The sequence below is a fragment of the Amblyomma mixtum genome, chromosome 9 (assembly GCF_055824585.1).
Source record: "Amblyomma mixtum isolate Tamu chromosome 9, ASM5582458v1, whole genome shotgun sequence".
Taxonomy (NCBI): Eukaryota; Metazoa; Arthropoda; class Arachnida; order Ixodida; family Ixodidae; genus Amblyomma; species Amblyomma mixtum.
Genome location: NC_143020.1, coordinates 56742228 through 56813820, shown reverse-complemented (window position 1 = coordinate 56813820; position 71593 = coordinate 56742228). Strand labels below are relative to the sequence as shown.

General features: G+C 47.4%; 3 protein-coding genes, 1 long non-coding RNA gene and 2 pseudogenes across 4 annotated transcripts; 3 read left to right on the top strand and 3 right to left on the bottom strand.

Moving 5' to 3' along the window:
* Positions 1-3412: 3412 nt before the first annotated feature.
* On the bottom strand, positions 3413-10255 carry LOC149329146 (TNF receptor-associated factor 5-like). The gene is made up of 2 exons (XM_089559186.1): positions 9971-10255; positions 3413-4522 (listed from the first exon to the last, which is right to left on the bottom strand). Exons 1-2 carry the CDS (start codon positions 10253-10255, stop codon positions 3413-3415), a joined length of 1395 nt encoding a protein of 464 aa, XP_089415312.1.
* A 14970-nt stretch (positions 10256-25225) lies between these two features.
* Positions 25226-27133, bottom strand: LOC149329145 (uncharacterized). The gene has a single exon (XM_089559185.1). The coding sequence runs from the start codon at positions 26906-26908 to the stop codon at positions 25226-25228; it is 1683 nt and encodes a 560-aa protein (XP_089415311.1). The 5' UTR covers positions 26909-27133.
* A 7844-nt stretch (positions 27134-34977) lies between these two features.
* On the top strand, positions 34978-36885 carry LOC149329144 (uncharacterized). Its single transcript, XM_089559184.1, has one exon. The coding sequence runs from the start codon at positions 35203-35205 to the stop codon at positions 36883-36885; it is 1683 nt and encodes a 560-aa protein (XP_089415310.1). The 5' UTR covers positions 34978-35202.
* Positions 36886-50491: 13606 nt separating this feature from the next.
* Positions 50492-51214, top strand: LOC149329143 (uncharacterized). Its single transcript, XR_016285547.1, has 2 exons — positions 50492-50917; positions 51000-51214. It is a non-coding gene; the product is annotated as an uncharacterized LOC149329143 (long non-coding RNA).
* A 10864-nt stretch (positions 51215-62078) lies between these two features.
* On the bottom strand, positions 62079-63152 carry LOC149329142 (uncharacterized; annotated as a pseudogene).
* Positions 63153-65545: 2393 nt separating this feature from the next.
* On the top strand, positions 65546-68898 carry LOC149329141 (uncharacterized; annotated as a pseudogene).
* The last annotated feature ends 2695 nt before the right edge of the window (positions 68899-71593 follow it).

Below are 71593 nucleotides of genomic sequence, written 5' to 3'. Positions count from 1 at the left end.
AACTCCTCAAGGCGCCTAATTTTCACAGGCACATAATATGTCTGTGTACACACTTTTTAATGAACCTACAGTTCTTAATAATGAGATCCTGAGTGCATGAGGTAAAGTTGGTTTGATCTCAGTCCCACGATATTGTTCTGCGACAGGACGATTGTAGGATATTCAAGGAATTTTCATCCTCCAGAAGCCCAGAAAAGTACAATCTGAGGACATCCTCATGAAGATAATCTAAACCGTGGAACCTTATGGAAAGCATGCAAGATTATTGCAGGATATCTCCTCAAGGCACATAATTTTGGGGTCGCAATGATCTACTTGATTATATGCATGTACAAGCGCGATGGAAAGAAACACGAGAAGAGCGGAGCCTAGGCTCTCTGCTGTTCGCGTTTCTTTTAAACACGCTTATACTTCAGTGGTAACAAAAAGATGCCAGATTTGTTTGTGATGCATTCTAGGACGACTCTAACGTCTTTTTCTTACCAGCGAAGTAAACACACCGTCAAAAGAAATTCGAACAGCGGTGCACATAGGCACCGTGCTGTTCGCGCTTATTTGCATCGTGATTGTACAGACGTTTTAATGAACCTACAGATTTTAATTAAAGAGATCCATAGAGCGAGAGATGAAGCTAGTTTGATCTCAGTTCAATCCCACAATATTCTCCTGCGATAGGACGATTGTAGGACATTCGAGGAATTTTCATCCTCCAGTTGTCCAGCAAAGTACAATCTGGGACACGCTCAAGACGATAAGGCATCGATGCCCTTCAAAGGTGCTCAGAATTGCCTCTTCAGAATAAGGACGTTCTGAGCATTTGAGGACATCCTCAGTACAATTAGTGCTGCCTGGGTTATATCTCTGGCTCTCGCTGAATAGATGTGGCGACGACGAAGTTATGTCGTGCACTCGATAGCGAGACCAAATCTTGTGCTCATCTGAGAATATCAAAGGGCTGCCACATGACCTGGAATTTTTTTCCCCAAGGGCCTTCAAGGTGCACTGAAGAGGAATCTGAACTCGTACTTTTTTACCGCTGGAACTCCATCTACACGTTCCGAGTGTTCTTGGAAACTTTGAATTATGGCCCTGTGCGGCCGATTTCCCTCATTTAAATCCGATTAAATGTCCCATCTCCCACCTTTTCTTTAAGGAGTTTACCAACGCATGGGGTGCCTTTCAGGCAGTCGCGTGGCAACTTTGCTTTCGCAATTATTTTGTTTCTTTTAGGTTTCCGTGAATAAATAGGTCTAGTCAGAGACTACCTAGTTGAATATTAGGCCCACCGAAGTGAAAATACGCGTGCACTCTTTGCTTTCGCCGATCACTACGTATCACTCCGCCGATGGCAGAGCAACAAGCCGCCACGGGACTGGATGAAAGGTTGGTCGACTCCTCCCACCATTTGCGGGGAATTAAAAATAAAAGAAGGGTTGAGCTCCATGTTAATCTGCTCTAAATTAGGGAACTTGGCCGCACAGGGCAATAATTCGAGGCTTCCAAGAACGCTTGGAACATGTAGACCGAGTTGCAGCGCTAAACATACGAGTTCAGATTCCTTTTCAGTGCACCTTTAAAGCTAGTTGCTTTAAACGGTTTATGATGATGCTAGCTTTTTATTGGCGCAAGGGCATCGAAGGCCAAAGAGCGCCAGACTCGAGGTTGTTGGCCAGCTCAGGCTAAAGTATGACACATTAAAATCAACTCCAGGTGTATAGGGCCTACGAGCAGTTAGCATGTCCATGAGGGTGTACAATTCAGGTGGAATTGCTTAAGGTGGTGTACAGAACCTAAAAGTTGTGGTACGAGGAGTTATACATAAAAGACGATAGCCTAAACCTCGGTCCTTGCTTGGACAAAAAGAGCGACGCATCTAGCAGCTCAGCCTTCTCAGCATTGAGGAGGGGCTGAGGTTACTTTAAATAAGAGATATCTTGCCAAAAGTCTATATGTGTAAAGTGTTTGAAAGCCCTATCCAATAAAGCATGCGGTCATCACCTGAAAATAAAGAAGGGTGCAATGGTTTTTTGAATGTGCACAGTTCTGGAACGTGTCGTCTTTCTGTCTCCAATCTCGGGCACGTGATTGATATGTGCACAACTGAGATGTGGGGTCCACATCTCGCCCACTGTGTGCCGGTGTAGCGTTTAAAAGATGTGAATGTGTGATGTATGTATATCTTATCCTCAGTCTGCAGATAGCAACTTCTTTGAATCAATTTTGTTCATCTCTGGCATATCTTCCAATCCTTGGTTTTGTCGTGTGTGGTTTGTTTTCTATTTGTCCCAATCCTGCAGGCATTCTTTGCGGAGTGCACTCCTAATATGAGGCCTGAGTATGGTGTGGAAGTTGGTTTACATGAATAAGACGCGGTTTGGCAGCTGACGCAGCAAGGCTATCTCCTTCCTCATTTCGTTCTATCCCACAGTGATCTAGTGCCCAGTATAATGAGCCGTAAAGCATTTCAAGAGGGAATTCATAACATGGTTTTTACAGGGTTTCCCGGAGGACAGGGCCATAACCACACTTAAAGGATCGGAATAAATGACAGAGGTTGGGATTTTCTTTTGTAGGATGGATCTGAAAGCCAACAGGATACCATGACATTCTGCATTAAATATTCTTGTGTGTCTATTCATTGTTCTCGTTTCGGAAGATTGACAGCTGTAAACTGCACTTGCAACTGAAGAAGTCTTGGAGGCATCAGTGTAAAACTCCCTGAACGAATACTTTGCTTGTAGGGGCATGAAGTGCTGTTTTATGCCTATTGGCAACCCATGCTTGCCAGCCTCACGAAAAAAAGTGTCGCAGTCAACTGGAACTGTCGACGGTTCAATTAAGAGCCACAGATTTTATGGAAAAGATCGGAAGAGGCCCGTCGAGTGCAAACTCTAGTTCGCTTGGAATGGAATGACCCCTTTGAAACCTGCCACGTTTAGGTTTGCAGGCGTAAAATTCAATTTACTTTGAAGGCGGTTGATGAGTTGAACTCAATTCCGTTATTTATGTTAAGATCAAAAATTCATGAAGCAATTAAGGCTTCATAGCTAATGAGTACATCCCATGGTAGAAGGCAGGGATATATGTGTGGCAAAACAAGGCTATAACAGCCTTTGCTGCAATATGTAATTGCATCAAAGTAATTGCGCCTTTTATAACGAAAGAAAATTCTGCCTTACAAAAATGCTACTTGATCACTCAGAGTCTGAGTTTTATTATTCACTGCAAAACATAAAAACAGTTTTATTTCACAATCAATCTGCTCACAACAAAAGTGATGCGCAGAGGTCAGTCGATATAAACAACAGTCAAGATCCACTTAAAATTTCTTGAGGTGAAATTTCTTCCACAACCACCACTGGCCTTCAGGCATTTGCAAGATGTCCTCCTCACTCCAACATGCAAGTACGGCTCACGAAATCAACTCCAGTGTCATCCGAAGATGGTCTAGACACACATAACCGTCACGTGCAAGGTCAAACAGATTAAACGACCCTTCGGTATGATAAAAAGGCTCGTTCGATAATCCTGTGGGCCTTCGTATATAAGTGCATAAAGGCCAGGGTTTAAATTCGAGCTGCCGTTTTGTCCATTCGTTCGGGTGCACGACACTAAGCCTAAATCTGTGTTGAAATGGCCATTGGACTACGTCATCCAAGTCGCCCTTGTGTAGCTGCAACCCCAAATAAAGCAACAGAGCCTGACCATTTGTCTTGAACACAACCGCAGGAGACACGCTGTAGCCACACAGGTACACTCGCTGGGTGTCATAGGCGGCGGATCCTAGCGCCACAGCTGTATCGTGGAGCAGTTGAATGTTTCTGATAAAGAAATTGCACTGTGATACTCCGTGTTCACTCTGACGAATGTGTCTGTTCAATTGGCCCAATACCTTTCTGTTTGCATTTTCTCTATCCTTAGCTTCATTGATGGCTGCAGCAAGCCGTGAATAGCAGTTGTGCCTTTGTGCCGACGCCTTTTGAAATTCACCTCTCATTTTTTCTTCTAATGAACTTATTCTGCTCGGGAGAGTGTCGGCTGCCTCACTTCTAGCGATCAAGGATCCTTCTATTTGTTCAGATGTGGTTATATGGAGAGCCCTTCCGTTTAAAGTGTCGTGGCCTTCTCGGGCTTCCTGAGAGGGTTCCTGCTTTACAGCTTTACTGTCAGCGTTTATATGTTGCGACGTCCTGTTCAAATGGTCGGCTCGTGTATTGCCATCGCTAAGCAACTGCTCCAGGATTGTCCTCATTTCGCCTGTGTGCTGATCTAGGGCTCTTCTCAGAGCTGTCAAAAGTGACTCGTCATGTTGCCCAGTCTGCCCTCCGTGTTCTGAAGGAGGACGAGTTGGGAGACCTGAACAGCCAGATCTGAGGTGCTCGCACACGTTGCGGCAAAGAACAGACGCCGAGCACTCTGGGCAGTGAACAGAGTGGTGTCCACAGTCGTGCTGGAAGTGTTGGGCGATGTCTGAAGCAGCCATTACAGCAGTGCAACCGTTCTCTTCGTTCCAGCAGTTGACCTGCATTGAAAGCGGTAAATGTTAGTTATTGAAATTACTAAAGGTGCAAGCGACAAGAATAATACAACATCAAGATGAGGTGCCCTTGTCATCCCCGGTATATGGCTTCGATTATTCAAATTAAAATATAAAAAAACATCTCCTCCACGCTTGTATAGGGTAGGAGGAAGCCGCTAAACTGAAAATGACTCAAGCTATATAAATATCACTGAAGGCAGGTGCAAAAAAATTGATAAAAGATGTGCTCACAATCAGAATCTTGACTGCAAGAAAGGGAATTATAAGTGCAATGTTACCGCATTACATCTACAATGCTCTAATTGATCGCCCCTAATTTTCATCCTAAAAAGTTACCTTAAGGGTGCGATGCGGTTGCGTTAATAGGTCTCTTCAGCAGCCTGAGGTCCTCGTTGCAGATCACTCCACAGATATGAAAACTGTTCTTTATTGCCTTATTTTGTTGTTTATGTCATTTTTTTTAACCACACAAGGCCTCCTTTCAGCCAAGTCGAACAAACCTTCCTCAACGGTCTCAGTGGTTGAGGAGTAGCAGTCCGAGTCACAGACTCGCATCTCGATAATTTTTCTTTTCAGCGCAATTGCTGTTCGTTCTTCCAAGGCACTACGTAATGGTGGTGGGATTGCGTCACCACACAGTAGACCCGTGAGGAAATGTTAGCAACGTCATCACTCTTTCATTCTGTCATCCTTGTCCGTGGATTGAATTACCCGCGTGTGGTTATGTGCTTTGTTTTGACGTCATCACCCTGTCGACCAATCCAGATTTTTTTCTCGACACGCTGTTGCCGATACCCGGTTCTCCGCTGAATAGGGCCCTTAATGCTTTCACGTTAAAATTTGCCCTAAAAAGGCAGTTCTCAAGTGCGTACGCTCCAGAGACTGCATTTTTCAGGCTTGCACTGAGGTTTTATACTTTGCATTGGCAGGGGGCCCGATCGACGAGCCTTTAAATTGGCGTATTGCGCAACCCTGCAGTTACTGCTCTACTGAAAGTCGGGTTCAGCTGCTATCAGCCGACTGAGTGCTAAATATTAGACACCTTTAGCATACCGTGTACCGGTAGTCTGCGCGCAGCCAATGCGCAAGTCAATTTGACGGCGCCAGGTACCAGGCAGCTGCGCGCATGCCTGCAGCATCCGGACCAATCAGCGCATGCTCACTGGCAGTAGGCGGGCTCCCGGTACTCCGGTAATGGCAACGGTTGCATGGTACGCGGTATGTAGATGTCTATTAATATAGACGCCTTTAGCATAATGTACTGTGTTAGCGTTGCCATTTTCCGGAGCACCGGGATCCCACCCACTGCCAGTGAGCATGCGCTGACTGGTCCTGATGCTGCAGGCATTTGCGCAGTATGGATGGATGGATGGATAGGAGCGCCCCCTTTGAAACGGGGTGGTGGCAATTGCCACCATGCTCTGCTTTTCTTTCTTTATTATTTTTTTGTTTACTGTGTTGGCAATTCTCATTAAGAATCGCCATCATCTTTACCTACGGTTGCCTACAGTTCTAACCTTATGCCACATCTCTGGTTTTCAGCCACCAATCCTCCAATAACTTTTAGAGCGCAGCTCTTTGGCGTCCGTTCCTTTGTTTCGCGTCGTCGTCGGCCTCGTAACCAGCTCCGCCCCCCTTTCATCCCCCCAGCGCTATCGGCGTCAGCGGCATCAGTAAGTCGCTGCTATCTCTTCCCTCCTCCCTTTATCATGTTGTCCGCTTGCTGCGCGCGCTTCTGCCCCCATCGTTTGCCGCTGGGTGTACACGCCGCCACCCTCCCCCCTCTTCCTGCGAGTCTCCGGTTGTCAAAGCGCCGGCTCGAACTTAATTCCTTTCTTCGCTCCTCCTCCAATGCAACCCCTGTGCGGTGGCAATCAGAGAGCCAGATCGGTGGCGGCGGATCTGTATATGTGCACCGCCCGAGCCGACATTGCGAATACGTGTGAAAAATAAAAAAAAAATTCTGTGATAGCGCATATATGTGTTGCTCGATTTCTTTGCCTCAATCTATCGAAAAGGTGAAACAGCTTATTTGCTGCGCGCAAATTTCGCATTAGGAAGTAACGTACTCGTCGGTAATTTTTTGCTAACTTCTACGGCATATTTATTTACATGACCATTGTTATCTTTAATCCCTTGGGCCTCCGGAAGAGTGACTGTGCCTGCATCGACATCCGGATGGATACCATCACATTTGAGTATGAGGTGTTCAATTGTTTCCACAGATCAACCACACACTGCACATGTGTCAGCTTCTTCGTCAAATTTCTTTTTGTAGCTGCGCGTTCTAAGGCACCCTGACCTAGCGTCAAAGGGTAGGGTTATCATAGAAAAATTCTTTCCTGATCTGCCTTTTCCAGTATCGATATAGTTCTACACTATGTTTCTTTTCCATTGAATTAATCCAATTTTTAAATTCGGCGTTTTTAACCTGTCGTTTAATGTTCTTTCTTTCTCCGTCCTCATGACCGGCATGCTTATTGGTTAGTTTTCTAGTTCTCTTCCGCCACTGCGAGTCAACGCTCTTCCTGTATAAATATTTAAATACCTTAGCTGTCCACCTGCTGTCGTCCAATTTCCTCAGGCTTTCTTCATATAGTATTTTACTCTTAGCTTCCCGTGCTTCGAAAGATGCCCAGCCGATATCTCCTTGCACTGCCTCGTTTGTGGTTTTGCCGTGGTCACCTAGTGCTAATCTTCCAACAGCTCTCTGATTTACGTCTAATCTCGACAGAACTTCTGCCCTTAAGCACAGAACCGCATTGCCGAAAGTAAGCCCCTCACCATTATTCCTTTCCAAACACCTCTTAACACTTCATATTTGTTGTAGGTTGAAGGTTTATTTCCGCAACTGGGTGTTGCGAGGACAGCCAGGGAAAAAGCTGTATAGACAGCTTGAGAGGTCCTGGCTTCCTCTTACAGTGCAGCATTGACGGTGGCGGAGTACGACATCAAACAAAATGTAAGTAAAGTATGTTCGGAACAGAGAATGAGACATGTACGTTCAATACGTAGTACATTGTGCTTATAAAAGAAAGAAGAACTACATTAGATCAAAGAGCCTATAAAGGCAAACACAGGGAGGAGAAAATAAATGACAGCAAAATTGACAGGTGCACTCAAAGTGGTAATAGTGGTACCCCCATAATGCCCTATGTTTCATTATCCCGGCATCTCTTCGTCATTTTGCCCTAAGAGACTGTTCATGCTTTTCCGTGTATATCTGCCCTTCGTTTAGCCATGTCCCGAGGTATTTTTATTCGGCCACTTTGGGTATTTCGTGGCATTGTATTACAAGCAACTGATCAGTTGTATGGTTGAAAATCATCACACCTGACTTAGTTGCGCTAAAACTGAATCCTAGAGCGTCTCCTTTGTCTCCACAACAATTAACCAAAGTTAGTAATTCTTCCTGGCTATCTGCTATCAGTACAATATCGTCCGCATACATTAAACCCGGCAGTCGCTGCTCAACTGCATTTCCGCCTAATCTGTACTACAGATTATAACCTAGATTACTTTCTTCTGGTCTTGTTTCCATATTTACCACTTAAAACGTGAACAGCAGCGGTGATAGAGGACAACCTTGCCTTAATCCTTTGTGCACCCCCACAGTTGTGGTACTTTTTTTTCTCTTCCCATGTAATTTCCACTTTATTATCTCGGTAGATTTCCTGTAGAAAATAAATTACCTCATGACCAATACCTAAATCTTGTAATATGCTCCACAGGAGTTCCCTGTTCACGTTATCGTATGCACCGCTTATGTCGAGAAATGCTAAATACAGAGGTCTGTTTCCCGCCTTAGCAATTTCTATGCATTGGGTAAGCACGAACAGGCTATCATCTAAGCGCCTACCCCTTCTGAACCCATTCTGAAGTTCCCCGAGTATGCGATTACCTTCTACCCATGACTGCATTTTTAATTTCACCGCCTGCATTGCCAGCCTGTACATACCAGATGTTATCGTAATCGGCCGGAAGGATTTCATGTTCATCTTATCTTTATGTTCATCTCGCAGCTGCTGGGTACCTGGCGCCACCTGGCGTCCTCGAGGCGATCTGCACATACGCACTGACATAGGGCCGGCTCCCGGCAGGTATTCTGGTAACAGTACACGGTATCCTAAAGGTGTCTTATTCGTACAGTGGTAGGAAGCGTGCCATGAGACCGCATCAGGCGTCTCACCGAGTGCTAGGCACTCTTTACTTGAACTAGGGGTTTTTAAAATTATCAGCCCAGACAATTCACTTAAGAAGTGCCAAAAATTTACACAATTTCCACTTGACTTTACACTCCTGTGCAGAAAAGCATACTTTATTAATTGTTTTTTTTTTCTTATTTTTTTTAAAACATGATTTCATTTCTGTAGAAACACGGTATGATGAGCGAAATCACGTACAGTGGTCAGAGCAATTCTCTAGAGCAAACGAAAGCCGCGATGTAGCAAAAACAATGTGAAATTTTTAGCAGGTACTCTGTTCCGGAGACGCATAGACCAAGTTGCCTTGACAGTCGCGTTGTGCCACGGATATCTCTGCCGCCTGATACAAGCCGGGCAAAAAAGCGTGACGAACGCGAGAGTGGCAATGAAATTATTAACGACTAAATTAGGTGACTTGTAATAGCAAAAACGATTGAAAACGAATGCTGAACGAGACGACTTGCCCTAATAAATTTTCGTGCCCAGCCGTTAGATCACTCGAAGTGTTTACATCCCAAAGCGTATATCGACGTTTGTGCGTGGACCACATGGTAATCTAAGTCACAGAGCAGACTCGATTATGTGCCGCACACGGATGTTTCCCGTGCGGATATTAAAGGGTCCGCTCCGGCGCTTGCGAGGGTATATGCCTATCGGAAGGAATAATTTAGCGAATAATGCTGCCGGACTCGAGGGATATGTCTTCCTCTACAGAGCGCACGAAATAAATCTCTGAGAGCAACACTAAACGAAAGCATGGCCTTCAGTTTGCCGCCCAATTACGTCTTCGCAGCTGTCGTGGCGCACCGTGGATTAAACTTCCTGTCATGCCTGCCAAGTTTTTATTTTCCAATTTTCCATGACTACCCGGCTGTAGTCGTATCAATCCGTAGGCTAAACTTTCGCAGATTCCGGTCAAGTCTCGCGGTTGGATTGAGGATAAGGAGCGCCGAACACCCCCCCATCAGTAGAAATACAGTTAAGTTCCTCACGTGAGCACTTCTGAGTGGCAGGAAGATTGCTTAAAGTCCGATAGTACAAGAAACGTACTCGAACGGTCACTGCGTCACCGCTAATCGCATCCCTGAATAGCGAGACATTCACCTTTCGTTATGAGAAGGCGTCGTCATGTCGTCCGCTTACGCGAAACGTCCAGCCTTTATTGCATTTAAAAACACCAAGCATCAGACGCGTAAAACCTGAACAGTTCGCCCTCTTCACTCACCTCTTTACTTAGCAGCTCTTGGACGGGAAAGTACGTCCAGTTCACGCCTTTTTCCGGGCACAGCAGGCCATCCAGGGGACAGACGGGCTCGACGCCCTCCGTGCAATGCTCGTAACAGGATATGCAGAGGACGTGCTGGCAGGCAAGGACTGCCGCCTTTGTGCGCACCAGTCCGCAAGCACTGCACGCTCTGATGCGTGGAGGCGGCTTCACGAAGTGCAGAGGCCTCCAGTCGAGCTCGGCTGTGAAGCCGACCAGCGTGTAGGGCACTTTTCCAGGAGGCATTCCGTCCTGCTGTCGTCCTAGTGCTAAAGACGATGGAAATGCTGTGCCCATCCGAGAATGCTTGTCCCGCTATCTCTGTCTCTCCCCCTCTATCCTTCGGTTTTGTTTTTTGCCCGTCGTCAAGGCTCTGATCGCTGTGAATAGCCACCTGTTCCGGTTCCTTGCCACGTGGTGAATCGTCAACACTTTCAAGTCACTCTTCGGAATGCTACCCCGCAGGCATGCGCATGTCTGCCGCTGAGCTGAAATGATAGCTCGTTGATCACCGAAATTTTGACCATAATGGGAAAGAGAGAGAGGATTCCCGGGGCTTTGTTAAAGTCTTCGTCCAGTGTTTCATTTTTGTTTTGCAGGTACGTGTTCCTTCGACAAAGATTACGTGGTGGCGGGAGCGAGAAATAAGACGTTACTGCAGTTCCGTGACACCGTCATGTTGTGGGATAACCGCGTACCCCATTTTCTTCGCTAGCCAACGGCAAGCGTGCGAACGCCACATGGCGAACCGCGCGAGCCGCTAGGCAACGCTGCTAAAGCTAGCGCGACTGTTCGCGCAGGCTAAGTGCGCGCGCGAAAAGTAGTTCGCCATAAAACCAAAGCGAACACAAGCATATTTCGTTACGACAAATCACGTACCGCGACCTCCTGGACTTCTCTTTACCTCGTGCCACATTTTCGTAATGCGACCTTTCGAGACATCGAAAAGAAAAAAGTACACGTGGCGGTATGATACGCGGTTGGTAGGGCGAATCACTCCTACTCAATCCGCGCCCAAAAAGTAGTTCCCACTGCGTGAAAATTATTGCAAGAGAGCCCGCTCACTGAGCGCCTGAGCGCTTCGACCATGATTTTCAATGCTACCATTCAAATTTCAAATTCTTTATTTCTGCCTTGTAAAGATACAGACAGCGGAGGCGCAGAAAAAGCTGTGAGAGACAGCTTGACTAAGCCGCAGCCCCCTTTCGCTTGGCAGCAGCTTGACAGCAAGGCTTTTAATACAAAGGCAGTTGCAAAGCGTGATAACATGTATACAATAATGAGCAGGTACAAGAGAAAACGAAAGAACATTATACAATACTAACACAATATTCACACTGGGTGGACACAGGTACTGACAGCAAAGAAAAAAAAAGAGAAAGAAAAAAAAACACACAAAACAAAAATTCTACATGCTGTCGATCAGAGTATCGATCACGATTATACTATCAGTGGCCGTTACTTGGTTCCATTAGTCTTCCCTTACAGCCGACTACACCGATGGCGACGCATTTCACCTAAAATAAGTGCAAACCGTCGTGAGAACTTTTGGAAGAAAAATACGTGCAATTTGCCAACTGCGAGAAGTCAGAGCTACAAAATAAGCTCGCGTCAGTGTGAGCTCGCTTCAACTGCTGGGTCTTGCACGTGGTATGGAGCACTAAAAGGAGATGGCGCTTCCGCATGTCATTGAAACTCTGCGTCAGATATGCGCAGTCGGATCACTCTTTTTTTGTGCTTATAGCTGCTAAGAGAAGGCGATGCGTACGAAAATATTTACTGAGTCGACCTCTTCCGTTGCTCCCGAGCGGTCTCCTTGTGTCCCTCGCTTGCTGTAAACCATTAGTGTCGACACCGTATACTTAGTTACATGCTTTTTTTCTTGTATTGATGCGTCACAGACGATGGCTGTGCCGTCAGAGTTCACTACAGACGAGTGCGAGGAAAAAGTAACTGATTTATACACTGCTCATCGTGTTAACTGACTGTACTGTTTCAGCCAACCAGACTAAAAAGCAGAACAACGAATGTAGGAGGCGCCCCAATTAGGACGCGTATATTAGTGTCTGCTTTTTTCGATCTGAAAAAAAAAAGAATGGTTTGGCCAGTCAGCATCACGGGTTGTACTAGAACGCTTGTCAATTGCACACTACAGAGCGGCACTGCAGACCTGTTCATATAGTTCGGTCAGGTGTGTTTTCACGCTTTTAAGTGTACTGGGGCTGTTTTTACGTTTAGCCCTTTTAAGCTGTGTATTCAACGATGGTTTCTTCTACAGAGATCATTCACCTGACCTCATCTGCAAGGCTCAGCAGGATGGGTGCACAGCTGTGGGAAGCTGACAACTGCATTGCCTCAGCTCGCCGCCACAAAAGCGCGTTAATGCGGCGGAAAAGTAACAGCTAAATACCTGCTCTTGCTTAAATAGCGGTTCTTTAGTTTCAGATTTTCGTACTAACCACCCCTTTCCCCGAAAAAAGAGCAAAAGGGTAGCACCTGTCTGGGTGAAGTGACGCCAGAGGGAGCCTCTTGTCTATTCAGAGAATGGATACTGAAGCCAGAGGGAGCCTCTTGTCTATTGAGAGAATGGATACTGAAGCATAATCTGAAAATTGAACAAAAACGCTGAAAATAGATTCTCTGGATGTGATTACACCGAAATCTAGTCGTCAGTGCGCATATTTTTCAGCGCATGGTTTTATTTTCGATGTTTCATGAGCGCGCGCCACGCCCTCCTGGAAGGCGCGAGGTGAACAGTGTGACGTCATGGCACACTCCCGCGGTGACAGATATGGCGACGTCCTTCGATGCATGAAGCCTCGCTTCGGACTGGTTTCGTCGTTGTTACTGCATTCTTCAGGGCGTTAAGTGGCCATAAATGGGCCACCAGTCTTTCGCTTCGTCTCCTGTCGCCCACAAGAAAACGTACGAGTAATAAATTTGCTTTCTTTTGTTATTTAGAGGGACGTTTCTGCCCCTTTAGGCGAAGAGGGGCGTCGGTTTGTTTTTTTTATTTCTTTATTTATTGATACTGCGATCTTTTACAAGATCGCAAGATCGCAGACAATACTGGTTCCCATCTTAACCACCAGATGGCGCCACTAGTCCGAACATCGTCGGGCTTCTGTTTTAAAAGTGACAATGTTAGATATGGTGTAAGGTCCGGGAAAAATAGCTGCATTTAGCGTACGTAAGCGTGCATACGGTTATGGTATGTAGACAGCATGGATTAACATCTTGACATATCTGTGTACGCCATGAGCAAACGACAGACAGACGACGAGCGGCCGACGCGATGACAATCGTGCTTCTGCGGGAACGGTGGGCGCGCGGGTGTAATGACGTCTAGTCCCAGCTTCCACAGGCGGCCGCGAGGTGCAACGATACGGCAATAAATCGCGAAAAAAAACGTGTTGTCCGCCTTTTTCGCTAAAATGCTTGTCGCGTTTATCAATTTTAGCAGTCAAGCTTTTGTTTACATGTAAAAGAGCAGCTCCAAAAGTTTGGTTCAGTATCCCTTTAATGTTAAACAGGGAGTATCTCAAAGACTCGTACAAAATTCTAAATGCAATGGAGCCTCCTTCGCGTGAAAAGTGATGAAAAACAAATTGCTGCTGGCATTTTTTTTCTTCTTTTATTACCGTAACAGCAGCTACATGATCCGCATGAAATACAAAAAAAAGACACACAGCGGATATGTTCCACATGGGGAATTTACTGCTTTTCAGGGAATTTCGGGATCAAAATATGCCGAAAAGGGAATCTTCGTATGTTCTCGGGAAATTTTCTCGTTCCAACCGACTTGTTGACGTTGCTAAACTGCTACGCGGATGAAGGGGCAGAAATGTCGATTTTCGGGCCTAATTTGGGAAAGTTTTGGTTATGAAATGGAACATCACTGCTAACCGCAAAACAGAAGCATTAGTAGAGATTTAAGTTTATGCATGAAACCGTCGAGACGCTTTGAACAATTCTCGATCCATGCTTAGAAGCATGAACAAACTGCAGGGACTTCCAGAGGCTTTCTGGGAGAAATGATTAGTCCCGAATTCTCGCTTGGAGCAGATTAGACTCAGATTAGCCACCTTAGTTTCATCCGAATTATGTCCTCGCACACATAGCCTTCATTTCTGAGTTGCCTTAGCCTCAGCGATGGAAAACGAAAAAAGACTCCTATGGTCCGCAATTCGTCATCCCTTCTTGAAACTGACATAAATATTTTGCTCCCGTCATATCTTTTTTCCAATCCCGATGGATGTATGAGACTCAGCCCAAGTGCTCCTACGGCTGGAGGCAGGCAATGGTTATCATTCCACCGCATCCGCACAGTCACTTGAAGCAGACAGGTTTGGTCGATACTTGCGAGCACAGCTACAGGTGACACGGAGCAGCCTAGGAGCCGTACCTCCTCGCACCTAAACTCAGCATAACCGTTATCCAGGTATTTATCTATCAGTGATTCGACCCCCGTTACAGACGACTCAACGACAGCTATTCGTGGCTCTTCGGCTGGGAGCACGGGGTAGATGCGCTTCGATGACGTCTGGCTATTTTCTTGCGTGCTACGCGGCTCTGTACATACAGTTTACTTCTTGTGTAAGTGATTGTGCGCAGTGGCCGCTCGCGCGCACTTATTTTCGGACAATGCTTGGACATTAGCGCGCGAGCGGCGTGAACTTGATTACTTGTGTATTTTGTAAATAGTGTACAAAGCTCTCCCCTGTCCTTTCTCGCTGTCCTCACTATCCTCTCCCTTTCCCTTTCGTTTCCGCCGGCTGCAGCTCGGGTGCTTAAGATATTAGGTAGCAATTGCCGCGGCCGGCAACACTCTTTTGCTTCACTTTTTATTTTTTAAATAAACCACTACCACCACCAGCCGCAGTTGCAGATAGAAACAGCCGGTTGACTGCAATCCCCTTTTCTGTGCTGTACCATTGTACTCTTTCCACGACTCTCTTGGGGCCATCTTGAACTGAAATGGCGACATTCCTGAGTTTGCTCAGAAGAGGGAGCTGCTTTCACAAAGAATGCGAGAGTGAGACCTTTGGGTTGGAAATGGTCCATTGGTGGCTCGGCATGCGTCCACTCTTTAGAGAGTAGTGTGCGTGAGTGGTTTGGGGACGGAGACAAGTGTGTGACTGCGTGTTCGTGCTTTTTTTTTAGTTGAGTGCGTCGTCAAGGGCAGGTGTTTTTTGGCACGCATGCGAGCCGCAACACGGGTCGTCGAGAACACCTGGAGATTTTTGTTTATTTGCAAAATCATTTTCGGCGTTTTTTTTTGGAAAAAGAGGCGGAGGCGGACAATTGGAATAAAAAGTAACTAGTGACGTGACAGCTCACGTTAGCGAAAAATGTTAGCGTAAGTACGTAAGTAGGTTACTAAGTTACCGAAAAAAGTAACGCGATACCGACAACACTGCGGGGGAGCCTCGATCGGTTGCACATGTAGCGAGCTGCAAACGCGAAACTGCTCGCCCTACACCTTCAGTGGAGTACGGGGTCTACTGAGCAGGGCACTGGCGAGCCCTGAGCTCCGCCTACTTGTATGTGTATTGCCAATGCACTCTTATTGGTTGGAATTATGCGCAAGCAGGAATAGTAAAGTGCCAACCAATTACCGAAGGTTTTCAAACCAGCCGAAAACAAAAGTTGAAAGAGCGCGCCGAGTCTCAATCTTAGCCTTTCTTTTAAACCACATTTTTCTTAAACTGCCTTCTATTTTAGTCCCGTCCTAAATAAATCAGCTCTGTTTCTTAAGTTGGAATTGCTGGCGCAGAGGAGGAAGCATGAAGGAAGGCAGTCGGAGCGCCGCCGAAGAGCTAGGTGCGACGCTTAGACGGAACACGGGGCGCAGCTTCTGAGTAATTAATGTTAACACTCTAGTAAAATCCTATCCACGGCGTTGAATAATTAAAACAGGAAAGTAAACAGAGTATCTCGCTTTACAGAATCTGTACAGTGTGAGTCAATAGTTTCTAGCTCGCATGGTCAGGTTTTCTGCAGTTTTTATGACACTTAATACGTGTGTAAAGCTACCAAGGCTTCCAGACGTGAGAATGATGCCTCTCCTAACACCTACACCTATTTCGAGGTTCAGGGATGGTGTTGTAGACGTCCTAGTACGCAGCTTAAAAACGAACTCCGTGGCCCGGGGACTTTTGATCAGGGGAAGGGGGGAGGTGTACATTATATAGGAAAACCTACTGGGAGTTCTGTAGGTTACAAAAGTCTTTGAACCATGGGTTCATCAAAGGAAGCCGATAGCTTTATTATTAGCCGGCAGCTGGAGATGAAAGAACAAAGCTTTGACTTTCACCTCCACAAGCGGGCTCTTTAGCCGCCGGCTAAATGTCACGTGTTCCTCAAACCAGCCGCCGCTTTTGTTTGAGGAACAAGTGGTTCACAGACTTTTGTCCCCGACTGTACATATGTTTTAATAGCATGTATGCATAGCAGATATATGAAACCATATTCACATGAATAGTGAACAACCGACCTGTCATAATCATAAACACGTGTCCTACTATCCTTTGTTAGTAAGGCACCCTGCTCAAGTTGCCTTATGGCAATAGCTGACTCAGGTACCTTGTAAGCCTTCATGAGCATTTCCGCTTTTTTACCTAATTGGCAGAGCGAAAACAAATGCCCTGCATGTGGCAAACGCTGCATTTTCAGTGGGACTTCTTTTTCTGCTTCCCAGATCCGATTGCTGTTTGTGTAGTTTGTGGTTTTTTGCAAGAACAACTCTTATTCGCGGTTATCTTGTCACTATAACATTGTTTTTAGCCTCATGATGTTGCACGATGGTTCTGGCATAAATACGGCAAGCAGGTGCCGCGGCAATTTATCATTATGAAGGTAGACACAGCGGAGAAAGAGTGTAACCTCTTTTAAGCTCCCAGGTATGATTTAGTTTAGGACGGTGCATTTGTGAAGTACCTGGCGAATCTATGCCGCTCGGAAGTATTCTCTAATTGTGATCCAGAAAACCTCGCATCAAATCATTTGCAGCTTGCGGTGACTGCAGACTCAACCACCAAAAACAAAGGCTGCAGCAGCTTAGCTTGCGTGCTAATTTACAACTTATTTTGTGGCATATGCGTGTAGCCTTGGGCAGTGAAGCTCGCTTTTTAAACCTACCTTTCTCCTTCGCACAAAGAACGAGAGCCGTCTCCATCTCCAGCCTTCGATTCGTCAACAGCGGCAGCGCTAGGCCCATAGTTGATTGCGTATCATAGGATAGTGCAGGCTCTCAGAAGATGGAGACGCGCAAACATGGACGCACCAGCGCCTAGTGTGTTCATCTTTGTGTCTTCGTCTTGAGCGCCCTTTTACGGTCTTATAAAATCGTCAACCTTAAACCCTTGCTAGACATCCCAAAATGTATTTTGCCATACTCGGTGGTGTTCCATGAGCGAAGTGATGCACACTAATGTTACCAAGTAAGTAGTCAGGAGCAAAGTGCGAGTCTTTGTGCAGGAACTCTGCCTCGAAGACATGATCGAAAGGTTTGGCGTCATCGCGTTCGACTGTACTGAATCACAGACTTTGGACGACGCTAATGACAAGCTTGAGGTCGCTTCTGCTGCTATGAGTGCATCAATTTCTTATCCGATGATATTCTTTTATGTCAAGTTCCCCGGCGGCGAAGGTTGTCCAAAAGAAAAGGCAATCCCTTGAAGAGGGAAACCGCGAAGTAAAATCGGAATCTATTACTGCCAGCAAGAGTAAGTAATGGTTTTCCGCAGACTAGGGCAGGCACGTAGCCATCAGTATTTTTCGAGAGGGGCCCAAGTTAACGTTTCGTATCGAAGGTGAGGGACGGGGGAGGGGGATTTTAGGCTAAGACGCCGCTCCACCCCCCCCCCCCCCCCCCCCCAACCCTTTGATGCATGCCTGCACTATGGCACTAAATGTATAAGCCCAATACATATAGCACTTAATGTTTGCCCTTTGTCACTTCAAAATTGAGGTGCCAAGAGACGCATGAAAATGCGTCCCAATATGGATATTATACAGAACGGCGAAGAGTTCGTCGACAGTTGAAGGTTACCAGAGAAGTCTATATCCTCTTGAATGTACTGCAAGAATTCAGCCCCGAATTCAAAGAAACTACTTGGGACAGTCGTGATGTTTTATCTTTCGATCTTGCTGTCACGTGTTTAAAACACGCATTACGTTTCCAATGCAACAAGCTCCTTGATACATGCAGCACAAGAGCTGCACAACAACCCTCTTCCTTCCGAGCCGCTCGCGACCGTCTTCTTTTTTTTTTGTCGTGTGCTGTACTCACTCGTTGCTACGTTCCCTTGGACTCCCCCCCCCCCCTCCCCCACTTCTCTTCTTTTCTAAACCACGTCTCGGGGATTCCTCTGCTCATGGTCCATTGAGTTCCTGGAAGGTCCCTGTCGTCGAAGCCGGCACCATTCTTGAGCGCGAAGCATTCCATGGGTTGTGCTGACGCTGATGCACGTGCACAAGAGATCGGCCAGTGCCCCTGTCATCTTAGCTTTTCTTACCCCTTCATCTGAGAGGGAAAAATACCCCACTAACGAGGGGCCGAAACGGCGCTGCCCCAGAGGCAGGCGTGTCGGGACTCTACAGGTGTGGCGGCCACCTGGTGCTAAAGAAAAGGGGTACCTTCTGCCCTGTCCTCTCGGGGTCGCTCGGCGTACTCAGTCAAACCCACAAAACTGGATGTTCTAAATGTTTCAAGAAAAAAGCCACATTTGGAGCTGTCGGAATCGATGAATACTGCAGCAACACTATTACATATTTTTATTTCGATATCCTGATCCTGAACTCTAGTCAGCCAAGTTTTATGTGGCTTATTCCCGCGCTTTTTAGGTCCTTCATAATGACCGTAACTCTGTGCAGAAAATTATGATGGCTACTGAGGCTGCCTGACTTTTTTTTTTTAGAAGCTTTTACCATTACCCATTCTTAACTCTCGTTTTGTCTGCTATTACTAGGTAGTTAAACTTTTTAGGCCCTTTACACCACTGATCACTTTCCACATTTTTATTAAATCCTACGAAAACATTTCCTATACCTCGTGTTTGGCGCATGATGGCCTTAGATGCCTATGTGCCATTAAACCGAAGGCAACACAACGCAGAAAATTGTGGTATGGATGTTCAGAGAAAATAGTTTACGGCAACGTGCGCAGATACTGATGGTTTCCAATTTTTATCATTTGACATATTTCATTTTTCCGTTTACCGTTATTTATTTGTTTCTTCATTTATACAGCTGTACTTCTGCAGTTGAATCTTTACCCGGCTGATTTTCATCTCGTCTCAATGTATGTCAGCTTAGCATGTGTTACTATCCATGCTCCTGTGGTTTCCGTTCAAAATTTACTAACGATTTTTAACTCTTAGTTACCTTGCTACCTTTTATTTTCCAACATCAACTTTTACCTCGTGCAGTTGCGCGGTCTCTGCTTGTGCCCTTCTTAGGTACGAGAAATATTACTGCTTGTTGCCGCAATAAATTAAATTTTTAACTCGGTCCTCACTTGTGAGAAACCGCACAGATTGAAATTCGATAAAAGGAATCCGGTTAATCACAGCGCTGCGCCCCGAACGTTGCGGATACTGTAGCTTCATCCATTCTTGAAACCGTCCTTTCGTTAAATGTTCAGCTAAGGTTCACATTGGCAAATTTAAAGCGGTACATTTATTTCATGAATGTTTCCACCGTTCAGTCGAATACCACAGAATTATGCGTTCCTTGAATTCCAGAAGGGTCATTAGGATGCTGAACAGTCAATCCATATAAAAAAGTTAAAGGTGCAGTGAAGAGGAATCTGAACTCGTCTTTTTGCCGCGGGAACTCGATCTATACGTTCCGGGCATTCTTAGAAACTTCGACTTATTGCCCTGTGTGGCCGATTTCTCTAATTAAATCGAATTAACGTTCGGCTCCCGCCTTTATTTTTTGAATTCTCCCCGTACGGTGGGCGGAGTCGACCAACGAGTGGAGTGCCTTACAGCCACCTCCGTGGAGGCTGAATAAATAGGTTTCCATGAATAAAGTTTCATTCGAAGATAATATAGCCGCAAAATGAGCCTGCAGAAATAAAAATACGCACGGACTATTTGCTACTACGGATTACTACGTATTACTCCGCCGATGGCAGAGCGACAAGCCGCGACGGGACTGGGTGAAAGACACTCCACGCGTTGGTCGACTCCGCCCACCGTACGGGGAGATAGCTAAAGTAGCGCCAATATTTAAATCTGGAAACAGAAACTCCGCTGAAATATACCCTCCAATATCTCTCACGTGCATCTGCTGCAAAATGCTGGAACATATAATTGCGTCTCATGTTTTCAGTCATCTTGAGCAGAATAAATTTTTTACGCTAATCAACACGTGTTTAGAAAGGGTCACTCCTGTGAAACACAATTATTCGTACTAACTGCTGATTTGCGTTTTAATATGAACGAAAACATTCAAACTGATCGTATGTTCCTTGACTTTGCCAAAGCGTTTGACCGCATAGTTTACTGCCGCATGATTTCGAAATTACCATCACTCCGTCAAGACTCGCTAACCTTAACACGGCTTCGCAATTTCCCCTTGCATCGCCAAAAGTTGATATTTTTTAATAATCTGTCCTCTGACCTTTCCCCGGTAGCTGCGGTGTACCGCAGTACATTGTGCTTTTTCTCTTATTATTTCTTATTCATATAAAGTATACCTAATAATAAAACTTCCAGTATGCGAACATTCGCCGATGATTGCATTATATACCGCCTTATTAGATCTACTAATGACCACCTGGCACTCTAAGCAGACATTCTTAATATTAACGACTGGTGCAACACATGGTTAGTGACTCTTAATATATCAAAGTGCAAAGTCATCTCCTTCACCCGTAAAAGTAACAAGTCTAGCTATACTTCTACCTTATTCAAAATGAACTACTCTCTCACGTAACACATTACAAATACCTTGGCGTTTCTTCAGATCTTTCATGGTCATTCCATATCTCATCCATATGCGCCGTCGCCTCCAAGTCATTAATCTCCGAAATCCACCATCTGATATTGGAAAACTAGCATACCTCACTTTTGTTCCTCCAGAACTTGAATTTGCTTCTTTCATTTGGTCGCCCGGTCACAACGACATGATCACCACGTAGAATCTATCCAAAACAGGGAAGCGCGATTCATTTCACGAAAATATAACGACCGTTCAAGCGTCACTCAGATTAAACCCGATCTTTCTCCACAATCACAAAGCACACGCCGCCACATCACTCTCCTAACAATATTTCACAAATATGTACACTTGAATAGAACAAGTTCATTTCACCTCGATGTCTCATCCCGCACGTTGAAAAGATTACGTAATGAGCCCAGTTTCGCAAGGATATATGCTGATACATTCGGTTTCAATTCATCCGCACTACCACGAGCCATGAGATTACGGATTGACATAACAGACAACATCGCTTCCACATCTAATCTAGATCCTTTCCATACCTAACTCATCACACATTTCACTGAAACCGTCATTTAGCACGCCTTCGTTCAAATCTTTGTTATCTCTTATTTTTTGTTCTTTACTTTGCTGCAACTGTCGTGCCATTTTGATGTTTTCTTACTTACGTTTCCTTTTCTTTTCACTCCTATATGCTTGCCTTAGTGGCGCTATACGCTACTCACTGTTACCACGTTCCGCCAGCACAATATCCTTTATTGCTGGCATTTATTTTGATCAGATGTTTTAGAGGAATAGCTTTCGTTTGTAGCAGCATGGCTGCGCTCGTGTGGATGTCAATGAGGATTTACTCCTTATTGGTATTTATTTTGTGTCGGGTATTTTTTCTGCTTTTATTTCCGCGTCTCTTCTTCTCTACTAATTTGTTGATATATTGTTTATCACGACTGTATGTTTCCCTGCTGTTTCCTTTGGTTATGAATGCAGAGTATAGTATTTTTACGCACTACTTACGCAATGCCCAATGGGCCTCTAAGGATTTCAAATAAATAATTAAATAAGCACAAGCGACGCCAAGGGAGCCTCTTGTCAATTCTGAGAACTAACGTTGTCTGCTTTTTGGAGGATTCGACCCAGGAGACTATAACTACGAAATTGGCAACATCCCGCATTTGCATCGTGGGGGAGCGGGAGGGCGACACGAATAACTTAATGTTTAACAGTGAGTTTCTCAAACACTGATAAAAAATTATAAATGCAATGTAGCTTCCATCTTTGAGCGAAGAGTGATGAAAAACAATTTGCTGTTGCAATTTTTTTCTTCTTTTATTACCATAACATCAATTAAATGCGTATGCGTATCAATTAAATGTTACGCATAAAGCAGAAAAAAGTCACACAAACAGCGGTGATGTTCCTCAACAGAAATTAACTGTTTTTCAGGGAAGTGCGGGAGTAAGATATGCCTAAAAAGGAATCTTCACATGTTCTCGAGAAATTTTCTCGTTCTAACCGACTGGGTCACGTTGCTACACTGCTGAAAGGAGAAAGGGCTAAAAATGTCGATTTTCGGGCCTAATATGGGAAAGTTTTGGTTATGAAATGGAACATCACTGCTAACCGCAAAACAGAAGCATTAGAAGAGAGCTCAGCTTATGTAGGGAAACGTCGAAGCACTTTGAATAATTTTGGATACATGCTCACAAGCATGAACAAACATCAGGGACTTCCAGAGGCTCTCTGGTAGAAATGATGCGTCCCGGATTCTCGCCTCGAGTGGATTAGACTCCGAAGATCCACCTTAGTTTGATCCGAATTATGTCCTCGCTCACATAGCCTTCATTCCTGAGTTGCCTCAGCCTAAGCGAAGGAAAACGAAAAAGGACTCCTATGGTCCGCAATTCGTCATCCCCTTTTGGAACTGACCTAGCTATTCTGCTTCCGTCCAATCTTTTTTCTTCTCCCGATGGATGTATGAAACTCAGCCCAAGTGCTCCTACGGATGGAGGCAGCCAAAGGTCATCGTTCCACAGCATCCGCACAGTCACTTGAAGCTGACAGGTTTGGTCGATATTTGTGAGCACAGCTAGAGTGGACACGGAGCAGCCTAGGAGCCGTAGCTCCTCGCATCTAAACTCAGCATAACCGTTATGCAGGTATTTATCTATCAGTGATTCGACCCCCGTTACAGACGACTCGCCGACAGCTATTATTCGTGGCTCTTCGGCTGTGAGCACGGGGTAGTCGCGCTTCGATGACGTCTGGCTATATTCTTGCGTTCCGGATTCTGGTCCGTCGACGGCAGCGGATAAGGACCCATTTCTCCGTTTTTCGACCCTCGCTGGTTCATATTCGGGTTCTGCGTCGGATGTCCCTGCGATGCTCGAAAGGTTGCCAGCTGCGTCGCTTTGTGCGGTCAGACTTTGCCTGTTTTCCTCATTAGGCGTGGTAGCTCTGGTGTTGTTCACTGTCGTTCTGTCATGGTCTCGCTTCATTAGTTCTTCCAGCAGTCGTCTCAGTGCCTGACTGAAGGTGTCCATAGTGTCAGAGATCTTCTGGAGTGCGTCGCTCTGTGTTGCGAGGTTCCTGGCCAGCTGCTCCACACACGCCTGTTCTTCAGAGACTCGGCCAGACGATCGCACAGACATGGAGTCGTGTCTGAAGCTGGTCTGGCTTCCGCATTCTGAAGGAGAAGGCGACAGGGCACAGCCCGACTTCAAATGCTCGCACACGTCGGTGCAGAGGACAGAAGCCGAGCACTTGGGACACCTCCATGAGTGGTGCCTACAGTCCTGTTGGTAATGGTGTATAATCTTCTCTGTAGGCACCACAGCCCCGCAACCATGTTCTGCATTCCAGCACTTCACCTGCGTATAAGAAATGTGCCAAGATAATAAACACTATACACTTTGTTCGAAATTATGCTTTCAGGACTTGTTCAAAACGAACGAAGAACCCTGCACACAAGACGTTTAAAAGCAAATCGATTACGCGACCAGGCCGGCAGAAAATGAGTGTATATTGCTCGTCGTAACATCACACTTAACTGTAATCAGCGAACCTTTAGCACTAAATTTAGCATGTCTACTTGTTTTGAAAGCTTAGCGGTGGCTAGATTAAAAAACTGTGCTTTGTGCAGAATTGTAGCACTCCGGTGTTCAAAGTTTATCGCTCCCAAATTTGCAATTAAATTCAAGCCAGTATGCATAAAAACGACAACCCATGCTCTGCAAGAACAAGGTTTGCATGCGCTATCAAGTAGTTGATCAGGCTAACGAGTGCTTGGCTATTTTTCAAACCACTGCAGTAACCTTTTGTTGGCCATTGCAAACACCTTTTATTCACTCTTAACTTCACTTGAACCGCTGCCACCACCGCCTTGATCAAAGCCCTGGACTAGGGGACCCGACCACCCGGCTTCTGAAAATTAATCTATTCTAAATGAAAGTTTTCTCTCTCTCTGCGATGTGACGGAGCAGCACATCATACACGGGAAGCAAGGGTGTAATCGCACGCAGGTTGTGACGTCATGAACCGATCGGTTAGCCCTAAGTTTCCGGCTATGACGCTGGTCAACACGCCGCCTTTAACACTAGCGCGTTGAGAGACTACCGCCGCGCTATGCCACGCACACAATAGCCGCGTTTACATGAATGCGACAGCAGCGCATCATATTTCCTAGCGTAATTTGCTGAGCCGATGCGCTTCTGTTTGCACGTACCGCATCATGTCCGATGAGAGTGATCCTTTGCCCAGTTCTCGCGGCAGAGGGGCCAGTCACCCCCATCTTGAGCGAAGTCTGCTTTGTTCTTTTTTTTTCTGGGGGGGGGGGGGTTTGTACAGCCACGACAGGGAGGAGAAGGGACGCTATTTCCATTCACAGCTGAAATCAGCTTGCCACTCTCAATCTACGCCCTACTGGTGCATTGATGCGACGCGCTTTCCTAGCGCATTATCACCGTTTACATGAATGCGATGGGTTAAAAAAATGGCCTGGCTTAGCTTATGGTTAAGCCTAGGATGCGAAGCATACCGTCGGCGGAGGCTGCGCGTCCGCAAGCGAGCGCACGAGTTGAGCCCCAGCTTTCACAGATAGATAGATAGATAGATACTTGAGGCCGTACCCTTTGTAACGGGCGGGCACCACTGAAGTGAGCACCCAGACCAAAATAACAAAAAAAACGAGATGAAAGCGCACAAGAAAGGAGAAGAAACAAAAAAAAACGCAAAGTTCAAAGCAAGGAGTTCGCTCATCGACCGCGTTCACATCCGACTCTGCGGTTTCGCGCGGTTAGACACAGTGCGCCACCAAAGAGTCAGTCGACGCTTGGTTCGCACCACACCCTCGCTCTTGTGCTTAGAGTTGTCTCCCTCGTCGTCCACCGCAGGATCGTGAAAGCCGAGCGCCTGAGGGAATGTGGTGCCCTCTGTCGGCATCGGATGGAGTCTCTGGCACGACATCACCAGGTGTTCGATGGTCTCCTCCGCATCGCCACACGCTCGGCATAGTGCTGCCTGTGCTTCTGATGTTGCATCGAAGCGACGGCGGTACACCAGTGTCCGCAGCGCTCCGGCCCGGGCCTCAAACAGCAGTGTGCTACCCAGGCCGTTGTCAAAGATCTTTTCGGGTCCGATGCTGTTCTTGCACTCGCGGTACACAGCCAGTGTCGGTTTTTCCGCGAGCGCCTGCAGCCACTGCTTATTCTCCAGTTCTTGGACCCGTCTCCTTGCCTCCTGTTTCCACGCCGTTGCTGATTCGGCATTTATGGGTGCATGGAAAAGGCCATACTTGACTTCTATCCAGTGGAGGCGCTTCACCCATGTAGTGCGTAGGCATGTCGCACCGAGGTATTCAAAGACCCGCCTAGCCCATCGGTCGCGGCTCATGAACTGGAGTCGACCGCGGTACTCTAGCTTGCTGCATGCCTCCCTTGCCTCAAAACTAGACCATCCAAGGTCGCCTTGGATGGCTGCATTGGCCACCCGTCCATGACAACCGACTGCAGTGCGGCCGACCTCTGTTTGTCTGCGCTCTAGCCAATTCCTGGTGGCTGATGGGAGGCAGACCACCGCGTTGGCGAACGTGAGTCCTGGTACGTGCGCGAGCTTCCAGAGGTCGCGGACCATAGTGTACTGATGGCACCCCCACAGGCACCGACGTCTGAGGATGCATTGCGCTCGGAGTGCAGACTGACGGACCTTGGCCTCGTGCAGCCTGAACATGTCAGTCTCAGCGCACAAATTTATGCCCAGGTATTTGTACGATGTGTCGACTGTCAAGGGTTCTTCGTTCAACGTCAGCAACAGCCGATCAGTCGCCTCGCCCGCCAGCTGAACAACCATGCATTTTCGTTGGTTGAACTTGAGTCCAAGGCTTCGCAGCTCCACGGCACAAACGTCTAGCATTTTCTGCACATCCTGTGGTGTTTCTCCCATAATTACTATGTCATCAGCAAAGGCAAGACCCGGCAGTCGGCTGGAGTTGTCAATTCCTCTGGTGCTGTACTTAAGGCCGAATCCCAGGTTTGTCTGCAGAAGTGCCTTTTCCAGTCCGCACACATACAGCAGGTAGAGGAGGGGAGACAATGGGCATCCCTGCCGAAGCCCTTTGTGCACGCAGACCCGCTCCGATTGCACATCGCCAAATAAGGCAGTGACTGCATTTTCCCGGTACAACCTCTTTATCGTATCGAGGAGTGGAGGTGCCACCCCCAGAGTACCAAGGCGGTGGAAGAGAGCTTCGTGCGGAACGTTGTCATATGCCTTTTCGACATCCAGAAAGCAGCAGATGAGACTCCTGCCCTCCTTCCTGGCGATGTCTATACAGCTAGTGAGTACGAAGAGGTTGTCTTCTAGCCTCCTGCCCGGACGAAACCCATTCTGCAGCTCCGTTAAGACGTGCACTGATTCAGCCCATCCGCTGATCCAGGCTTTCAACACTTGCATGAAAACTCGGTACACCACGCTGGTGACCGTGAGTGCCCGGTAGTCGCCGATATGGGCAGCATTGCCGCCGTGCTTCAGCAGGAGCACCACCCTGCCATTGTGCCAGTCCTCGGGTATGTCTCCGCCGTTGATAATGGTGGTAAACAAATCGGCAAGCTGTTCCCTCGAGTTTGGACCGAGTAGCTTTAGTAGGCGAGCTGGTATTCCATCGGGTCCCGTGGCTGTGCAAGCGTCAGCGACCCTAGCGGAAGGAGCGGGGGTTAGGCCGCCGGTGGAGGCTGCGCGTCCGAGAGCTAGCGCACGAGTTGAGCCCAAGCTTTCACAGGTTTTGTGACGTCATATCACGTGGTGCGCCGATTTAGGTCAATTGGTAGCTACGCGGCCGCGCGCGGCGCAGCAAGGAAGAGCTCGGTTGTGCGGCTAGTATGCTTCGCATAAAAAGTTGATTCCATGCGCTGCTGTCGCATTCACGTTAACGCGGCAACAATGGGGCTACTTCTACTGAGTCGCTGTACGACAAGCGCGTCGGCTGCTGTTCGAGGCACCTGGTACCGGCGGCAATGTGCACGGCTTGCCGGAGCAAAGAGGATACATGCAGCGCTGCACATCCTACGACACTGCGCACAACTGTCGCCTCAACCGAGAGAGGGCACAACGCTGCCGCTGGCACTAGAGGGGCCTAGATTTAAGCGTTTGTTTTGCCTGGGCCGCTCATGGTTGAAAAGTCGCCATGAATTTGGTAGAAGTAAACTGAGCTGCAATGTTTAGCAGTAGGCCGTTGCTGGCAGTAAAAACAATCATCGCGGAGGCCAAGAGAAAACGTTTCTGATTAGCGGCGTTTACAACAGATGGCGCCACCCATCCACGTGACGAGTATTTTGTTCGTAGCTCGTTGAGGTAGCCCTTGTTGCAGCCGGCGCATTACTAGAAGCTGTGTCATTCAATGCAACAGCAGTTTGCCTAAAGTAAAGCAAGTTCGGCAGCCAGAAAGAAGCGGAGTGAGCCTTCACTTGCTCTGGCCAGTGCATCTGGTCCGCCTCCTGCATGCAAGAGGGTCGGCTTTCCCTCACAATTTGGACGCTTTGCCGCAACAAAGCAGACCTATGCGCAACTCCAGCTGCCGCTAGGATTGTCGCCGGCGGAAGACGATCAATGCAACGGCACCGTCTACGCCATCTATAAACGTTAGTCTACGCTACGAAAGCCCGGCTTTTCATGCGGTGGGCACTCGTACGACGCTAACAGGAGCCCGCGGCCCCTTTCGTAATTGGTTTCTTTTTTCAACCTCCTTCATTTTCTTAATTTTCCCCGGCTCTGGCGCAGTCCTGCTCCCACCCGATGCAAAGGCAACAGCCACACACACACACATCATCATCATCAGTAGACCAAGGAGATTTCATCCTTACAGAAGACTGACCGAGTGGTCGGCTCGGTCCATTCGTGTGCGCGTGCGTTTATGTGCGCGCGTACAGAGATGGGCCACTTTCTCAATTACTTTTATTTCTGTGCGCTGTTTTTTCCCTTCTCAATTTTCCTTCTCTTACCACCTGGAACGCCAAAACGTTGTCTGCCCACTACAAAGCGGCTATAGTAGAATCATCTTCTTTATCATCATCATCATACTCGCAGCCTTTTCCTGTTTTCCTGGATGACTTATAGGGGCCCACAGCATTGCTCTTCACCTTAATGGCGGTAAATTGTATTAATCATCGAACGGAAAACTCTTGTAGTAAAGCAGCGCAACGGCACAAGGCCAAGGGAAGAAGAGGACAAACACAGCGCTTTGTTTGTCCTCTTCTTCGCTTAGCCTTGTGCCGTTGCGCTGCTTCACTAGATATGTCGGACCAACTCGCCCACCAGTTCATGTTGGAAAACTCTTACAACAACGAAGGGTCAGTGCCATCTTCTCTTACCTCTCTTTTAACCATATCATCGAAGGAGGATTCCTTCCAGTCAACGTCGCCTTCCGGGCACCGGCGTCCGTCCAGAGGGCAGATACTAGCGCCATCGTTTGCTCACTGGTCGTAGCACGACTTGCACAACACGTGCATGCAGGGAAGAAGCGACATCCTCTTGGGAACCAGCCCACAGGCACTGCATACTCGATTCGGGGGTATCGGGGCGACGAATTCCAAGGGTCTCCGATCCAGTTGGCCGCAGAATCCGACCAGCGTGTGGACGTAACTTTCCATAGCGATGCTTTATGCGTTCGCTCGCCACTGCCGAGTCCCGACCGCTCAACGAGTCTGGCGTAGCCGAGGCGGCCAGGACATGTGTTCTCCAGCGGTCACACTTGCTCGCTTCACTCTCGCTCTCTTTCGCCCTCTATGCCGCCTTTTTTTTATGGTGACAGCAGTATTCTGCAAGAAAACCAAGAAGGAACGAGGGAAAGAGGGAATATGCTGGAAAGGAGAAGGAGGTGGGCGCAAGCCATGAGCACAAAAAAACGCTCACAAACGAACGAACACCAAAGGGAAAGGGTAGAGATCGAACAAGGAGGGCAAAAAAAAAAAACCTGAACAGCAGGAGCCACAGTGGGGGTTGAGCAGGGGTGGAGTAGAAACAGGGACAAATGCTGGGCGGGTATGGGGCGCGTACATGACAAAGAAAGTCTTCAAGCATTGCTTCCGCGAGAGTGAGGGGGACGAAAAGAGTAGTTACTGTGCGTCCTTGGTCAGTTTGGCGCTCGCAGAGATTAAGAGGGAGGAGGGGTTGTTCGCAGTATTTTCTGGAGGGCGCTTCCTTCGCCCATGGTCCTCCTTTGAAGGCCGACCGAGGCTTGCAAGCAAGCTGTGATTAACCTGTGATTAACCACCGCTGTGATTAACCTGATTCCTTTTATCGAATTTCAATCCGTGCGGTTTCTGACAAGTGAGGACCGAGTGAAAAATCTAATTTATTGCGGCAACAAGCAGTAATATTTCTTGTACCTAAGAAGGGCACAGGCAGAGACCCCGAAACTGCACGAGGTAAAAGTTGATGTTGGAAAATAAAAGGTAGCAAGGTAACTAAGACTTAAAAATCTTTAGTAAATTTTGAACGGAAACCACAGGAGCATGGATAGTAACACATGCTAAGCTGACATACATTGCCACGAGATGCAAATCAGCCGGGTAAAGATACCACTGCAGAAGTACAACTGTATAAATGAAGAAACAAATAAATAACGGCAGCAATGAGAATGAATTGTGTCAAATGATAAAAATTGAAAAGCATTGCCGTAAACTATTGCCTCTGAACATCCATGCCACAATTTTCTGCATAGATACATATAAATAACGGCAGCAATAAAAATGAAATGTGTAAAATGAAAAAGATAGAAAACCATTGCCGTAAACTATTGCCTCTGAACATCCATGGCACAATTTCCTGCATACAGTTACATATAAATAGCGGCAGCAATAAAAATGAAATGTGTCAAATGATAAAAATTGAAAGCCATTGCCGTAAACTATTGTCTCTGAACGTCCATGCCACAGTTTTCTGCATAGAGTTACAGTCAATATGAAGGACCTAAAAAGTGCGGGAATAAGTCACATAAAACTTGGCTGACTAGAGTTCAGGATCAGGATATCGAAATAAAAATATGTAATAGTGTTTCTGCAGTATTCATCGATTCCGACAGCTCCAAATGTGGCTTTTTTCTCGAAACATTTAGAACATCCAGTTTTGTGGGTTTGACTGAGTACGCCGAACGACCCCGAGAGGACAGGGCGGAAGGTACCCCTTTTCTTTAGCACCAGGTGGCCACCACACCTGTAGAGTCCCAACACGACTGCCTCCAGGGCAGGGCCGTTTCGGCCCCTCGTTAGTGGGGTATTTTTTCCTCTCAGATGAAGGGGAAAGACAAGATGTGAGCAGCACTTCGGTGGCCTTGTCTAAGCGCGAGATATATCTGTTGGAAAAGCGTGGGAGCCTATAGATGCTTACGTTTCCAGAAGGGTTTTTTCTTTCTTTTTATGTTAGTAGTTTGCGATGACGACGTGAGGCTGTGACGCAGCGATTAGAGATTATTTATATGTGGTTTTACGATTAAAACAGTCAGTTGTAAGTCAGCGCGTGTTCGTGTCTCTTTTCTTGGTCCTTCGTATTAGTTGCGCTGTTTCGTTCCTTAAAGATGCAATACCAACTCCCCCGCTAGGCAATGTTTCTACAGGGGATTATCCCTTTTGTTGCCTTGACAAGCAGCGCCCACCAGCCGCCTTGTCGGAGGTGTCGGAGGGCGGATCAAAGCCCCTTCCCCGAACTGAGTAATGAAGGCCACTAACCCCGCTCGTGAAATGCCCGGCCAGGTGTTTTGACCTTCCTGGAGACGCCGCAGCGGGATATCTCAGCCGACGACCCTGGTACCGAAATCAGTATCCCTCCCACAACACTCTCTTTCATTTCACTCCTACACACTGCCTGCTGTCCTTTATTTCTGCTGCCCCAGCTCAGGTGCTTCCAGCAGCGGTGGCAGATGCTGGGGCTAGCAACAATCTTTTTCCTTAAATTTACCATCTATAATTAAAACCACTTACTACTCCCATCAAACTCAACATTCACAGCATAACATCTATATCGTTCGCCATTTATTTTTCAGCCACAAAGCGGACAAAATTTGTTGTAAAAATAAAATGTAAATAAAAAAGTCCTTATTTCTATTTTCATTCTTGGTTCCTGGAATCCTGGAAATGAAGCCGCCAACCTCATAGCCCGAGGTTCTTTAAACAGAAGAGTTTAGAGCACCAAGCATTGCTCGAAACCCCTCTCCTGGTTAAAAAGTTTTGATGATGATGATGATGATGATTTCGTTTCGGGCGAAAAATTGTACCTTGAAATCCACTTTTGCTGAGGTGAAAGTCGGATGGCGACGCATGCGCGCGCACGAACTCGATCACAAACGGAAGACCCCAAGCAGAGCGAATGTCCATCTCTAGAGGCACCGCTGGCCTGTCACGCTTTTTTGCGCTGTGTACAATGGAAAATAACGATCTAGGAAGCCATTCAACGCAAATGCCTTTATAACCAGTCATCACTAACCTCCAATGCTAACCTCAGGCACAACCCGCACACTGTTGAGAGTCGACAAGCTATTGCAGCTTCGTTGCTAGCTGAAGCTCCGGACATGTCTCAGCGAGCTTTACTCAGCCTCAAGCAATCATTTTTCGCGTCATGCGCACTACAGCACCGAAATTAAAACACACTAGAGTGAAAATCGCTTCAGTTGACCCGCATGCAAACGCAAAGCTGTACATAATACCGCATTCCAACTTGGCAACAGTATCGCCCACAACATAGACGGCGCTGCGTATGCAAGATGGCAGCGCAAGGTGAAAATGGTGTATAGGGAGAAGCAATTCATTCGTTTACAAAGGCATCAGCTCACCCCCTGTTTCAACGTGTCTGGAGAACGTATCATGAGCGTCGCGCGTGTGCAGGATGAATGGATGCATGCCTCTGCGTGCCCCTCAGTAGGCAGGGTCAATGACCGAAAAAAGATGGTGGTTAGAGGGTGCACCCGTCTTGCTTGCAAGCCTCGGTCGGCCTTCAAAGGAGGACCATGGGCGAAGGAAGCGCCCTCCAGAAAATACTGCGAACAACCCCTCCTCCCTCTTAATCTCTGCGAGCGCCAAACTGACCAAGGACGCACAGTAACTACTCTTTTCGTCCCCCTCACTCTCGCGGAAGCAATGCTTGAAGACTTTCTTTGTCATGTACGCGCCCCATACCCGCCCAGCATTTGTCCCTGTTTCTACTCCACCCCTGCTCAACCCCCACTGTGGCTCCTGCTGTTCAGGTTTTTTTTTTTTGCCCTCCTTGTTCGATCTCTACCCTTTCCCTTTGGTGTTCGTTCGTTTGTGAGCGTTTTTTTGTGCTCATGGCTTGCGCCCACCTCCTTCTCCTTTCCAGCATATTCCCTCTTTCCCTCGTTCCTTCTTGGTTTTCTTGCAGAATACTGCTGTCACCATAAAAAAAAGGCGGCATAGAGGGCGAAAGAGAGCGAGAGTGAAGCGAGCAAGTGTGACCGCTGGAGAACACATGTCCTGGCCGCCTCGGCTACGCCAGACTCGTTGAGCGGTCGGGACTCGGCAGTGGCGAGCGAACGCATAAAGCATCGCTATGGAAAGTTACGTCCACACGCTGGTCGGATTCTGCGGCCAACTGGATCGGAGACCCTTGGAATTCGTCGCCCCGATACCCCCGAATCGAGTATGCAGTGCCTGTGGGCTGGTTCCCAAGAGGATGTCGCTTCTTCCCTGCATGCACGTGTTGTGCAAGTCGTGCTACGACCAGTGCGCAAACGATGGCGCTAGTATCTGCCCTCTGGACGGACGCCGGTGCCCGGAAGGCGACGTTGACTGGAAGGAATCCTCCTTCGATGATATGGTTAAAAGAGAGGTAAGAGAAGATGGCACTGACCCTTCGTTGTTGTAAGAGTTTTCCAACATGAACTGGTGGGCGAGTTGGTCCGACATATCTAGTGAAGCAGCGCAACGGCACAAGGCTAAGCGAAGAAGAGGACAAACAAAGCGCTGTGTTTGTCCTCTTCTTCCCTTGGCCTTGTGCCGTTGCGCTGCTTTACTACAAGAGTTTTCCGTTCGATGATTAATACAATTTACCGCCAGTAAGGTGAAGAGCAATGCTGTGGGCCCCTATAAGTCATCCAGGAAAACAGGAAAAGGCTGCGAGTATGATGATGATGATAAAGAAGATGATTCTACTATAGCCGCTTTGTAGTGGGCAGACAACGTTTTGGCGTTCCAGGTGGTAAGAGAAGGAAAATTGAGAAGGGAAAAAACAGCGCACAGAAATAAAAGTAATTGAGAAAGTGGCCCATCTCTGTACGCGCGCACATAAACGCACGCGCACACGAATGGACCGAGCTGACCACTCGGTCAGTCTTCTGTAAGGATGAAATCTCCTTGGTCTACTGATGATGATGATGTGTGTGTGTGTGGCTGTTGCCTTTGCATCGGGTGGGAGCAGGACTGCGCCAGAGCCGGGGAAAATTAAGAAAATGAAGGAGGTTGAAAAAAGAAACCAATTACGAAAGGGGCCGCGGGCTCCTGTTAGCGTCGTACGAGTGCCCACCGCATGAAAAGCCGGGCTTTCGTAGCGTAGACTAACGTTTATAGATGGCGTAGACGGTGCCGTTGCATTGATCGTCTTCCGCCGGCGACAATCCTAGCGGCAGCTGGAGTTGCGCATAGGTCTGCTTTGTTGCGGCAAAGCGTCCAAATTGTGAGGGAAAGCCGACCCTCTTGCATGCAGGAGGCGGACCAGATGCACTGGCCAGAGCAAGTGAAGGCTCACTCCGCTTCTTTCTGGCTGCCGAACTTGCTTTACTTTAGGCAAACTGCTGTTGCATTGAATGACACAGCTTCTAGTAATGCGCCGGCTGCAACAAGGGCTACCTCAACGAGCTACGAACAAAATACTCGTCACGTGGATGGGTGGCGCCATCTGTTGTAAACGCCGCTAATCAGAAACGTTTTCTCTTGGCCTCCGCGATGATTGTTTTTACTGCCAGCAACGGCCTACTGCTAAACATTGCAGCTCAGTTTACTTCTACCAAATTCATGGCGACTTTTCAACCATGAGCGGCCCAGGCAAAACAAACGCTTAAATCTAGGCCCCTCTAGTGCCAGCGGCAGCGTTGTGCCCTCTCTCGGTTGAGGCGACAGTTGTGCGCAGTGTCGTAGGATGTGCAGCGCTGCATGTATCCTCTTTGCTCCGGCAAGCCGTGCACATTGCCGCCGGTACCAGGTGCCTCGAACAGCAGCCGACGCGCTTGTCGTACAGCGACTCAGTAGAAGTAGCCCCATTGTTGCCGCGTTAACGTGAATGCGACAGCAGCGCATGGAATCAACTTTTTATGCGAAGCATACTAGCCGCACAACCGAGCTCTTCCTTGCTGCGCCGCGCGCGGCCGCGTAGCTACCAATTGACCTAAATCGGCGCACCACGTGATATGACGTCACAAAACCTGTGAAAGCTTGGGCTCAACTCGTGCGCTAGCTCTCGGACGCGCAGCCTCCACCGGCGGCCTAACCCCCGCTCCTTCCGCTAGGGTCGCTGACGCTTGCACAGCCACGGGACCCGATGGAATACCAGCTCGCCTACTAAAGCTACTCGGTCCAAACTCGAGGGAACAGCTTGCCGATTTGTTTACCACCATTATCAACGGCGGAGACATACCCGAGGACTGGCACAATGGCAGGGTGGTGCTCCTGCTGAAGCACGGCGGCAATGCTGCCCATATCGGCGACTACCGGGCACTCACGGTCACCAGCGTGGTGTACCGAGTTTTCATGCAAGTGTTGAAAGCCTGGATCAGCGGATGGGCTGAATCAGTGCACGTCTTAACGGAGCTGCAGAATGGGTTTCGTCCGGGCAGGAGGCTAGAAGACAACCTCTTCGTACTCACTAGCTGTATAGACATCGCCAGGAAGGAGGGCAGGAGTCTCATCTGCTGCTTTCTGGATGTCGAAAAGGCATATGACAACGTTCCGCACGAAGCTCTCTTCCACCGCCTTGGTACTCTGGGGGTGGCACCTCCACTCCTCGATACGATAAAGAGGTTGTACCGGGAAAATGCAGTCACTGCCTTATTTGGCGATGTGCAATCGGAGCGGGTCTGCGTGCACAAAGGGCTTCGGCAGGGATGCCCATTGTCTCCCCTCCTCTACCTGCTGTATGTGTGCGGACTGGAAAAGGCACTTCTGCAGACAAACCTGGGATTCGGCCTTAAGTACAGCACCAGAGGAATTGACAACTCCAGCCGACTGCCGGGTCTTGCCTTTGCTGATGACATAGTAATTATGGGAGAAACACCACAGGATGTGCAGAAAATGCTAGACGTTTGTGCCGTGGAGCTGCGAAGCCTTGGACTCAAGTTCAACCAACGAAAATGCATGGTTGTTCAGCTGGCGGGCGAGGCGACTGATCGGCTGTTGCTGACGTTGAACGAAGAACCCTTGACAGTCGACACATCGTACAAATACCTGGGCATAAATTTGTGCGCTGAGACTGACATGTTCAGGCTGCACGAGGCCAAGGTCCGTCAGTCTGCACTCCGAGCGCAATGCATCCTCAGACGTCGGTGCCTGTGGGGGTGCCATCAGTACACTATGGTCCGCGACCTCTGGAAGCTCGCGCACGTACCAGGACTCACGTTCGCCAACGCGGTGGTCTGCCTCCCATCAGCCACCAGGAATTGGCTAGAGCGCAGACAAACAGAGGTCGGCCGCACTGCAGTCGGTTGTCATGGACGGGTGGCCAATGCAGCCATCCAAGGCGACCTTGGATGGTCTAGTTTTGAGGCAAGGGAGGCATGCAGCAAGCTAGAGTACCGCGGTCGACTCCAGTTCATGAGCCGCGACCGATGGGCTAGGCGGGTCTTTGAATACCTCGGTGCGACATGCCTACGCACTACATGGGTGAAGCGCCTCCACTGGATAGAAGTCAAGTATGGCCTTTTCCATGCACCCATAAATGCCGAATCAGCAACGGCGTGGAAACAGGAGGCAAGGAGACGGGTCCAAGAACTGGAGAATAAGCAGTGGCTGCAGGCGCTCGCGGAAAAACCGACACTGGCTGTGTACCGCGAGTGCAAGAACAGCATCGGACCCGAAAAGATCTTTGACAACGGCCTGGGTAGCACACTGCTGTTTGAGGCCCGGGCCGGAGCGCTGCGGACACTGGTGTACCGCCGTCGCTTCGATGCAACATCAGAAGCACAGGCAGCACTATGCCGAGCGTGTGGCGATGCGGAGGAGACCATCGAACACCTGGTGATGTCGTGCCAGAGACTCCATCCGATGCCGACAGAGGGCACCACATTCCCTCAGGCGCTCGGCTTTCACGATCCTGCGGTGGACGACGAGGGAGACAACTCTAAGCACAAGAGCGAGGGTGTGGTGCGAACCAAGCGTCGACTGACTCTTTGGTGGCGCACTGTGTCTAACCGCGCGAAACCGCAGAGTCGGATGTGAACGCGGTCGATGAGCGAACTCCTTGCTTTGAACTTTGCGTTTTTTTTTGTTTCTTCTCCTTTCTTGTGCGCTTTCATCTCGTATTTTTTTTGTTATTTTGGTCTGGGTGCTCACTTCAGTGGTGCCCGCCCGTTACAAAGGGTACGGCCTCAAGTATCTATCTATCTATCTATCTGTGAAAGCTGGGGCTCAACTCGTGCGCTCGCTTGCGGACGCGCAGCCTCCGCCGACGGTATGCTTCGCATCCTAGGCTTAACCATAAGCTAAGCCAGGCCATTTTTTTAACCCATCGCATTCATGTAAACGGTGATAATGCGCTAGGAAAGCGCGTCGCATCAATGCACCAGTAGGGCGTAGATTGAGAGTGGCAAGCTGATTTCAGCTGTGAATTGAAATAGCGTCCCTTCTCCTCCCTGTCGTGGCTGTACAAACCCCCCCCCCCCCCCCAGAAAAAAAAAGAACAAAGCAGACTTCGCTCAAGATGGGGGTGACTGGCCCCTCTGCCGCGAGAACTGGGCAAAGGATCACTCTCATCGGACATGATGCGGTACGTGCAAACAGAAGCGCATCGGCTCAGCAAATTACGCTAGGAAATATGATGCGCTGCTGTCGCATTCATGTAAACGCGGCTATTGTGTGCGTGGCATAGCGCGGCGGTAGTCTCTCAACGCGCTAGTGTTAAAGGCGGCGTGTTGACCAGCGTCATAGCCGGAAACTTAGGGCTAACCGATCGGTTCATGACGTCACAACCTGCGTGCGATTACACCCTTGCTTCCCGTGTATGATGTGCTGCTCCGTCACATCGCAGAGAGAGAGAAAACTTTCATTTAGAATAGATTAATTTTCAGAAGCCGGGTGGTCGGGTCCCCTAGTCCAGGGCTTTGATCAAGGCGGTGGTGGCAGCGGTTCAAGTGAAGTTAAGAGTGAATAAAAGGTGTTTGCAATGGCCAACAAAAGGTTACTGCAGTGGTTTGAAAAATAGCCAAGCACTCGTTAGTCTGATCAACTACTTGATAGCGCATGCAAACCTTGTTCTTGCAGAGCATGGGTTGTCGTTTTTATGCATACTGGCTTGAATTTAATTGCAAATTTGGGAGCGATAAACTTTGAACACCGGAGTGCTACAATTCTGCACAAAGCACAGTTTTTTAATCTAGCCACCGCTAAGCTTTCAAAACAAGTAGACATGCTAAATTTAGTGCTAAAGGTTCGCTGATTACAGTTAAGTGTGATGTTACGACGAGCAATATACACTCATTTTCTGCCGGCCTGGTCGCGTAATCGATTTGCTTTTAAACGTCTTGTGTGCAGGGTTCTTCGTTCGTTTTGAACAAGTCCTGAAAGCATAATTTCGAACAAAGTGTATAGTGTTTATTATCTTGGCACATTTCTTATACGCAGGTGAAGTGCTGGAATGCAGAACATGGTTGCGGGGCTGTGGTGCCTACAGAGAAGATTATACACCATTACCAACAGGACTGTAGGCACCACTCATGGAGGTGTCCCAAGTGCTCGGCTTCTGTCCTCTGCACCGACGTGTGCGAGCATTTGAAGTCGGGCTGTGCCCTGTCGCCTTCTCCTTCAGAATGCGGAAGCCAGACCAGCTTCAGACACGACTCCATGTCTGTGCGATCGTCTGGCCGAGTCTCTGAAGAACAGGCGTGTGTGGAGCAGCTGGCCAGGAACCTCGCAACACAGAGCGACGCACTCCAGAAGATCTCTGACACTATGGACACCTTCAGTCAGGCACTGAGACGACTGCTGGAAGAACTAATGAAGCGAGACCATGACAGAACGACAGTGAACAACACCAGAGCTACCACGCCTAATGAGGAAAACAGGCAAAGTCTGACCGCACAAAGCGACGCAGCTGGCAACCTTTCGAGCATCGCAGGGACATCCGACGCAGAACCCGAATATGAACCAGCGAGGGTCGAAAAACGGAGAAATGGGTCCTTATCCGCTGCCGTCGACGGACCAGAATCCGGAACGCAAGAATATAGCCAGACGTCATCGAAGCGCGACTACCCCGTGCTCACAGCCGAAGAGCCACGAATAATAGCTGTCGGCGAGTCGTCTGTAACGGGGGTCGAATCACTGATAGATAAATACCTGCATAACGGTTATGCTGAGTTTAGATGCGAGGAGCTACGGCTCCTAGGCTGCTCCGTGTCCACTCTAGCTGTGCTCACAAATATCGACCAAACCTGTCAGCTTCAAGTGACTGTGCGGATGCTGTGGAACGATGACCTTTGGCTGCCTCCATCCGTAGGAGCACTTGGGCTGAGTTTCATACATCCATCGGGAGAAGAAAAAAGATTGGACGGAAGCAGAATAGCTGGGTCAGTTCCAAAAGGGGATGACGAATTGCGGACCATAGGAGTCCTTTTTCGTTTTCCTTCGCTTAGGCTGAGGCAACTCAGGAATGAAGGCTATGTGAGCGAGGACATAATTCGGATCAAACTAAGGTGGATCTTCGGAGTCTAATCCACTCGAGGCGAGAATCCGGGACGCATCATTTCTACCAGAGAGCCTCTGGAAGTCCCTGATGTTTGTTCATGCTTCTGAGCATGTATCCAAAATTATTCAAAGTGCTTCGACGTTTCCCTACATAAGCTTAGCTCTCTTCTAATGCTTCTGTTTTGCGGTTAGCAGTGATGTTCCATTTCATAACCAAAACTTTCCCATATTAGGCCCGAAAATCGACATTTTTAGCCCTTTCTCCTTTCAGCAGTGTAGCAACGTGACCCAGTCGGTTAGAACGAGAAAATTTCTCGAGAACATGTGAAGATTCCTTTTTAGGCATATCTTACTCCCGCACTTCCCTGAAAAACAGTTAATTTCTGTTGAGGAACATCACCGCTGTTTGTGTGACTTTTTTTCTGCTTTATGCGTAACATTTAATTGATACGCATACGCATTTAATTGATGTTATGGTAATAAAAGAAGAAAAAAATTGCAACAGCAAATTGTTTTTCATCACTCTTCGCTCAAAGATGGAAGCTACATTGCATTTATAATTTTTTATCAGTGTTTGAGAAACTCACTGTTAAACATTAAGTTATTCGTGTCGCCCTCCCGCTCCCCCACGATGCAAATGCGGGATGTTGCCAATTTCGTAGTTATAGTCTCCTGGGTCGAATCCTCCAAAAAGCAGACAACGTTAGTTCTCAGAATTGACAAGAGGCTCCCTTGGCGTCGCTTGTGCTTATTTAATTATTTATTTGAAATCCTTAGAGGCCCATTGGGCATTGCGTAAGTAGTGCGTAAAAATACTATACTCTGCATTCATAACCAAAGGAAACAGCAGGGAAACATACAGTCGTGATAAACAATATATCAACAAATTAGTAGAGAAGAAGAGACGCGGAAATAAAAGCAGAAAAAATACCCGACACAAAATAAATACCAATAAGGAGTAAATCCTCATTGACATCCACACGAGCGCAGCCATGCTGCTACAAACGAAAGCTATTCCTCTAAAACATCTGATCAAAATAAATGCCAGCAATAAAGGATATTGTGCTGGCGGAACGTGGTAACAGTGAGTAGCGTATAGCGCCACTAAGGCAAGCATATAGGAGTGAAAAGAAAAGGAAACGTAAGTAAGAAAACATCAAAATGGCACGACAGTTGCAGCAAAGTAAAGAACAAAAAATAAGAGATAACAAAGATTTGAACGAAGGCGTGCTAAATGACGGTTTCAGTGAAATGTGTGATGAGTTAGGTATGGAAAGGATCTAGATTAGATGTGGAAGCGATGTTGTCTGTTATGTCAATCCGTAATCTCATGGCTCGTGGTAGTGCGGATGAATTGAAACCGAATGTATCAGCATATATCCTTGCGAAACTGGGCTCATTACGTAATCTTTTCAACGTGCGGGATGAGACATCGAGGTGAAATGAACTTGTTCTATTCAAGTGTACATATTTGTGAAATATTGTTAGGAGAGTGATGTGGCGGCGTGTGCTTTGTGATTGTGGAGAAAGATCGGGTTTAATCTGAGTGACGCTTGAACGGTCGTTATATTTTCGTGAAATGAATCGCGCTTCCCTGTTTTGGATAGATTCTACGTGGTGATCATGTCGTTGTGACCGGGCGACCAAATGAAAGAAGCAAATTCAAGTTCTGGAGGAACAAAAGTGAGGTATGCTAGTTTTCCAATATCAGATGGTGGATTTCGGAGATTAATGACTTGGAGGCGACGGCGCATATGGATGAGATATGGAATGACCATGAAAGATCTGAAGAAACGCCAAGGTATTTGTAATGTGTTACGTGAGAGAGTAGTTCATTTTGAATAAGGTAGAAGTATAGCTAGACTTGTTACTTTTACGGGTGAAGGAGATGACTTTGCACTTTGATATATTAAGAGTCACTAACCATGTGTTGCACCAGTCGTTAATATTAAGAATGTCTGCTTAGAGTGCCAGGTGGTCATTAGTAGATCTAATAAGGCGGTATATAATGCAATCATCGGCGAATGTTCGCATACTGGAAGTTTTATTATTAGGTATACTTTATATGAATAAGAAATAATAAGAGAAAAAGCACAATGTACTGCGGTACACCGCAGCTACCGGGGAAAGGTCAGAGGACAGATTATTAAAAAATATCAACTTTTGGCGATGCAAGGGGAAATTGCGAAGCCGTGTTAAGGTTAGCGAGTCTTGACGGAGTGATGGTAATTTCGAAATCATGCGGCAGTAAACTATGCGGTCAAACGCTTTGGCAAAGTCAAGGAACATACGATCAGTTTGAATGTTTTCGTTCATATTAAAACGCAAATCAGCAGTTAGTACTAATAATTGTGTTTCACAGGAGTGACCCTTTCTAAACACGTGTTGATTAGCGTAAAAAATTTATTCTGCTCAAGATGACTGAAAACATGAGACGCAATTATATGTTCCAGCATTTTGCAGCAGATGCACGTGAGAGATATTGGAGGGTATATTTCAGCGGAGTTTCTGTTTCCAGATTTAAATATTGGCGCTACTTTAGCTATCTCCCCGTACGGTGGGCGGAGTCGACCAACGCGTGGAGTGTCTTTCACCCAGTCCCGTCGCGGCTTGTCGCTCTGCCATCGGCGGAGTAATACGTAGTAATCCGTAGTAGCAAATAGTCCGTGCGTATTTTTATTTCTGCAGGCTCATTTTGCGGCTATATTATCTTCGAATGAAACTTTATTCATGGAAACCTATTTATTCAGCCTCCACGGAGGTGGCTGTAAGGCACTCCACTCGTTGGTCGACTCCGCCCACCGTACGGGGAGAATTCAAAAAATAAAGGCGGGAGCCGAACGTTAATTCGATTTAATTAGAGAAATCGGCCACACAGGGCAATAAGTCGAAGTTTCTAAGAATGCCCGGAACGTATAGATCGAGTTCCCGCGGCAAAAAGACGAGTTCAGATTCCTCTTCACTGCACCTTTAACTTTTTTATATGGATTGACTGTTCAGCATCCTAATGACCCTTCTGGAATTCAAGGAACGCATAATTCTGTGGTATTCGACTGAACGGTGGAAACATTCATGAAATAAATGTACCGCTTTAAATTTGCCAATGTGAACCTTAGCTGAACATTTAACGAAAGGACGGTTTCAAGAATGGATGAAGCTACAGTATCCGCAACGTTCGGGGCGCAGCGCTGTGATTAACCGGATTCCTTTTATCGAATTTCAATCTGTGCGGTTTCTCACAAGTGAGGACCGAGTTAAAAATTTAATTTATTGCGGCAACAAGCAGTAATATTTCTCGTACCTAAGAAGGGCACAAGCAGAGACCGCGCAACTGCACGAGGTAAAAGTTGATGTTGGAAAATAAAAGGTAGCAAGGTAACTAAGAGTTAAAAATCGTTAGTAAATTTTGAACGGAAACCACAGGAGCATGGATAGTAACACATGCTAAGCTGACATACATTGAGACGAGATGAAAATCAGCCGGGTAAAGATTCAACTGCAGAAGTACAGCTGTATAAATGAAGAAACAAATAAATAACGGTAAACGGAAAAATGAAATATGTCAAATGATAAAAATTGGAAACCATCAGTATCTGCGCACGTTGCCGTAAACTATTTTCTCTGAACATCCATACCACAATTTTCTGCGTTGTGTTGCCTTCGGTTTAATGGCACATAGGCATCTAAGGCCATCATGCGCCAAACACGAGGTATAGGAAATGTTTTCTGTAGGATTTAATAAAAATGTGGAAAGTGATCAGTGGTGTAAAGGGCCTAAAAAGTTTAACTACCTAGTAATAGCAGACAAAACGAGAGTTAAGAATGGCTATTGGTAAAAGCTTCTAATAAAAAAAGGTCAGGCAGCCTCAGTAGCCATCATAATTTTCTGCACAGAGTTACGGTCATTATGAAGGACCTAAAAAGCGCGGGAATAAGCCACATAAAACTTGGCTGACTAGAGTTCAGGATCAGGATATCGAAATAAAAATATGTAATAGTGTTGCTGCAGTATTCATCGATTCCGACAGCTCCAAATGTGGCTTTTTTCTTGAAACATTTAGAACATCCAGTTTTGTGGGTTTGACTGAGTACGCCGAGCGACCCCGAGAGGACAGAGCAGAAGGTACCCCTTTTCTTTAGCACCAGGTGGCCGCCACACCTGTAGAGTCCCGACACGCCTGCCTCCGGGGCAGCGCCGTTTCGGCCCCTCGTTAGTGGGGTATTTTTCCCTCTCAGATGAAGGGGAAAGAAAAGCTAAGATGACAGGGGCACTGGCCGATCTCTTGTGCTGCTGACGCATCAGCGTCAGCGCAACCCATGGAATGCTTCGCGCTCAAGAATGGTGCCGGCTTCGACGACAGGGACCTTCCAGGAACTCAATGGACCACGAGTTTTGGGCGTCCTTACCGAGCAAAAAATGGCACATAACAACAGCAGGACACACTGCTGTGTTACACAATGCAATAATGCGTATATAAATTCGCCTGGGACAAGGCTTTGTGGGTTTCCGACGCGACATTGGGAGACTGCCCGCCCTTCGCGACGGGCAACACGCACGCGCGGTTTCTGGTCTAGCAGTGGTCAAACCCTTGCAGAAGCTTACTTGACTCATGCATGGCTGTAAACAATATGTGGGCTCAAAAAGCCACGCCGAAACTCGCCCGCAGTCACACGTTAGGAAGAAGCCCAAATTTTGCGCTGCAAAGAATCGTTTACATTAGTTTCAGCTATGCGCGGAATCCTTGCTCACTTCCACTGCGCCTTGTCGTCCAGCGTCTTTTTCGACAGTAAAGGCACGTTTTCAGTGGCAACGGCAACATGCTCCAGATAAATCTTTGCCTCCACGTTTGAACGACTGGGTGATAATTTTGTACAGTAATCATAAATCCTAATGTCGAAGAATCAGGGCACTTGTACTAAATGCGTAGAAATTAAACAAACCTTGCAATGAAATTCTGCTTTTTGAGCACAAACTTTCTGCAAGAATCCTGCATGATATAGCCAGGATACCCCTTTTTTGCAGAATCCCAGTAAAAAAGCTTTGTTTCCCGCAGGAGTTTCAGTGCGCGCAGGCGCTTCGACGCAGCTTGCATTCTCTTCTGCTTGCAAAAGATCGTTCATTGGACATTTCATATAACCAAAATACTGACGCACGTGTTGTAGCGATAATGGCCTGGCAGTTGCTGAAAAAAGAGAAAATATGAGCGGCAGATTACGCGATTGGTACATCATTTCAAGACGTAGTTTGGACAGGGTATTCCACATCGAACACCGGAGGTGCGGCAAACGAGAATGTTATGAAGTCAGGTTTGTGCCGTTCGCTCAGAAACTGGAGTTTTCTAACTGCCTTTAATGCTATGCCGCCTGGTCGTCTTTGAAAGTTCAGGGTAAGCCTTTCTAAATGCAGGAACACCCCAGGCTTGCAGGTGGCTCGTTTTGCAGAGCGTTTTACACCGCTCCAAAAGCACGGCAACGGCAGCAGCGTGTTTAAATTTGTAGCCTTGCAACTGCAGCTGGCGGCTACACGCTGTCTACGGGAAGATAGCTACATGATAGGTGAAAGGTATTAGATAGAAATATTTCTTAGCGTTGATCTGATCGTTTTCAGTGGCGCAGTGATGCTTGTCAGCGCAATGCACCGGGGAGCTAGATACGCTCCCGTCGCACGACACCACCTGTTTCACATTGTGTACATGGCCTGCTTCAAAAAGCTTCGTTCCTTTCCTGACGTTCGCTCTTCGAAAGAATTTTTCAGCCTCATGAATGAATAGGTCGGAATCCCGCCTCCACGAACAGCGGCAGCCGCTAGCAGACGCCATCCCTTCGCAGTCGCGGGGCGAGCCTTCCTGACAGGGACGAGGAACTGGCCGCGCGGGGGAGCTGAACGCAGCCTCGACGGTGGCGGTGCCTGGCGGGTGCGCAGCTCTTGTGCTGCATGTATCAAGGAGCTTGTTGCGTTGGAAACGTAATGCGTGTTTTAAACACGTGACAGCAAGATCGAATGATAAAACATCACGACTGTCCCAAGTAGTTTCTTTGAATTCGGGGCTGAATTCTTGCAGTACAATCACGAGGATATAGACTTCTCTGGTAACCTTTAACTGTCGACGAACTCTTCGCCGTTCTGTATAATATCCATATTGGGACGCATTTTCATGCGTCTCTTGGCACCTCAATTTTGAAGTGACAAAGGGCAAACATTAAGTGCTATGGTATTGGGCTTATACATTTAGTGCCATAGTGCAGGTATGCATCAAAGGGTTGGGGGGGGGGGGGGGGGGGGGGAGCGGCGTCTTAGCCTAAAATCCCCTCCCCCGTCCCTCACCTTCGATACGAAACGTTAACTTGGGCCCCTCTCGAAAAATACTGCTGGCTACGTGCCTGCCCTAGTCTGCGGAAAACCATTACTTACTCTTGCTGGCAGTAATAGACTCCGATTTTACTTCGCGGTTTCCCTCTTCAAGGGATTGCCTTTTCTTTTGGACAACCTTCGCCGCCGGGGAACTTGAGATAAAAGAATATCATCGGATAAGAAATTGATGCACTCATAGCAGCAGAAGCGACCTCAAGCTTGTCATTAGCGTCGTCCAAAGTCTGTGATTCAGTACAGTCGAACGCGATGACGCCAAACCTTTCGATCATGTCTTCGAGGCAGAGTTCCTGCACAAAGACTCGCACTTTGCTCCTGACTACTTACTTGGTAACATTAGTGTGCATCACTTCGCTCATGGAACACCACCGAGTATGGCAAAAGACATTTTGGGATGCACAGCAAGGGTTTATGGTTGACGATTTTATAAGACCGTAAAAGGGCGCTAAAGACGAAGACACAAAGATGAACACACAAGGCGCTGGTGCGTCCATCTTTGTGCGTCTCCATCTTCTGAGAGCTTGCAATATCCTATGATACGCAATCAACTATGGGCCTAGCGCTGCCGCTGTTGACGAATCGAAGGCTGGAGATGGAGACGGCTCTCGTTCTTTGTGCGAAGGAGAAAGGTAGGTTTAAAAAGCCAGTTTCACTGCCCAAAAATACACGTATATGCCACAAAATAAGTTGTAAATTAGCACGCAGGCTAAGCTGCTGCAGCCTTTGTTTTTGGTGGTTGAGTCTGCAGTCACCGCAAGCTGCAAATGATTTGATGCGAGGTTTTCTGGATCCCAATTAGAGAATACTTCCGAGCGGCATAGATTCGCCAGGTACTTCACAAATGCACCGTCCTAAACTAAATCATGGAAGACAGTTGGGCTAGTTGGTGTGAATTCGTTAGTGACTGCGACATTGCAACTAGCGTGGAAAGCACAAGGACAGCGACAAAAGGAACCGACGGGACAGCACGCTAGACTTCAACTGACGTTTTAATGCACACATAACAGATTTTTACACTTCTATTCAGCGCATGCTCAGGAGACTGTACCCCCGCCCCCTTCTCTTTATCACGAAGCAGGTTGTCATAACAAAGAGTAAACATTTAAACCAAATTGACGCGCAAGTTTTTTGACAAATACATTATCTCTTTTTTCGTGCTTTAGCATAGTAAGCTCAAGACACAGCAGGGAAGAGGAGTGCCATTTGCTAATTTTCTTGAAGCCCACATGGTCATGAGAAAGGTGCGCCATCATCTCCCATATCAAGCAGCACCATTGAGGGTGCACTACAGGCCTCTGGTATTTCTTTTCTAGTCATTCCTTTTTCCCGAAACTTTCCTCCTAGGAATGGAGAACTCATCCCGCCACGGCGCCTCAGTGGCTCTGGCGTTCTTAGACTGCTTACACGAAGGCTGTGTGTTTGATCCGGCCATAGCGGCCACATTTCAGTGGAGGCAAAATACAAAGATGGCCATGTGCTGTGCAAAGTCAGCGTGCATTAAAGGGCCCCAGGTGGTGTAAATTAATCCAGAGACCTCCATTATGGTGTCCCTCATAGCCCATGTGCCGCTCCCGAATGTTAAACCCGACAATTAAGAAATTGAGATATTTCAGGCCCCTCATTCCCTACTCAGAATCTGCTTGTGTGAGTACGCCCTCTCTGGCACTGCTCAACAGAGAACTTCTGACAATTGGCAAACATTTTTCATCTTTGGGAAATTAGTGCACTCATTTTCTTGTTCATACCTGCCTTGCATTCACTATAATTTTATTTCTTCGTCATCCCTGCTTGATTTCATTTTGTCTGCATGTGATGCACTCATAGAGGCATGCGCTCTTCAATAAAATTAGTATGAAGTGTCGCTCCATGCTGCATTCCTCTTTGTTGCGTCGTGCTGTCACAGTGCACCGCCCTTTTAGGACATCTTGAGAAAAACAGCGCTTGCAGACAAAGGACCAGAACAAGGACACACACAAAAAAAAACAGCGCAGTTGTGTGTCCTTCTCGTTTCCTTTGTCTGCAAGTGCTGTTTTTCTCAAGATGTACCCCGACCAACTCGCCCAGCAACACACCTTGCCTTTTAGGACAGTTGACAATATGTGGTTCCACAGTTCTGCAATGCATATGAGAAAAAGTATTCTTGACAAAAGGCTAAGCCGTAGCTGTCATCTTGCACACTGAAAGCTGCAGCGCAAAACTACTATTCATCTTATTTTGCAAAGAGAATACTGCTGCAACAGAAAAACAGTATTACTCATTTTTCAGAACATTGCTGGTGCAATTTGTGACACGAACTTATATTGCCATGGTAAACAGCCGTGAATAGCCTTCCCTCACATGATAAAGCACTTCATAAATGAACTTGCTTGGCTCTTACACAGTGTCTCTCCACCAGCCTTCCAAGCAATGAGCCTTCTGTTGTGAGATGGGAACACTGTGCCAACTTTGTTGCCTAGAAATTCTAAAATGCCCCTATTTGTCGAGAAGGCAGCTTAGATGAAACATATAGTGCCCAGTTAATGTCATTTCCTTTTTACTCATTAATGAAAAATGCTTCAAAGCCCAACTGCAACGAAATTATAATTTGGCTAGAATGCCTGTTAAAGGGGTGGAGACACCAAATTTGTCGTTCGCGCGTTCTTAGTTTCAAACGTTTCTTATGGCTCCAGGAAGCATGATACACACCCAAAGATTCATATATTCACAGTGAATAATTTATTATAGCATTTTTAGGTGAACGATTTTCGGTTTCGGTTTTGGAACGCCGAGTTGTACAGTGACGTCACAGAGGGGGAAGATCAACTGCTTCGCTTGGTCACGTGGGCCCACAAAAGTAGTGACGCACCTACTGCTGCATCGTCTGCTTTCCCCACCCACACTTGTGCTGACCAGCGCATGAAAACAAACTACTGCACGTCTAGTCTCAGCAACTCGGATTCTGACAGATCTGATTCCAATGAGTGAGGAAATCGACTTTTTTTTTTGTTCGCACGCTAATATCGCCTTCGCGGATTCGCGTGAGGATGCGAAACACTTTGCAAAATGCCAGTAAGCATCGCTGAGCCGCTCTACCGAAGCTGCGCCCACAACCGGTGTCACACTTCGCTGCCGTGCAGCAGTACCTGAGCGCTGCTTGGGATGGTGTACAAATATCACAATAAAAGACGAGATCGCCTTGTTATCAGAACTGCCAGCTATACTCGAGCAGCGACAAAGCATGTCTGCTTATGTTGGGAGCTTTCGGCAACGGCACCGCTCGCGGGCGCTCCGGGCGACGAGCTCTGCTGCTGCCTGGCTGCCGTGGTCGTCGCTAGGCCTATAGCCTGTTTAGCAAGCGGCCGGCGCTTCGGAAGTCGTCTGCGCTATAATAAAAGGCCTACTTTTCACAAATAGCTGTAGTGTTAACAGAATCATCTCACAATAAAATAATAGTATGGTCAATCTCCTCGACGCCTTCGGCAGCGGAGCTAGCGGGCGCCAGGCGAGCCGGACCCCAACGTCGCGCCAGCGGCAGCTGCTAGGCGCGGTTGTGAGAAAATTGCTCATATCACAGTTGTTACCTTTACCAGCAGCTCAGTATATTGGTCAGCGATCCTCAAAAATGACACTTTTTTTCACATTTCTTGTCCCATGGTTTATTATTTACGTCAAGAACACTCTTTAGCTCGCTTTTATGACATCGGCAGACGGTATCCAGGCTGACCTACCGGCCGGCAGACTCGGCGTACTTCACATCCGCACAAGAAAATACAAAACAGCCATGCTACCAGAAAGGATGCTTTCTAGATTCGAGATACGACAGCATGACTGTGCTAAAAGTGGATCTTTCGGCAGCGACACTGCCTGCGGCAACGCCGGCCGACGACCTGCGCGCTGGTCCCAGACTGCCCTAGTCGTCGCTATGCCTAGCTGCTTTCGCATATCGACTCCGCAGCTGAGGGCGCTTCGGGACTGGCCAGCGCTCAGAAACGTGCTCCGCTCGGCACCCCTTTACTGTGAACTCGTCCCATAATAAAAGATATGTTCGATTTCCACGACGTCTTCAGCAACAGAGCTAGCAGACGGCAGGCGATCCGCACCAGGTAGCAGCAGCACAAAACCGGCTGATGAAATTTGCTTGCATCGCAGTCATCACTTCTACCAGGAACTCGGTATTTGCCAACGATCGTCAGAAACGATGCATTTTTGATATTCATATATCCCAGGGTTTGCTATGAACGTGAACAAACAATACTATCGCGTTCTTCAGATGCCGGCGTTCGGCACGAAGACTGGCGCAGACCGCCCGGCTCCAAGGCATGCTCCAAGGAGTGCGCCCTATGTCATCATGACGCTGCCGCTTCCCGTCGTTGTTGCCGCGAGCGGCCCGCCGTTGACATCTAGCAGGCCGGACGCAGGCAACGAGCTGCAATCGGACGTTGCGACGCTGTTCGCAACGGCGCGCCGCAAACCGAGCGAGTGGCGGTTAGCAGCAAACGCGGCTAGCTGGTGCGTCGACTGCGCTCACGCGGCTGTGCCCCGCTCATCGTACGTCACTGTATTTTGGTATGACGTCACTAAAACTTTAATTTTTCTGCACCCCTTGTGACGTCATGGTTGATGGCGCTAGCGATGGGTCTAGATTGTGAGAGTGAGCTATTAGGTAATCTTTGGAACCGAATTAAAATATTTTTTAAACGTTTGTTGCGTCCAACACCTGGCCTTGAGTGCCCTTGCATACATAGGAATCCCATAGCAGGCTTTTTATAGCTTCAAAATTTGGTGTCTCCACCCCTTTAATGTGCTGGGTGTGTCATAAAACTAATCGTAACAAAGTTTCATGCTTCTGAGAAAACTGACACTGTTGCTACAAGTGTTTAAAAAGCTGTGTAGTAGACAACGTGGCATGTCCATATAGGCAGATACGGATACCCGAGTGCCATACGGCCTCATGTCTGGCCCATTGGGAATGAACAGATTAAGGACAGTGTAGAGTGAAAGGCTAGGGGCTAAAATGTGGCTTGGCAGTCATGGGTATGGTGCTGCGCCAAAGTTGTTAGGAATTTGTTTCAATCCTGCAGGTGCTGATTTCTGTTTCCATTCCACGTTTTTGTACACCATATTTACTTAATTAATGGATGCATTTGCATAATAAATGCTTTCCCTACATCAATCATCAAAATCTGGGGAAAGTTCAACTGACCACACCATGTTTTACACCATGTAATAAATGCACCAAACTTACCATTTTAATTTTTTCCCACAAGAAACTGCATCCATGATGCAAGTAACTGCAGTATTACAGGTTACAGAATGAAGCACTGTCAGCTGTATTATGTGGCCGCAAGACTGCCTGGCGCCATGTGAAGAGGAATGCTCCCAAGGCTCATCACATCACATTTACTCCAGTATCCACATATGGCACCCGTTTCATCCTGCACGTCACATTCACCTCGGGCTGTTGATAGCCTGCCAGCTAGATTAAGAATGTCACAAATAAAATGTCTACCTAACTGAAAACTGTGGTTGTATATATCGGAGATTTTTATTGACTTGTGGCAGTCTACCTGGACAGGTTATGGTAATGCAAGGCAGCCCATTATGCACAGCATATGAGTGCATAGGCGCCACAACTTCGCATCTTTTCCAAGGGTTCATGTTTTGCACTATTGGGTGTGACCCGACCCATCTTTCCACAATCCTCGCGTAGTTAATAATAAAGTGCTCCTAATCCTTTTTTGACAGTCAAAATGTATTTTCCTAGGCATACTGGCAATCTGCAATTTGTATTTCTCCACAGATTTGGTACTTCTGAGAAGTTGGACGGTCATTTTATAAATGATATATTTTTAATAAGCTAGCAGATACTATTCTTGATTTAAACATTTGCAGGCATATATACGCTGCCATTGTTTGCCTTGATAAATACTGTGTCCATTGTGTAATCATAGTACAAACACGTTAATAGATTCTAAAGGATGTTAATGCTGCTTAATTACGCTGTACAAGCCCAGCTGTGGCTTTGGAAAGCTGCCCTTCCTTGGACTCTGACATTAAATACAACTTGTACTTGGGAAAGACTAATCTTACTGTGAGTGTAACGACAAAATTAAACAAATTCCATTAGACGCTGGTATGACCCCGCCTGCGGCAGTTGTATTCCGATGGTGACACACAACAGGCCCAGATGCTGTGCGATGTCGGAGCACGTTAAGGGCCACTGTTGGTCGAAATTACTGGATCCCTCCACTGTGGCGTCCCTCATAGCCTGAGTCGCTTTAGGACGTTAAACCTCGTAAGCCAAAGTTAGCATTATGTTCCTGCCGGACCGAGCAGCCACTGACAGGGTAAGACTGTACGAATGGGTACCATCAATCACTACGTGACACCCCCACTCCACTCACCCGATGAAATCCCATCCATCACTGACACATCCACTCCACCCTTCGACTCAGATTTGCAACCGCTTGCCAACCGCCTCCTCCCGCCCTCTCTTCTTCCCTCTTCCCTGCAATTTCGTGAAGGTGGATTTCACTCCCTCCACTCTGTCACCTGAGGCTTCAGACCGACGGATTATTCCAACATGGGGGGTTCTGATGCTGATGCACTAAAATGATATTTTTGAAAGACAGCTACAGTTTGTTACATGTTAAGGAAAAGAGTACTCGCTGTACCATGCAAAATGCGAGATCATTCCCTGGTGTGCACACACTGCATCACAAGGAAGTACATTTGGCACCTAAATTGAAATGTGTAGTATAGCGAGCAGTTAGCACCAGGTGCCATACACAGACACGAGCACAAAATGGACACGCTTATTACCAGGCCCTCTCTGTGCAGCATGTCAATGTGGCTGGTTGCAATCAGCAGTGCATGTGCACCCTCCCTATACATAGTGCGAAGACTGCTTTTGAAGCTAAGGTTGGTCACATTGCAAAGAAATAAAGACAGCATGAACATGAGAACCGGACACACAGCACTGACAGAAATCTCGACAGTCGGTGCTGTGTGTCTGGTTCCCGTGTCGTCCCTTTCTGTTCGGCGACCAACCTTAACTAGAACAAACAACTTGCCCAAACCCTTGCTTTTGAAGCATTGCATGCAGTAAGTAGCACGCATTACAATGCACAGACTGAGCCATGTGTGTTATTGTATCAGCAGTAAACCACGTGCAAAAAAAAAAAATCAACAGCCAATAACTACAGTCGGTAAAGCGAAATTTGAGCGCAGCTCTTCACATATTTTAGTTTTGCAGTATGCTGAAGTAAAGAATTCCAGAGAGCCACCTGCCCCAGCGAGAGGCAGTGATAGGTGACATTTGGCCCTGAGCACTTGGCTATCACATACTTTGTATAGACAAGTTCTGTCCCGCCTCATACGAACACCAAAACACTTTCTTGAATATCTTTTTCAATGAAGGCAAATACACTGGCTTACACAAACATCGAAATTACTTGCTATTACATCTTAATAAAGTGTTCAGTGTCACACTATTACGATGCTATATATCAATTTATGCATGCCAGCACATCATCTCTGGCTGAGAAAGATCTGACAAATCTTGCTTTTTGACAGTATGTGGGCACAGAGTCATTGATTGCAAAGACCAAATATGACTATACCAGCAGAACGAGAACTCAGAGGATTACCTTAGAACTCATGTGCCTTTGAAAACCTGCAGTGAACATGGAAACAATTTTATTTTTAAGGTGCGCCGCCCAGCGTATGCACATGCGTTCAGTGCACTCTTTCTGCGCCATGAAGGACGACTCGGTCTCAAGAGCAGAAGTACACACTGCCAGTGCATTCCAGAACATTTAATTCAGATAGGTACTACATGAGACGTAAGCAACGTATCTATAGCGTTCGCACCGTGCAGCTTTATTGCTTCGCTCTGTCCCGAGCATTTTTCAGTCCACTGAGGTGGTTGCGAGATACAGATGGGTTAGTCTTGCGATTATTCTGCCGGCAATTGCTTCTCTCTGTGATCTAGCAGATCTACGCCACCTCGCACCCACAACAGTCGTCAACTGGTACTGTCACTATTCGGTGTCCAGATCAGTCTTGAAGGATCGAAGGCGGGCTGGAAACGACATGCTGCAATGTTCTCCAACCCTTGCATCACGAGAAAGTCAATGTGACGACATATCACAGCCCACGCACTGCATCGTGATGATTATAACAAGAGTTATATGCACAGATATTTTCCAGAATGAGCTGGAAACACCCAGATCAGGGACGCCAGTACTGGACGGCGCGGGCTTGCGTCCTGCTCACTCACCTTTAGGGACGCATGGGAGGTAAACACGCATTCCATAGGCGGTCTACTGGTCACAAACAAAAAAGGGGCAAATTTAAAGAACTACACACGCCACAAAGACGAGACACCGACGAATACTTCACTCGCAACAGCCGCCGACCGCGATTCGAACGTACGTAAACAACCGCCATGTTGTTTTTTTTTTCTTATTTGCTAACTGACTGTAGGGGGCGCTGTAAGAGCGCTAGCATCATCATCATCGCGCGTTCCCTCAAAGAAAAGTAAATATAAATAGCCGAAACCAGCAATAAACTAGAAAAAAAAAGCATTAAACGTTAAAAATTGCAACATAAATAAGAAAGTCATTTATGCAGTTGACGAAAATCAACACACTCATTCAAAGGAAACGCCAACAAAATTGATTCATAAAAATAAAACGAAAATATAAATATGCATGTTTTCTTCTCCTTGGTTTTGACTAAAGCTAGGACGTGCGACTATTTTTTGGCAGTTTTCTAAATCGGGTAGCTCAGTGCGACCATAAGAAATTTAAGGCAACAAAACTGAAAACGTAACAGGGGCACTTAAGGGTCAACATTGCATCGTCAACAATATGTACGCTTTCTCTCTTGTTGCTCATCCCAAGCTTATTAATTGAATGCATGTCAATTTGCTGTTTCAAAGCAGAACGGTCTTCTATCATTGTAGCGGATTGAACCGAACCAAATGTACTGTCATGAACAAAGCGGTCACATAACTTTCACTTATGCAGCTCAAACTCACATTATTTATTATTTGAGTGTAGTTTTAATGACATGAAACCACAAGTACCATTATAAAAGGTATTTTTCATCAGAGCACTTCGGATGGACTAGAAGCGTTACTCCCAACAGTGTACAATAAAGCCATTCACACAAATCATGTTGGCAGCAATGCTGAAACTGTGTGCGTCCACCTTACTTGAAACTGCAACGGATGCAAGACAGACAAAATTTTACCATTCAAAATCATAATGTGCCGAGATATTGCTGCAATCTTGAACGTAACCACGCTTGCCATTACAATCAAAATGACTCAACAGCACATGCAAACATGAGAATTTTTTCTTCACAGACATTTTGACACTACATTTAGTTCACTATTTATGCAACTTCCGTTTATTTACACGATGGACACGAATATTCACATGCACGCCAGTCTTAGCATGAGTGCCATGCGTACGTAATTGTCGATATGCACCCCGTCACACATTGTGCATTTGCACATAAAAATACTCATGAAAACTCAACAAGTGCTCAGCAATTACTGCAGCTTAAATGGTAAAGCACACAGAACACGTCAAAGTTATGGTATGGTATAGAATATGGGGTTTAACGTCCGAAGGCAACATGGGTTATGAGGAACGCCATAGTGCAGCGCTACGGATTAATTTTGACCACATGAGGCTCTTTATCGAGCACTGATGTCACTCAGTACACAGGCGCCTCGCATTTCGCCTCCACTGATAGGCAGCTGCCGCAACTGGGATCGAACCCGTCCTTGGGAACAGCAGCGGGCACCCTAACCACTCAGCTATTGCGGCGGGGCAACGGCTGACCACATTATAAGCAACCAAAAGTCCAGGTCTCTGCTTTATGTCTTACATGTTGCCTAGGTATCATCTACTTTTACTATATCTGCAATCTAAAAATTAACGATAGACAACTTCCCCACTCCATCTAAATTACTATAATTGTCCCATGCCCTTCTTGGTTTGGTACACACTTTTTTTTTTTTATTCGAGTAGTCTGCCGTGAGGCATAAGTTGAGAAAAGGGGGAGTGGAATGTAGGTTACAGAAAGTTAGAAGAAGGAGTGGAGACCAGTTTCGGCGAGGTACTCGCATAGGCTGCTGGTGAAGTGATTGTCCATAGTCCACTTCACATAGTCCCCGTCGTGGTTCCACCACAGGCCGACCTGATAATTTTTGGCTAGTTTTATCAAGGTGTCATACAAGTGTAACACCTGCCACAGTATGAATTGTGGATTCTAAGAGAAAAAAGAACTCACAAATTTTGCACTAATTTGAACAAAAATATTCAGCCAATATATGCACAACAGGCATACACCAATAACATTTCTACCGCAAAACCGTGAACCCACCGTACCGAGGGCCAGTAATAGAAAATCACTGGCCGCCGCAGTGCCTCAGAGGTTATGGTGCTTGGCTGCTGACCTGAAAGACGTGGGTTCGATCCCGGCTGTGGCGGTCGCATTTCGACGGAGGCAAAATTCTATAGACCCTTACAAAAATTCTATTAGTCACCCCTTGTCGTGCTAATATGCAGGTACCAATTATTTCTGTAACATACCTCTTATCATTTCTGTAATACCCATTACTAGGTCTTCAAGAAAATAATAACCTGAAATGTAGCAAAGAGCTGATGGTTGTCTTTTCATAGAACATTCTTCACAGCAGCTCTGCTTCTGAAAGGAGCACCTCATTCTTTGTGGACTCAACTAGTTTTCTTCTATTTTAATCACCATGAGGTCAGAGTACTCCAGTAACACTCTGACTCCTGATATGCTACACTCTAGTGAGCCAGTTTCACAACTCATAAAAGAATGATGAACTCAAAGGTCTGCCACAAACATTTCATGGGCTACATCTTTAATGGAGTAGAGAAACCAAATTTTTGGATGCACATTTCTCTTTACAGTGATGCACTAGGCAATGCTATACACAAGCCACCATGTGGATTTTAACTTTGTCAGCTAAATAATTTACAATTTAATTTTTTTTCTCGTGTCATCTGGTTTCGGTTTTTAACAGCCGAATGACTGCTCTGAAGTCAGATACATGTTCAGGTCACATGAGGCATGCAAAGAGAGATATAATCGCTGCCTGTTCACTTTATGTGACTCCAACTCTTAGACAGGTTTGTGTACGAGTTGATGCAAATAACAATGAACAAAGCTGCAACAATACTGCTGTCTTTGTATGCCTCACATGACCTGAACACATCCCTGACATCACAGTCGTCGTTCGGTTGTTTAAGCTAAAGCAGTGCAAGAGAAAAAATGCAATTATAAATATATTGCCTCTTGTCACAATCCATGCAGCTGTCTAGTCTTTCTAAAGTACTGCGCATCATTCTAACCGAAAGAAAGAACTAAAATTTTGTTGTCTCTACTCCTTTAATACCTACTGGGCCTTGACAATATAAAAAGCACCTAAACATATCAGCGAACTGAGCTGCCAACCTTCAAAAATGTATCCACAAGCTCTTTTCACATTGTGCTTTTAAATATGTTGCCTCATACTCGTGATATACATATGTTCTGACTGTGCACATTACAAAAACAGTAATTCAGGAACCAGCAGACCCACCCATTCAGCAGCATGGCAAGCGAAGAATGAAAATTAGAATGCAGCTAGAAAGAAAAGGCACAGAGCTTTTTCAGACCTTCTAATTTGAATACTTCAAACTTATGTGGCCAACTGTAAATGTTTCCTTACTGAAATCCCACACTCCTTTAGACGTTTGCCATAAACCAGAGAAAAATTTGTGAAAATGCTTCCCTCTAAAAGGAACAACCAAATATAAGCAGACAAGCCATGTTTACATTTCATGCATTTTTAAGCTCTTCACTGTATGCAGAGAAGCATGTCACATGCATGGCGTGTTGATGTTTGGTTTATGCTGCTTCTTAACTTTATATTGAAAGGTCATGGCTACTCTTTTTTTGTGTGTGTGTCCATTGCCCCACAGAGCTCCCATCTATGGAGCAAGTTTATTTGCATTTAAAGGTCGCTTGCCTAGTCACTGCTGACTCCACACAAAACAGATTTTCCCCTCAAAACTGGCAACGTGCAGTAAAAGCAGGCGCGCAATTAATGTGACACCTCATACACTTCGTAATGATGCAGTGGCCTACATAAGGCCAAGCCAGCATGCTATTCATGTATGCGCACAAATTATATTCACTTATACAATGCTAATGTCAAAAAGAAACCCTTCTAGCTACAAATGTTAATGCAGCGCATTACGGCATGCATGGCATCCAACGTCCCTGTACAACATACTTTTACTAATAAGGGTAAAACAGTGCACCCTGCACAAGGATGAAGGAAGATGAGACAACACGCAGCATCTTCCTTATGCAGGTCTGCTGTTTTTGCCTTATTATGTCATACCAACTTGCCTATCAGTCTGTGTTGTTACTAACTGCTGCAGCAGAAAAAACAGCTGTGAAATTTGGAATGCATTCACGGCGTCTAGAAATTGAAGCTAAGAAAATGTAACACACAGAAAGTGCAAGAAACTGATCATCCGGAGTGTTTACGTTTCTCTCTGTGTTGTGTTTTACTTACCCTGCAATAACCCAACATCGTTCCCAAACAAACCCAAGGGCCACTCTGGCTACGCAGATGCTGACAGCCTAAGTCAAGCCTCCCACTTCATCACAAACCATTACAGAAATGACAGAGCAAGCAAAACAAGTTTCGGCCTTGTCTGGCTTTATTCCAATGCTGAACGTTACAAGAAATACACGAAGAACCACACGTTCTACTTAATGAATATAAACACTTCACCAAATAGATAAAAGAAAAGCAGCTTTCTAGACATTCAAAGGTTCGGTGGTGTGACCATACTACGCCATTTGCTAAACGCCTATCAGCGAAGAAAGCGGCGTACAGTTCATGTGGCACGATGCGTCGAGTTGCGTGAATTAAGTCTCTCCGTGGGCAACGCTACGGCGTCGTACAAAGCAGCTGTGGCCTACCGTGTGCTTTGCGCAACATGGGTGTCAACGCGAAGTAATCCATTACAGCTTGGCTAGTTGGTGGGTAGACACTGCAGGCATATCAAACATTATGACGGAAGATGTGTTGTCCTTTCAAAGGCTAGCGTGTATACGTCCATTCCGCCTTCCTTCCGCATTTTAATTTTTTTTTTTAGCATAGCTTGTCGCCGGTGGGCACACATGCAGGACTCCAGGAACATAGCATATATGTACCGCAACTGCCAAATGGCTCGCAGTACCCACCATTTTTATGCATACGAGCTCATCCTATCAGTACGTAGAGGTCAGAATCAGTTACGCGCAACACAAGGAAACATAATTTTCGACACTCATCCAATGCTTCAAACCATTGCCTCCTTCTAGAGGAGGCAATGTTCACACAACGAGATACAATACCGAAGGGTGCCGAAGAGAACTGAAGTGACCTCAAATTCAGTCAAGCACCGCCTTGCTAAACGTCTCTAGGGGCTTCCGATATCATACCACGGCTGGAACAGGTCGCACTGCAAACTTGCATAATAAAGACAACACTAGGGCACTGGGGTACAAGTCCGGACGTTAGCGCGGTCAATATTACTCGTCATTGCACCAACCTTTGATGACTTTCACGGCAGCACTTACTCCACACGTCAATGCACCGCGCGGTAAACAGCCATCGCAGCCATGTCAACAAACCACCGTGGCGTTGGCGATGACAACGATGGTCACAGTGGCAACCGTGGAGACGCCAGCGACCTAGAAACTATGGCTAGGGACGTTTCAAAATTTTGCGACGCCATTTTTACCTAATTTTGCAACAAAAAGTACCCAGAAATGTACCTAAACAAACGCCATTTTGGAATGACGTCATTAAAAGTCACGTGACACGAGGATCGTCTTCCTCCATTTAGCCTTACGCTTTTGACTGAGCGCACCACCGCCCCTGGCGTGCGGCCATCACTCACGGTTCGAGTGAGTGATTTTCCAGGGGGGTGCAGCCGCCCCCCCTTGCCCCCCCCTCCGGACGCCCATGTCCACTGCCAATGCAGCTCGAGACCGGTGAGAAAGCGGTGCAGAAATAGACATCGCAGACGCGCTGAGACCTTTCCTTCGCATAACATGCTGCGCGTACATACTGAGGGCGTTTTTTTTTTTCCTACTTTGGATGACAAATGTCGCAACCGGCAATGAAACAATGATGTCTAGAGGGCATTGACGTTCCGTACAACATTGCTGCTTTTGTTGTACAGACGCAAACACGCGCTTGACCGGTGGCTAAGCGGCCGCACGTTGCTACGCGCGCCGGATTAGACACTTTCAGTTGGACGTACGCACTGAGCTTGCGTACGCAACGACACCGCGGGTAACGAATGCGCATGCGCAGAACGCAACGTATCTAGCTGCGCGTTGCGGACGTCCGCCCGCTATAAAGCATAGCGTAGCGTACGCAACGCTACGTGCTGCGTAGAGAACATCGCGGCGACCATGTCGCCCGCTTCGGACCGATTTTACCTCGCCGCTGCTTTCTTCAGCGCGATGGCTCGCTCTAAACTGTGCTGTTAGCTTTTATTTTGTCTACTCTCACCCACGCGCCGAAATATTAGGGACAAATGCCCCTTGTTTTTCAGATAATGAGCTGATTTTTTACCTTTTAAGCCGAACTAACGTTGTGTACGTTTATCGTCATAGCAACCGCACCTGTCGAATAGTTTTTTTTAATCAAGTGGCTACTTTTGCACTTCATTAAACATTTTTTCTTCCATTAAAAACAGTAATGTACTATTCAGTGTCCGAAACTGAAAAATGTTCAGCCGAGCGCTACTGCGCTTATAGTGTTTGTCACTAGATGGCGACACAACACAACGCGCTACGCGATTGCTCTGCGGCGGTACGGCCAACTATAAGTGTGACGGGGGTGTCCTTTACAGCGTACGGAACGTAATGAGCGTTGCGTACGCAATGACGCTACGTACGCAGCAACTAAAGGTATCGAAAGGCAGCCCAGGGGAGGACGGCAACAGTGGGCTGCCGCGCAGCGCACATGTTTGAGAGTATTTCTCCCTCTCCTGCCCGCTCCTCGTAAAATGGTGAATAGCAACCGAACGCCGCGATGTAGCAAAAACAATGAAATTTTTAGCAGGTAGTCGGTTCCGGAGAGTGCTGGCTTTGCAGAAAAGCGTGACGAATGCTAGAGTTCCAATGAAATTTTTAACGTCTAAATTAGGTGACATGTAATAGCAAAAACGATTGAAAACGAATCCTGAACGAGACGACTTGCTCTAATAAATTTTCCTTGCCGCTCTTTTTCCTTTTTTCCCCTTTGTTCCCCTCCCCAAGTGTAGGGTAGCCAACTGGGCATCGCCTGGTTAACCTCCCTGCCTTTCCGTCATTTTCTCTCTCTCTCTCTCTCTCTCGTACCCGACCGTTAGATCACTCAGTGCCCGACCGTTAGATCACTCAGATATGATGTCGTGTTGGAATTTTACGATAACGAAACGATTTTCATCTCCAGCGATAGCTAGTGTCGCTATTTGTATCTACCGCACGCGGATGCTGCCCGTGCGGATATTAAAGGGTCCACTCCGGCGCTTGCGAGTGTATATATATGCTTATCGGAAGGAATAATTTAGCGAATAATGCTTCCGGACTCTAGGGATTTGCTTTCCTCTGCAGAGTGCGCGAAATAAATCACTGAGAGCGATGAACGACTGCATGGCCTCCAATTTGCCGCCCACTTACGTCTTCGCAGCTGTCGTGGCGTACCGCGGATTAAACTTGCTGTGATGCCGGCCAAGTTTTTATTTTCCAATTTTCCATGACTACCCGGCTGTAGTTGTAGCGATCTGTAGGCTAAACTTTCGGAGTTTCCGGTCAAGTCTCGCGGTTGGACTGAAGATAATGAGCGCCGAACACCTTGTTAACACCATATATGTTAACATTTAACACCATTTATGTTAAGATAAAAAATTCATGAAGCAATTAAGGTTTCATAGCTAATGAGTACATTACATGGTCGAAAGCAGGATATATGTGTGGCAAAACAAGGCTATAACAGCCTTTGCTGCAATATGCAAGTGCATCAAAATAATTGCGCCTTTTATAACGAAAGAAAACTCTGCCTTACAAAAAATGCTACTTGATCACTCAGAGTCCGAGTTTTATGATTCACTGCAACACATAAAAACTGTTTTATTTCACATTAAATCTGCTCACAACAAAAGTGATGCGCAGAGGTCAGTAGATATAAACAACAGTCAAGATCCACTTAAAATTTCTTGAGGTGAAGTTTCTTCCACAAACACCACTGGCCTTCGGGCATTTGCACGATGTCCTCCTCACTCCAACATGCAAGTACGGCTCACGAAATCAACTCCAGTGTCATCCGAAGCTGGTCTAGATGCACATAACCGTAACGTCTAAGGTCAAAGAGATTAAACGACCCTTCGGTATGATAAAAAGGCTCGTTCGATGATCCTGTGGGCCTTCGTATATATGTGCATAAAGGAGAGGGTTTATGTTGGAGCTGCCGTTTTGTACATTCCTTCGGGTGCACCACACTAAGCCTAAATCTGTGTAGGAATGGCCATTGAACTACGTCGTCCATGCTGCCCTTGTGTAGCTCCAACCCCAAATAAAGCAACAGAGCCTGGTCGTTTTTTCCTGAACACAACCGCAGGAGACACGCGGTAGCCACACAGGTACACTTGCTTGGTGTCATAGGCGGCGGATCCTAGCGCCACAGCTGTATCGTGTAGCAGTTGAATGTTTCTGATAAAAAAAATTGCACAGTGATGCTCCGTTTTCAGTCTGACGAATGAGTCTGTTCAATTGGCCCAATGCCCTTCTGTTCGCATTTTTCGCTATCCTTAGCTTCATTGATGGCTGCAGCAAGCCGTGAATAGCAGTCGTGCCTCTGTGCCGTTGCTTTTTCAAATTCACCTTTTATTTATTCTTCTAATGATCTTATTCTGCTTGAGAGAGTGTCGGCTACCTCACTTCTAGCGATCAAGGATCCTTCTATTTGCTCTGGTGCGGTTATTTGGAGAAAGCTTCCATTTATAGTGCCGTGGCCTTCTCGGGCTCCCTCAGAGGGTTCCTGCTTTATAGCTTTACTGACAGCGTTTACATTTTGCGAGATCTTGTTCAGTTGGTCGGCTCGTGCATTGCCATCGCTAAGCAACTGCTCCAGGAGTGCCCTCATTTCGCCTGTGTGCTGATCTAGGGCTCTTCTCAGAGCTGTCAAAAGTGATTCGTCATGTTGCCCAGTCTGCCCACCGTGTTCTGAAGGAGGACGAGCTGGGAGAACTGAACAGCCAGATCTGAGGTGCTCGCACACGTTGCGGGAAAGAACAGAGGCCGAACACTTTGGGCAGTGAACAGAGTGGTGTCCACAGTCGTGCTGGAAGTGTTGGGCGATGTCTGAAGCAGCCATTACAGCAGTGCAACCGTTCTCTTCATTCCAGCATCTGACCTGCATTCAAAGCGGTAAATGTTAGTTATTGAAATTACTAAAGGTGCAAGCGAGAAGAATAATGAAACATCAAGATGGGATGGCCTTGTCATCCCCGGTATATGGCTTCGATTATTCAAATTAAAATATAAACAAAAACGTCTCCTCCGCGCTTGTATAGGGCAGGAGGAAGATGCCGAACTGAAAATGACTCAAGTTATATAAAAATGACTGAAGACAGGCGCAAAAAGAATTAATAATAGATGTGCTCACAATCAGAATCTTGACTGGAAGAGAAGGAATCATAATTGGAATTTTACCCCATTTCCTCTGCAACGCTCAAATTAATCGCCCCTAATTTTCATCCTAAAGAGTTACCGTAAGGGCACGACGCGGTTCCATTAATCTCTTCAGCAGCCTGAGGTCCTCTTTGCAGATCACTCCACAGATATGAAAACTTCTTTATTGCATTATTTTGACGTCTATGTCATCTTATTTTTTTTTTAACACACAAGGCGTCATTTCAGCCAAGTCGAACAAACCTTCCTCACCGGTCCCAGTGGTTGAGGAGTAGCAGTTCGAGTCACAGACTCGCATCTCGATCATTTTTTTATTTTCAGCGCAATTGCTTTTCGTTCTTCCAAGACACTACGTAACGGTGGTGGGATTGCATCACCACACAGTAGACCCATGAGGAAATGTTAGCAAAGTCATCACTGTTTCACTGCGTCATTGTTGTCTGTTGTTTGAATTACCCGCATGAGTCTGTGCTTGGTTTTGACGTCATGACCCTCTCGATCAATCCCGATTTTCTCGACATGCCATTGCCGATGACCGGTTCTCCGCTGAATACGGCCCTTAATGATTTCAAGTTAAAATTTGCCCTAAAAAGGCAGTTCTCAAGTGTGAACGCTTCAGAGACTGCATTTTTCAGGCTTGTGTTCAGGTTTTATGCTGTGCATTGGCAAGGAGTCCGATCGACGAGCCTTCAAATTTGGCATATTGCGCAACCTTGGAGCTACTGCTCTACTGAAAGTCGGGTTGAGCCGACTGAGTGCTAAATATTAGACAGCTTTAGCATGGCGTGTAGTCGGAGCCCGCACGCAGCCAATGCGCTTCCGCAAGTCGCTTTGACGGCGCCAGATGGCGCCAGGTACCAGGCAGCATTAAAGCCCCTAAAGAAACTAAAGTAGCGTCAATACGCCCTCCCTCTTCTCTCTTCCTCCCCCGCGCGCGGCCGAACGACTTTTGTTTTCTTTGTGATTTCATGTGACTGCGGTGGCCGCCTCTAGCCCGCTCCGAAGGAACTAACGCCCCTTTTCAATTGGTTGCGCTGAATTCCCGTATTTGCCGAGTTCTCTATGTCTCCGCATTAACCGTGCGTTCCGCTGCATAAATACATCGGTGACTTAGGAGAAACATTTGCATGCTTCACTGAATCGTTTAAAGGCCAAAATGAGCACGCATAGATGGATTGTTTTGGTAGAGCGGCGCGCGCATCGCGTCCGGGTGCGCCGAGCTTTATGCGGCGTGCCAAGTTTGATATCGAGGGTGGGGCATGCATTGAACGTGACCGTGAATCACGAGGCCGTAGAAGGAATTTGCGGTGATCTGTTTTGGTGAAGAGGAGTATGCAAACAGAACGACCGTCGCCGCCGGATCGCTGGACGTGCTACAACGGATGCACAGGTTTGACATCCGAAAAGACACCTGGAAGTAAAGGCATTCTAAATGCCCGTAGTTCAACCGATCTTCTAGTGGCTTTTGGTTTTGGTCTGCTGCAGTGTATCGCGGACCAGGTAAGACGCTTGAGGGAGTGCTCGAAATACGGTATGAAGGCCACGCTGCGTGTACACTTATCTGTGCCTCCCCTGTTCTCCCGCGTGCATGAACTGTAACGATATAGACTCCCGCATAAAAATTTTCTTTGGAATAGTTACTTAGTAAGGAGAAAACCTACCTCGCAAATATCCTTCGCCTGCCAGCAATGGGATAATAAAGTATACGTAAATGTTTCATCGGCATCAGTCATTTAGTGAGAAGCAAAACCTACCTGGCTTTTAACACATCTGTCCGATAATCTTCCACATTCGTATAGTCGCTATTAGAGCACTGCACGGGCCTTAATTATTCACGCGTCCCGAGCCCGTGAACCTTTTTCTTTACGCGCCCCAGCCCGTGAACCTTTTTCGTTACCCGCCCCAGCCCGGCCCGATTTTTTCGATATAGGCCCAAACCCGGCCCGGCCCTCGAGGTAGACTTGCCCGGCTCAGGGTCGGAAACAGCCGGAGTACTAAATGCACATCAGCAAAGCCAAAGCCCTTTGTTATACTGATCTCATTAAAAAAAAAGAAGCGGCTACAAAGCTTTTAAAGATGGAGATAATGGAGGCGTCACTGTGGGCAACGTTAACAAAAAAAAAACAAATGTTTTAGCATTAATAAAAGTGGTTATCACAGATTTGCTCGCATTCGTAGCCTCCTCCGAATTAGTTCGGCGTCAAGGGGAAGCGAGAACGCGGAAGTGCTGTTACAAAGTATGCGACAGGAAACGCGCTACCCACTTACGATGGGCACTATCACGCATACCCACAGCTACTGGTCATATTTTGAGAGTAAACGCAAGCCAGCGCGCGCTAGCTGGTGTTTCCACCAACGGTGCTACGGTGCCTTGACGATGCATATCGGCGCGATAATTCTTTGTCTTTTTCTGTAATATAAATATATCTATATATATAATATACACGCACGCACGTGCGCACGCGCGCGACTGCAGAATGTAACGCGTGCGCTTTACGATTTCAGAGCGCAGTTTGATCTGCGCTTATAGTACTCATGTATGTCTAACTGCGGCATGCGCTCAAGTTTAAAGGGGCCCAGCAACGCTTTTTTCACATGCTTTAGATGATTTCTTCATGACACGCAGATACCGAATCAAAAAGAATTACTGGAATCGGTGCACTAGAACGGGAGTTATTAAGGAATGAATTTTCAAAATACAAGCAAAAAAAAATTGCCCTCGACTCAAATTTACCCGGTCATCTCTTTGCCGTTTCACTCACCCAATGACGACACGCGGCGAGACCAATCAAAACAGCGTGCACGAGCACGTCAAGACAACGTCCCGGAAGATAGCTTCTCAAGTTTCCTGGTCGCTGTAACACGTTTCCGCTGACGCTGACGGCGTCGTTTCCATGGTTACAAGCACGTGGGCGCTAGACTGAGACGGAGCGAAGGAGCCGAAAGCTCCACTCTAGTAGAGGCATGCTGTCGTTGCTCGAATCTAGACAGCATCCTTTCAGGTAGCATGGCTGTTTTTGTATTTTCTTGTGCGAACGTGAAGTAAGCCGAGCCTGCCGGCCGGCCAGCCTGGACGCCGGCAGACGGGATCCCGTCTGCCGGCGTCATAAAAACGAGCTAAAGAGTGTTCTTGTAGTAAGTAATATAGCCTGGGATAGGAAAATGAGAAAAATATCATTTTTCTGGGTCACTGGCCAATACCGAGTTGCTGGTAAAAGGGACAACTGTGGCACGAGCGAATTTGTTGCGAGAACCGCCTCGCAGCTGCTTCTGACCCGACGGGGTCCGGCTCGACTGGCGCCCGCTAGCTCCGCTGCTGAGGGCGTAGCGCAAATTGACCACGCTATTATTTTATTGCGAGATAATGCTGTTGACAGAAAAGCGGTGTGAAGAGTAGGCCTTTTATTATAGCGCAGGCGCCTTCCGAAGCGCCGGCCGCAGCGGCTTCGACGCAAGCTATAGGCCTAGCGACGACCACGGCAGCCAGGCAGCAGCAGAGCTCGTCGCCCGGAGCGCCCGCCAGCGGTGCCGTTGCCGTAAGCTCGCAACATAAGCAGGCATGCTTTGTCGCTGCTCGAGTATAGCTGGCAGTCTTTCTGATAACAAGGCCATCTTGTCTTTCCTTGCGATATTTTTATACCAAGCGAAGCAGCGCTCAGGCACTGCTGCACGGCGGCGAAGTGCGGTTGTGGGCGGAGCTTGGGCAGAGGCGCAGCAGGAGGCCACGAAGTTCTTTGATGCAAAGTGATAGCCAGCGCCTCTGGTGGGGCTTTTTTTTCTAACAAGCTTTGAAATGCCTTTGCGTAAGAAAAGTTGCTAGATTTTTCAATTTAATATAAAAGGACACAACAAAACATAACATATTTTTGCTCACGAACACAATTAGCTTGTTATTAGTTGTTCATCCAATCATAATCGCACGCCAGCTGAAGTCATATCCGCTGCAAAAATGAAAAAGACCACCGCTGTGTGCCGACGCCGTCAGTGCCATGATTTTGATTCTCGAGCAACTTAAAATATTAAATACAGAAATATGCGTGTTATAACCGGTGGCAATAGCGTCGCCATAACTCAACAATTACAACAAGGAAGCAAAACAATGCACTCAGATTATGGTGCAGGGCCCCTTTAAGGAACTTCACTCTACAGTTAGACGTGTGCCTCGCGTCACTTACACGCTTGCGTGCGTGCAATCACGATGCGCTCAACGCAAGCGCCCTTATGTCGAGCTTACTGCGGCCATACGCTCGATCGCGAACAAACCACTGCACAGCGTAGCTTGAAAAAAAAAAAGCAAAACTCAGCAGCTATTGAAAGCACGTCCCTTACTTCGCAAAGTCTGGTCGATGGCGTTGCGTTAAAATTCGCCCGGCCAATTCTGTGTAGCCAAACCTTCCTCCGGCCCGCGTCGGTTTTCGATGATGGGATCGCGAAGAACCGCTTTCCACCGTCGTGACGGTTCCTGCACCCGAAGGCGCAGCAGCCCGTCACGCCGCACAGGTAGACGGCTTGAAGTTAGGTGACTGACATACGTTCCGAGCAAACAAAAGCCGATGTTCTTCACAGCAAGCAATAGCGCAGTGTCCGCAACGACGCCTGCCGAACCTACGGTGCGCGGTTAGAGCGGACGATATGGCGTCTGCGGCCGCGAAAAGCGCGGGTTGAAAGGACTTTTGCGCGCGAAACCCTCGACCAATCGGAAGAGGCGACGGGCGCAGGAGAGGGACAGGCGGCGCTCTGCAAAGGTTGTCATTACTTTTAAAATTTCCAGGGGCTTTAAAACTATCAACGCAACGGCGCCGTCTACATAGCTTGCACCGTCATCACATCCGGTGGACGTCGGTTTTTAGTCGGCCATGCTGCCGAACCACCGTCAGCCCGCCTCTAGCTTACCGCTGCCTATGGTAGCTCGCATCGTGTTGGTTCTCGTCCATCTGTAGATTCAGTATGGTTTTTTGCGCCATCCTTTGCTGCTCCAACCGTAACGACATCTCCAGGTGAAACAAGAGGCCGATTAACACGAACTTCGTCTGCATTCATCAGATAATCGTAGGCATGCAAGTGCGAGCTCTCCATCTTCGACTCAGTACGAATCTGCGCGAGCTGTGGCTGGCTCGCATTAAGCGCGATAATTTGGACCTCGATAACTGTAATCTCCTTGTCTGCCGAGCACACTTTGTGCAGGTAAGAGGCTTTTGTCGTCAACTAAATGTCAGCGAAACCATGGGAAGCAACGGTTGCACCCTGAAGTGAACGTTGCTGTTTTCATTGACCCCATCCGATTTGTCTGACAACACAAACCTAGACTGAGACCCGCGTCGCTGCATCCTAACTACAGCTCAAGGCAAGCCGGTTCGGATCGCCACGACCGCAGCGAGCAATGGCGGCAGAGAAAGCGGCGTGCCGAGGCCGAGCTTTTCGTCTCGTAGGCGCATCGCAGACAGGCTTCTGTAGAACTCATTGAGTGCCTCCATTGATTAGAAGGCTTTCGTCCCTTCCAATTTCACAAAGCTGCAAAGAGTACATAATATCCCCCTGGGTCACTTCAGGGAACACACCAACGCCCATCGTCGCGTCGACTCCCGGTCGCGGCGGGTACGGCCCTATATCGTCGCTAATTTTCACTTTGTGTACGTAGCGCACGCGCGCCGATGGAACAAATACAGAGAAGTAGCCTGCGCTGAATGGTTCTTTCCTCTGTGGGGCAGGCATCGCGCCCGAAAGATAAGAAAGTAATCCAAAGCGTCCGAGGAGTGGACGGGCACCGCAGGGCGGAGAAAGCCGAATGGCCCCGCAGCATGGCCGCAAGCGCTTAATGGGGGCGGAAGTGACGACACGTGCAAGCTATGTCTACACAGCAAAAACTCGTCTCCTCATGCGGTGGACACTCGTCCGACGATAACAGGAGCTCGCATATCCTTTTCGGAATGAGTGATTGTATACGCACGACGTCGTGTTCGCCGACCGGAAGTTCGTACACGCACGACGTGATACGCTTGCGCCATCTGACGAGAAAAACCAATATCAACTTTGTTTTTTCCACGTCTGGTCTCGAGGGGGGCGCGCGCCCCCCTCGAGTCCGGCCGTGGATTCTCCGTGATCGGCTCCGGCGGCGCGCCGCTGCTCTTTGCTCTATCGCGGGGGCCACGGTCCCACCGCTCCGTCCCAGCCTGTAAATGACACTCCACACACTGCAATTACGTAAAGTCCTTTAGCTCGCATTTGTGTTTTTTTTTTACTTTTCTTTTTCCTAACTGCGGGCCCGAGAGGAAAGGCGGAGGGAGTGGTGAAAACTCGTCCGCTTCTACACAGCTCGTTTGAACTTGTTTGTTTACGTCAGTCTCTTTTACAAAATTGTCAGTCCAATGTTTCCAATGCTGCTACAGCCTTGCTGCTTCCGGAGCAAAATGTGTCTGTGTGCGTGCGTGCGCGCGCGCCTGTACACACGCGCGTTCCAGAATAAAGCCGCTAACAATCGTTCTTGGCCGCCTAGACGCAGGCGCCTCGGGCGCGACCGCGAGCGCCCGCACCCCGCGCGCGAGCGCTGCTTCTTTTTAGAAGTTTCAATGATGGGCGAAATACGAAACAGAAAGAAAGCAAGCGCGCACTTATGCTGCCGCTACACATGTGTAGCGGCAGCTCCCAAAGGCGATGCGCGTCGATGGCAGGCTGGACTACGGAAAGGGACGCCGAGGGCGGCTGCAGCCGTTGGCAAGGGGTTCGAAGCTCCGCTGCGGGACAGGCGCACTATAACGAAGATGGCGAGGGGGAAAACCACTTGCTTAGAAAAGCAGAAGGTGCACGAAGGTCTGCAGCACAGGGGCCGGCCAACCGGCACATATAGCTAGGTCGCTTGCCAAAAAGCGCTGCCGAATGCCGCGCGGTATCTAGCGGTGTACGACGGCTAAGGCGCTCCTCGAAGGAACCTAAAGACGGGAGGTGGCGGTGAGGGAAGGGGAATGGTTCAAACAACGTTATAACTTAAACTCTGATGTCTTGCACTCGTGAAAACCACTCAAGTTAGAAATTTCCGGACTTAAAAAAGTGCTCGTTCTCAACGCTGTATTTAGTCGCGAACAGTATTCGTTCTGACTCGGAAAATCCTGAACGCTTGTTTCGCGAAGTTCGCAAAGCTGTCATACTTCTCCCCTAAGCAGATCTCCATCACGGCAACGACGAAATGCCTATCATCCACGCTAAGCCATGGGCGAACTGGTCGAGGCCGTCGAGCATGGATGGGGGAGAGAAAAAAAAAACGCAGCACGCGACTACGTGCGGCGAGAGCGAACGCCAATTTTCGTCGCTAAACGGCGCAAGCGACCCACGACGTGCGTCTACAAACCTCCGGTCGGCGAACACGCCGTCGTGCGTATACAATCACACTTTCTCGGAATATACCGTTTTGAAGCGAAAAGCTTCACTAGGCCAGTCAACACCGAGGCGAGCATGGGCCCCGTCGTGAGAAAAAGCCACAGGTGCGCTTGCGCGAACTGCGTGACGTCACAGGAGAGGCGCAGGTGGTCGGAGCCGCCGCTGCCGTGACTCTGCAACAACCGCGTGACGTCACAAGAGAGGCGCATGCCGCCGCGGTTCTGCCGGTTTAGCCATGCCATCGCCGAGGCTTTTCGCTTATGATATCCGGGCTTAACCGAGCTAAGCCCCAGCCAATTTTTTTGCCTCCTTTATTTTTTTAATTTTCCCAGGCTCGGGCGCAGTCCTGCACCCACCCCATACAAAGAGAAAAGCCACACACACATTATCATCATCATCAGTAGACCAAGGAGGTTTCATCCTTACAGAACACTGACCGAGTGGTCGGCTCGGTTCGCTCGGTCGGCTCGGTTACGTGCGTGCGTACACGGATGGGCCACTTTCTCAATTGCTTTTATTTCTGTGCGTCTTCTTTTCTCCCTTTTCACTTTTCCTTCTCTTACCACTTGGGGACGCCAAAACGTTGCCTGCCCACTACAAGGCGACTATAATAGAATCATCGTTATTATCATCATCATACTCGCAGCCTTTTCCTGTTTTCCTGGATGACTTATTGGGGCCCCCAGCATTGCTCTTTACCTGGCGGTAAATTGTATTAATCGTCGAATGAAAAACTCTCACAAGAAAATTGCC

Coding starts and splice junctions, on each gene's coding strand:
- LOC149329146 (XM_089559186.1), bottom strand. CDS start 10,255: ATGCCTCCTGGAAAAGTGCCCTACACGCTGGTCGGCTTCACAGCCGAG. Junction 4,523..9,970: donor AAGAGCTGCTAAGTAAAGAG/GTGAGTGAAGAG, acceptor CTTTCAATGCAG/GTCAACTGCTGGAACGAAGA.
- LOC149329145 (XM_089559185.1), bottom strand. CDS start 26,908: ATGCAAGTGTTGAAAGCCTGGATCAGCGGATGGGCTGAATCAGTGCAC.
- LOC149329144 (XM_089559184.1), top strand. CDS start 35,203: ATGCAAGTGTTGAAAGCCTGGATCAGCGGATGGGCTGAATCAGTGCAC.